Source organism: Mobula birostris, chromosome 16 (assembly GCF_030028105.1).
Source record: "Mobula birostris isolate sMobBir1 chromosome 16, sMobBir1.hap1, whole genome shotgun sequence".
Taxonomy (NCBI): domain Eukaryota; kingdom Metazoa; phylum Chordata; class Chondrichthyes; order Myliobatiformes; family Myliobatidae; genus Mobula; species Mobula birostris.
In genome coordinates, this window is record NC_092385.1 from 45,417,240 (window position 1) to 45,489,328 (window position 72,089).

The following is a 72,089-nucleotide window of genomic DNA, read 5'->3' on the forward strand; positions in this document are numbered from 1 at the left end:
TGGCTGATCATCCAAATCAGAACCCTGTACCTGCCTTCTCTCCATACCCCCTGATCCCTTTAGCCACAAGGGCCATATCTAACTCCCTCTTAAATATAGCCAATGAATTGGCTGCAACTGTTTCCTGTGGCAGAGAATTCCACAGATTCACCACTCTCTGTGTGAAGAAGTTTTTCCTAATCTTGGTCATAAAAGGCTTCTCCTTTATCCTCAAACTGTGACCCCTCGTTCTGGACTTCCCCCAACATTGGGAACAATCTTCCTGCATCTAGCCTGTCCAATCCCTTTAGAATTTTATATGTTTCAATCAGATCCCCCCTCAATCTTCTAAATTCCAGAGAGTATAAGCCTAGTTGATCCAGTCTTTCATCATATGAAAGTCCTGCAATCCAAGGAATCAATCTGGTCAACCTTCTTTGTACTCCCTCAATGGCAAGAATGTCTTTCCTCAGATTAGGGGACCAAAACTGCACACAATACTCCAGGTGTGGTCTCACCAAGGCCTTGTACAACTGCAGTAGTACCTCCCTGCTCCTGTACTCGAATCCTCTTGCTATAAATGCCAGCATACCATTCGCCTTTTTCACTTCCTGTTGTACCTGCATGCCCACTTTCAATGACTGGTGTACAATGACACCCGGGTCTCATTGCACCTCCCCTTTTCCTAATCAGCCACCATTCTGATAATAATCTGTTTTCCTGTTTTTGCCACCAAAGTGGATAACCTTACATTTATCCACATTAAATTGCATCTGCCATGAACTTGCTCACTCACCTAACCTATCCAAGTCACCCTGCATCCTCTTAGCATCCTCCTCACAGCTAACACTGCCGCCCAGCTTCGTGTCATCCGCAAACTCGGAGATGCTGCATCTAATTCCCTTGTCTAAGTCACTAATATATATTGTAAACAACTGGGGTCCCAGCACTGAGCCTCGCGGTACCCCACTGGTCACTGTCTGCCATTCTGAAAAGGTCCCATTTATTCCCACTCTTTGCTTCCTGTCGATACCAAACCCCCAATACCGTGTGCTTTAAGTTTGCACACTAATCTCCTGTGTGGGACCTTGTCAAAAGCCTTTTACAAATCCAAATATACCACATCTACTGGTTCTCCCCTACCCACTCTACTAGTTACATCCTCAAAAACTTCTATGTGATTCATCAGACATGATTTTCCTTTCACAAATCCATGCTGACTTTGTCCGATGATTTCACCACTTTCCAAATGTGGTGACATCACATCTTTGATAACTATTTTCCCCCACCACTGAAGTCAGGCTTACCGGTCTATAATTCCCCGGTTTCTCTCTTCCTCCCTTTTTAAAAAGCAGGGTTACATTAGCCACCCTCCAATCCTCAGGAACTAGTCCAGAATCTAAAGAGTTTTGAAAAATTATCACCAATGCATCCACTATTTCTTGAACTACTTCCTTAAGCACTCTGGGATGCAGACCATCTGGCCCTAGGGATTTAACTGCCTTCAATCCCTTCAATTTACCTAATACCACTTCTCTACTTACATGTATTTCCCTCAGTTCCTCCATCTCACTAGACCCTCGGTCCCCTAATATTTCCCAAAGATTATTTATGACCTTAGTGAAGACAGAACCAAAGTAGTTATTCAATTGGTCTGCCATGTCCTTGTTCCCCATGATCAATTCACCTGTTTCTGACTGTTGTTTTGTTCTCAGTCTACCTTGTTGTGATGTACAGGGTCCTTGGTCTTATTAGAGGGTAGTTACAAACCAATGACATTGGTACTAGTCTATAGTAATATATAGGCCAGACTGGGTAATGCTGGCATATTTTCATATTCGAAGCCCTGGAATGTTTATATTACAAAAAAATAGTTTCATAAGCCTAATGCACAGTCTTTAACCCAGATTTATTTAATTGACTGAATATAACTGCTCCAGCTGTCACACAGGATTACATGTTTCGTTACATGATCCCCATCTTCATAGTTTATTAGTATAAAGTATGTAAAGGCAAAAAATGTCCTGGAAAATTAGTATTTTTTTTAAACGTGCCACAAGCTTTTTCTCCCCTCTTTATTATGATTACAGTGGCAACTAATTACAAACTTCACTTCCCAAGGAATTAGTCTCCCCCATGGTCACTGGGACAGCATTCAGTAACCGCCCAACCAGAAGCATCATCACAGAGTCCAGTCAATCAAAAGGAGGCTCACCATCTCTGGACTAATTAGAAAAGACAACCAAGCCCACTAAGATTAATTTCTAAACTCTATGAGGTTCCAAAGCAATCCTGAAGGATTGTCTGCCCCAGCAACGGTACTGACCCAACTTTGCATGTACTGCTTTCTCTGTTCTTATGTTGAGGAGAAAGGAAACAAGGAAATACTAAAAATAGAGCTGCAAGAATGCAAAAGCATATGTCCTTATGTCAGTGATGCTTTGTTTGACCTTCACAATAATCATGGAAATGCTCGGCTGGAACAGAGACTGGAGTCACGTCTCACTAGTCACAAGAATAATAGTGTTGGTAGCCATGTGTGGAAATGGAAAGGAAATAGAAGGGCAGAAAGTAATTAGAAGAAGGAGATTTGGCTAGCTTCCACATTCAAAGTGATAAATCTACTGTCATGCTGGTTTTTTTCAGGCCATCAAAACAAGCAGAGATTCTTAATTTAAGCTTCAAGAAAATAGATTGAATATTCACCAGCAACTCCAACATTAACAGAGAGCACATTTTAAATTCTTAGGCTGCTGCAGAGAACATAAAAAAAAGCATTTCTTTCCATTTTATGTCATCTTTTAAAATAAAACACTAAAGGGTCAAATATTTACATAAATGGCCCATTATAAAGAGTTCACTTAATTAGCGTTAGCTTGTCACCTGCACAATTTCTGCACAAAGCCATCCAAAAAACATTATTATATTAATTGAACCCGGCGGCACTAAAGCACGGATTCTGACCCTCATTTCTCCTTTCAGGCGATGAGTGACACTTGACCAAAAGACAGCAGAAGAATTTCTGCACTGCAGTGCAAAAAAACAGAGGCTGGAGGTATTATCAATATATGTAAACTGCTCCAGTTTATCAAATCAGTACCTCTCTCCTCACTCTCCCCCGCCCCACCCACCATCATCAGCTTCCCCCATATCTCTAGGACGCTTGTACTGTAGTTCTTACTTGGGAGTTTTTAAAACGCGAAGGGTAAGACTTCAGGCAGAACTCTGTATTGTTACACGGGTGCTGTCACGTTCGGTTCCACCACCACATTCGTTGGAACTCAGTCCCCAACACTTCTTGTGGAAAAATAACGCTGAGGGGCAACCCTAACTACAACTGCTGCCCCCATGCCCAGCTCCCCTGTATTCTCACGGCAACTCCTCCCCGCTCAGACACTTCTTTTGTATCCCCGACCGGCTTTGCAGATGGGCTTCTGCTCGTCGGGGCTTTTTGATAGGCAGCGGGTAACCACCAATCACGCGTTAGGAGTCAGCCGGCTGCTGTATTATATAGTCCCAGGTGCTCACCGACGCAGGCACTGGAGGAAGAGCTCCTTTGGCTTCTTGTGTCCACTTAGCTGTGAGGCAAACTTGCGTGTTGTTGCAGCCGGGGAACAATTTCTACGGGCAACGATCATGCTGCAAATGAATTTGAAGCTTCCAGCTTAATGTTTCTTTCGCGCAGAAGCTGATGGAGGAAATTCTGCCGAATCCTTGACAATCGGGAGAAACTGCTGGGTGTTTGCAATTAACTAAATGAATCCTTCACAGTGACTGCACATAAGCCCCTACCGAGTGCCCCAGTTCACCACACAGGCAGTTTTGCCACTCCATGTAGAATCTGCAGTTGGATGCAACACTTCGGCTTAGTTGGGTAAGGCACTACTATCCTTTCTCTTTTATGAGTGCTTTGTTTTAGACGTGTAATTCCTCAAGCAGTTATTAATTTGACCACAGTTCTTGTTAGCTGGAATGATCCTCTACTAAACAGCGGCGTGCTTGCTCCCACCCGCCTCCCCTAATCTTTGATTTCCATTTAAATGAGGCGACATTGTAGAAGGAGCTTTCTTGCCTTTATGCACAAGGAGGAATCTAAGGAGACAATGGGCCTTTTAAAAGAGGAGTGAAAAGCCCAGTATGGGCCCTATGTTTCTAGGATCGGAGAGTCCATTGTCACCTTTTAAAGCTGGCGAGAAGACTGGGCAGAGACCTTCAGCTTCGCTGCTCCGTGTCCCACCCTTGAAAGACGACAGCGGCGACCTCTTGCACCTCAGCTCAGCTCCAGACAAGTGGGGGAGGTGGGGGTTCCCGGACAAAAGGCTGCTAACAAGTTGCGTCTGTGAATATGGCCATTAACTAGCTGTCAGTGTGTGACGGGGGCCCAGACCTGGTATCAAACCAAAGGACTATTCACGTGGAATCCCCTTCCCTTCCCTCCCCTCCATTCCCTGGGAAATATTTTTGGGAGTTGGGGGGGGGGGCGGCATTTGAACATTGTCTTGATTTAAAAGAAGTCTGAGTATCCAAAAAGGGAATAAATCTAAAGGTATGCAAAACAAGCCTCGCAGCTGCTGTGGTGCTTCGTATATAGACTAACTCTGTATATAGTACTAACGTGGCTCTGCCTTCACTTTGTGTTCCCTTGTCCTTGTTCCTTTTGGCAGCTGTTCTTGGGAAAGCATGATGTGGGTGGGGAGATGAGGTGCTACCCTGTGAAGTACTCCACATCTTTAGGACGGATTCTTGCTTATTCACCTTCCCCGCTCTTAAGCTTTACTGTCCTTTTTTATATATATTGTTTGTGCTGTAAAACCGATGCACTTTCCTTAGCGGTCTTTCCCGTCAATCCGGTTATTTTCCATTTAACTGTAAATGTTAAACAGCAATCATAAAATGAAAGACCAAATACCACTTTTAAGTTTAATGATGAAATGCCTGCAACTTTTTCAGGGCGTTGGGGTTTTTGAAAGAGAACACACCACATGAAACAGTTAGTTATTATTAGTTGTGTGTTCTTGATTTCTGGGAAAACTGTGTTTGTTTTACTAAAACAGTTTATTCTTGTGTTAATTTTGGGACCTCCCGATTTTAATCTTAAAATGTTTATGTTCACAGATTGAAGGAGATTGGAGAGATTTCCTGAGTGTGTTTTGAATTGATTCTGCAAACTCCTGAGTCTCTTTGCTTGGACGCGCTGTTTTAAGTGCCTTGATAGCGATGACCCAGGTCATCTTATCAGCCGCGGCTGCAATTATTCATAATGGCTTCCCATAGCATTTAATGCCTCCAACAGTGGCCAATTTTTTTTTTGGCTAACATGGGTCTCTAATTATAACAAAAATTCATCCTGGTCTTGCTTGAGATTAACACCCAATGCTAATAGTGGCTAATTACTGCAACCTATTTGGTATTTTAGCATCTGAATATGTAAATTTATGAAAAACTGCAGTATATCAATCATCAGTTCTGCACAGTTTTGCAGTAGAAGTAGACATTTGCATGATTATTGTGCTCAGAAATTTTCACTACTTTGAAATTTCAGTTCATATATTGCTGTAAATTGTGAAGGTTTTTTTCAGACTTTATTTTCCTATTGGAGTTATAAGATGTAGCTTTGCATTTAACCACTATTAATAAACTGAGTGTCAAATGCTAATTAGACTATACTAAGTAGAGTTTTTAAAAACATTTTTGTCAGTGCCCGACTACCTTCAGTAGCTAAAGGGTTAACTGAAGGGGTTGTTTCAAATAATAACTTCAATAATACTGTGCTCCCCAGTATCAATGCATTAAAGAACATGCATTTCAGATGCCATCTATTCCCCCCCCCGTCAATAAACCTTCCACTTTGTGATTGCAATTGTCTGTGAGGCAGGTGCTGCAGACAACTCTTCACTTGCATATGAGAAGTTTTTTTTTAATACTTGGGATTGGATTTTATGATACTGTCAGGCCCATGTCTAGTATGTGTTTTGTCTTTGGGTCAGTGGATAGTACTCTCACTGGGTTGTGGGCTTAAGGCCCATTTTATAGACTGGAGCACAAAATCCGGAATCTCCATTGCCCAAGATGCCTTTGTTTCGATGAGACTGCATCTGCTGTCTTCTATGTATGTAAAAAGAAGCCAGAGCACTATTTTGAAAAGCAGACAAGTTACCCCTGTGCCTTTGCCAATGTTTGCTTCTCAATCTCACTCACAGAATATCTGACTTTTTAATTCCTTCAGAGTGATTCCATCACTCCTTGAAATCAAGCTTTCACCCCGCATCTCTTTCTCCCCCCCCCCCCCCCCCATTTCAGAGGGCAGTAGGCACTGTCCATCCGGGTGTATTTTAGTCACACTGATCAGGCTGAATAAGGATGGAAAAGTTCCTTCCATGAAAAATATTACTGCATCATATTTGTACTAACCAGTTATTCTATGGAGAACTGGTGCATGTATTTTATTTTGGATATGGCTTCAATTTTGTAGTTTCCTCTTCCTTTGTGGTGGATTAGTACTGGTATTTTGGCACTTTTGCTGTCACATGGCAAATTGCCATTTGTAGGTACTTGCTGTGCGCCAATTGGTTGTTACAGTAGTGATTGTATTACAAAACTATTTCAGTGGCAGTGCATCCTAATGCACTGAAATCCCAGAAAGTGCTGTAAAATGCAGTGTGCACTCCTACCAAACAGTGATACAACTAGTGACATTATGTCTCTGTTTAGCAAATTGCATTTACTACAGAATGTTCAGATTTTGTATATCACAGACTCCTGTGTAGGTTTGGCTAGTGAGCATGGATTTTAAAGTTTTGATTGTATTATTGCTATTACTACAGAACTTTCCCTACTGTCAATGCGTGTTGGGGAGGGAATACTAGCTTGGTGCTATTAAAGTTGCTTTTCAAGCTATTGATTTCAGGCTGTGAAGCCTTGGTTGGTTAATATGTTAAAGCATTGCACTCTGAGGAAGCCAGTTCGTTGATCTTGCCCTGCCATTCTGTGACACTGTTATAGTGCCGAATAAATATTAATGAAGTCATCTGAATTGCTTCTGGCTGGCTTTCTATATTGGTGCGGAGAAGATTCAGCAGGGGGTAGTGAATCCAAGTGACCTCTATTTCAGGAACAAGGCAAATGCAGCTAGTTCTAACTAGAATAGAGGAATATGACTAACTCTAAGGGTGCTGACTTGTGTTATGAAATACTCTGCAGTGCAATAGTTGCCCGCCTTTACTTGATAAAACACTGGGGCCAGGGTAATCTTTGAATCTCCTGTCAACAACTCCCCACAACCAGGCACGAACATTTTTTTTCGCAACATTGCATGAATGGTCTGCCTTTGGAAGTTGCAGAGTAAACTCATTTTCCTTTCATGCGCATTAAGGAGACTGTAACCTCTTTCCCGGATCAGTGCTAGAACAGAAGCTTGAGTGGATTAAATAATCACGAGGAAGGGTTTAAGGAAGCCTTTAAATTCAACGTGGATTATCGAAACAACGTTCCATAGTCCTCCAACCTCCATGTCACTTGTACAGCAGGCAATCGCTTGTTCACTCTAACAAAGGCCTATTTCTAATGTGAAGGACTTTGAAAGATTAGCACCAAATTGGTCTTTAGCATATTGAATCTTGTGCTATTACAGTTCTGTATAAACTATTTGGGATCTAAATTTATAGAAAATGAGTTAGTAAATTGGCCAAAGATCATTTTTTAAAAAATTGACAGTAACATGCAGGAGGAATTCAAAGGCTAACTACTTCCTTTTCTGCCCCTAAGTTTTAAAAAGAAACTCGGTGCAATGGGAAACATATTGAAATTCCATTGGATATTACCTTGGAAGTATGTAAACTCATCGTCTCCCAATTCTGCCAAAATCCTAATCCCAGTGACCCTGTGAATGTATATCTGGTGCAAGTCACTAGCCAATTTTTTGCTTCTGGTTATGGTGATTCAACTAAATTAAGGTTCAAATTCTACTGTTAATAAAAGTGATAGTCAATCTTTAATGAAAAAAGCAACACGACTTTTTTAAATAGCATGGAAGATCATAGTGATTTGAAAGCAACAGGAAGGGAAGACTTGAGGAAATAGGCCTGTTTCTTCACCTCGCCATCCTCCCTCTGCTTTACTCCTGCACTTTTTACATAATAAAAAACAAGTTATTAACAGATTTAGATTTCTATCAATATTGTAGGGTGTGCACAACCTGCAGAATGTCAACTATTAGAGATGTTTTTGGTACTGTTTGATCTAATACTTGGTTACATGACTTTTTAAACTATTTCCTGTTCTACTGAATAATTGATTGCTGTCTGCAAAGCATTGAATGTTTGGTATTCTCTTCACTATTTTCTTTACATGTTCGGGGTTTGAATGGTCTCCATTTTCTGTTTGTTATTAAAATGACTTTTTAATCTGAAGTGTTTGATTTTTAATTCGTTGTTTTTTTTAATTAGCTGACCAGAAGTGTCAGCATGAAACATGACCTTAAACACTTTACAGTGCATGTCTGGTTATCCTGCCTGGCCTGTGCACAGTTTTGATGTCTCTTAGTCTTAAACTGGACAGTGGTAGCATTTATAGTACTTGATAATGATAGAATTAAATGCAGACATGATACTTGATAGAGTTTAGCATTAGTCTGGGTTAATCAGATTTCAGCTCACAGAGAATGGGGTGATTAGTACCTCTGAGAATGGTTTCCTCACCTTGTGACCTGCCTATTTCATTTGGCTATTGGTTAGTATAGCTTGTTGGAAATTCCCTTGTTTTGTCACTAATACTTGTGCATCTTCTGCTCAAATTTTAGTAATGCCTTGGCAACCAAACATCATTCCAATTTGGGGAGATGCAATCAATCAGTAACCCTAATGGCTGTAGCTAGGTTAGCTTTGAAATCTTAAGTGTATCAATTAATGGAATTTGTGAGGGCTTCAAGCAAATCGCATAGCTGGTTTCAACTTTATCTTCTTGCTGAGCCTCTGCTCACTGAGCAACAGATATCTAATTGAAACAGGTCTATCTATATAATAATTTGGTCATGGTGCTTAATACTATAAGACATAGGAACAGAATTGTGCCATTTGGCCCATAGAGTCTGCTTCACAATTCCATCATGGCTGATTTGTTATCCTCCTTAACACTTTCTCTTTGCTTTATGCCCACAACCTTTTACACCCTTACTAATCAAGAACCTATCAACTCCAAATATATCCAATATCTTGGCATCCACAGCCATCTGTTTCAATAAATTCCAGATCCACTACCGTCTGGTTAAAGAAATTCCTCATCTGTTCTAAAGGGAGTCCTTGTCGCCCAAGGTTGTGCCCTCTGATCCTAGACTCTCCCACTGCAGGAAACATCCTCTCCAAATCCACTTTATCTAGGCCTTTCAGTATTTAGTAGCTTTCTTCTAAACAAGTACAATCCTGGAGCTTGTTAAACCTTTCATTCCAGAGATCATTCTTGTGAACCTTGTCTAGATCCTCTTCGAAGACAGCACATCCTTTCTTAGACAAGGAGCCCAGAATTGCTCTTGATACTTCAAGTGCCTTCTGACCAATGCTTTATAAAGCCTCCGCATTATATCTTTGTGTTTGTATTCTAGTTAGTTTAAAGTGAGGAGACTAATGAACAACTGTTGCCTCTTTCTCCCCATGCTGTTCTCTCACTTGTTATCTACTACACTGTGCTGTGACGGCAACAGAAGCCACAAGGAATTCCCATTTGGGTAGCTCCATTCCTCCCGTGTAGGGTGAGGAAAGTCCCAAGAAGAATGACTCTAGAGACTGAGGAATTGAACAAACAAAGGAGAAGCTGCCCCTATAGTGCAATTGTACATGATATGTATCTGGTTGCACTTTGCATTTATAATCTTTACTTTGTGTAGGAGACATTAATTTTCTAGTAATGTGACAGTTGAGCTCATAGAATGGATGTTATTAGAATTAATTTAACATGGCTGGCGCTCTGACCACAAAGGCATTTGTTGGATTGTTTGATAGTAACAAAGCCTGTTTCCGTGCTGTGTCTCTGACTCAGTCCTCACTTCCCCATTTATTCAGCATGGTGAGTTTAGCTACCAATACCCCCTACGATGGATTCGATTATTTAGGATACATTGGGACCAGCGTGTTTTGGCTCAATTAAGCAGTTGTCCTGATTAGCTGAAGTTTCATGGAAATAGTTAAAAAGGCTGAACTACTATTTAACTGAATAACAATTTCAGTATTTAAATGAATTACAGAACAAATTAGATCACTACCAGTATCTCTACAGAATTATAAAACTCCATTGATGATGATGAGTAATCAATAGAGGAATTCATCTGTGTTATTTTAACTGCAAACAAACAAAATTGGTGAAGACACCTGTGCAGATAATGGCCTGCTTTCATACACTGCTTTAGACAACTGCATCCTCCAAATCTTCATTTTCATTGTTACATTCAAGATGATTAACTTACAGTAGTGATTTAGTTTCCTTTTCACCTCTGTCCATTTTTGACATCTCCAAGCCTGAATGCTTGAAGCCATGATGAGCAGAACAATCCCGAATTCCTCCTGCTTATTTTTTTGCCAACTATCACTGCTATTTGAACATAAACACATGCAACTAACGCTATTTTAAAAACTGATCTCTCTAAGCACAGTGGGGTGCGTAATGGCCACGCAACTGACGCTAATTGAAAACTGCTCAGCAGCAGTTTCCTGCCCCAATTAAGCAGCATATTTCCCCCTCCCCCAAAATTAAGGGAATCCCAGCTATGTTCTCAATTTGTTTTTGTTATAAGAGTTGTTCCAAATAAGTGGCTGCTCCACTTAACCAATTAACCAATGGCCCAATTAACCAGAATCCACTATTGGTTCAGAGAGGTGGATTTCCCCTCTCTGAACCAAGGGGAGAATGACTCAACTAGCAAAGTAGTTTAAAACACAGTTTATTTATTTTTAGTGAGGCATGTTTAAATACAAACAACATTCTTAAAATGCATTTAAAACTTGGAGGACTTCTATCTTAAACATTTCCAAATTACAAACCATTTCTAAAACACAAAGGATTTTCAAAAACACAGGTAGAATTCCTACAAGCTCAAAAGACATACCAATGATGCAGATAAACAAATTGTCCATTGCAGAAATCAAAGCCAGAGGAGTGGAATTTAGTTCACCCTCTGTTTCTTGCCTCCTGACGTTCTTTTCCTTGCTCCATTCCTAATGAGCCTCAACTCCTCTCTATGGTGGAGAGTTTTGACTATTTAATCTCTTCCATAGATGCTGCCTGGCCTGTTAAGATTCTTCCAGCATTTTGTGTGTTGCTTGGATTTCCAGCACCTGCAGATTTTCTTGTCTCTTATGCTCTCTAGATTGTACTTTTTTTCCTCTTGGGTGACTTCACACAAATATATTTCCTCTTTTTACATAAGGTCAAAAAGCCTCTTGGAGAGGCAGTTTCCAGCTACCCACAATTAATAATGAGAAGCTGTCTGTCTGTATCTTGTTTTACGGCGGTTGGCATCCAGCTTAATGGTGCATTACCGCCACCCTCTGCTTCAGAATGTGCACTAGACATACATTCTAAATCCCTTTACCCAATCGCGTGTGCACACACATATATATACAAACCTACACTTCATCCTTCCATCTTTGACCATCCTAGTATCCTATTCCCGTTTATTCATCATATTCTATAAAAAAAAACCCCTGTACCCCTTAAACGCTAAAAATACCCGGACTTGTGCTCTCTCACCCATGCCCAGCAACCCTTTTAATGTGAATTCCTGCATCCCCAACTCCCTTAATTTATTTCTCATCATCTCTCTCTGTATCCCATACTTCCTGCAACACAAAACTACATGTTCTACTGACTCCTCTTCCTGACATTCCTCACACAATCCTGTCTGGTGTTTCCCTATCATTTTCAATGTTTTGTTTAATGCATAATGCCCCAGCCTTAACCAAGTCCACACAATTTCCTCTCTTCTGTTTCCATTACCTACCCTAGTAACTGCAACACTCTCTTGTATTTGATATAAATGCCTCCCTTTCCCCTCCCTGTCCCATCTTTCTTGCCACATTTGGTTGACTTTTTCCCAGATTACACACTTAACCTCTGCTTTACTGATACTAATGTGCATTTCCACATTTTCTTTCTTTAACGCCCTCTTTGCCAACTCATCCACCCTCTCATTCCCCTTCACCCCTACATGTGCTGGAACCCATAGAAATTTTATCTGACCTCCCTGATTTGCAATTCTTGTAACTAACTGAAGGACTTCATAAAGTACATCTTGCCGACTGTTTGTGTGAAAAGACCTTAAACTTGCTAGAACTGAGGATGAATCTGAACTTATCAATGCTTTGGCTTGTCTGGCTTTCTGCACCCATTGCAATGCAACCAACACCGCCAGCATCTCCACTGTAAACACCCCTAACTTATTAGATGTTCTTCTGCTGATTCTAATTTCTTTTGCTGGTATTACCACCCCAAACCCTGTCACTCCTGTTTCAGGTTCCTTTGCACCATCCATATAAATGTGAATATAATCACTATACTTTTCCATCACATGACAGTTAAATGCATTTACCAAAGCTGTTTTATATCTTTCTTTCCTTTTTACCTCTAACAAATGCCAGTCTATATCAGGCCATACAAGCTTCCATGGAGCTACAACCGGATAAACTACTGAAGGACTTATCCTCAGATCAAACACTCCACATTCTTTCGCGATATCATTCCCTACCCGACTAAAGGTATCCCTCTGAAACCTCCCATTTTCCCAGCACTCCTGCAACATAATGAGAAGCTAACTTCCCTGAGTGCTTAAAACATTGAACTTGTTAATCAATCGGTTATTGATATAATTGTTTCCATCTGGTCTGCAAGCATCCTTGAATTAAACAAATTAGCCAATGTGATTATTATTTTTTTTTTAAACAAGCCAAATTAAATAACCTATGGTCTTGTACTGCATCTCATGAGCAGCAATAAACCAAGTGTGGTGGGCTAGCAGTCTGCTCTATAAAGAGCTTGCTTGCACAGCTGTGTTTTTAAACTTCAAGCTGATTACTGCTTCCATTTATATTTTTAAGAACTGAAGACTGGCTCCTGTTTATGACCAGAGGCTAAGCAAAGCATATAGTTGAAGTTTAACTTTGTTTAATCTTGCAAGTGGTAGCTGCTGTGTTTAGAAAGCTGAGCTTGGTTTTAAAAAAAAACATGAAGTTCCCAGCCAAAGAAATGAATATCCATCACACTGAGTGGAACTAGAAATGACTTCTGTAATTGATGACCTACAGAAGTATCTACTGGTGTGTTGCATTAAACTACATTAGAATAAGCTGTCTGTTACCTTGCCCTTTTTATATAGCAACATCCCAAGAAGTCCCAGTGATGGATTACTCGACTGTCTGGTGGTTAAGGTAATGCAAGGAGACAGTTTCATGCGCTTGGTGATGAGATGAATCTTTTAATAGTACCTGAACAATTGAGGCTCTGTGGGCCATGCTTCCTACCTGGCCTCTACAAATAGGAGATGCATCCTTGACTAATTTTGACTGAGCTGTAACGTCAGCTCATAATATGTTCCAGTTCTGAAGCTTGGATTGAATCTACTACACTTTGACTCTAATTATATTGCTAACTAATGCCAGGCTGTGCTCAGGTGTCTTTTGTAACAAACTCCATGTAAACAGACTCTGGATCATCTATTCTAGCTGTCACTGCTGATTATTAGCTGTCCCCCAGAGTTTGCATCAAAAAAAATCATGCTGACATAATACCCAAAGGTAGCCACTGCACCTGCATAAACAAAGCTCTAGATCTGTGTCACAAGTCCATTGAGATATGACTCAGTAAACTGAACCTCCTGATTCAGGCACCAGTATAGGCCTGGTTACATTCATACCCTAGATCCCAGACTGGGGTCCACAAGTCTCTCGGTTAATGGTAAGGCTCCATGGCATAAAATCCCTGCCCTTGCTAAAGGATCCTTTATCCTCTTGTTTTTGCGAAGGCTTAAATTACAAGCATTATTTTGCTTAATATGTATAACCACTGCCCCAAATGTTGGTACTGCGGAAGTTGGAGGCTTGCTTGTATTTGCACTCTGCTTGGTTTGTACCCCTCAATTATTCAACACCCTAGTATGTAACAGGCATCATTTGATACACTTTCCACTTTAAGTGTTTCTGAACAGTAGAAGTAAGCCTTCAAACTTCTGAAGCCACACTTTGGAATCTTAATTGCTGTATGTCAGATTTGGGTTTAATATTATAGGCATATGTTAACTTGTTAACTTTATGGTAGCAGTGTAATGCAATAAATGATGTGGAGGAAAAACTAAATTACAGTAAGTTGTATATATCAATAATTAAGTTAAATAGTGCAAAATAGAAGAATAGTGAGATAATGTTCATGGCTTCAATTTCATTCACAAGTCTGGCAGCGGGGGAGGAAGCTATTCCTGAGTCACTGAGTGTGTGCCTTCAGGCTTCTGTACCTCCTTCCTGATGGTGACATTGAGAAGAGGGTACGTCCTGGGTGTTGGGGGTCCTTAGTGATGGACGCTGCCTTTTTGAGGTACCATTCCTTGATGTTTTGAATATTACCGAGGCTAGTACCCATGATGGAGTTGACTAATTTTACAACTTTCTGTAGCTTTTGTACCTGTGCAGTAGATTCCACCCCCTTCTCTTCCCCCATTTCCCCCTCCTCCCCGACACATACTAGATCGAGTCAGAATACTCTCCATGGTACGTTTGTGGGAATGTTCAAGTGTATTTCAGTTCATTTCTAATCGGTCAGTTTAAACCCTACAGGGATATTGCAGATTAGTTTCTGTAAGGTATATAATTACTTTCCCCTCAATGCTTGGTCTTTAGCAAGTGGCTAAGCTGGTTTCTCTTGCCCCTTCTTGTGTGCCATCCACTTGGCCATGCATTTTCCTTCATAGCTTAATCTTGTGACAATGCTAACTGTATTCACTATTCACTCTACCCCTGGTTTATTTACAGGTGAATAAAAATAAAATTCAAGAGGAGACATTTACAAATTGGAACTGCAGCGATTTGACTACACAGTGGGGACTGTGCGTCAGTGTTGAATTTTTTTCCTTGTCATTGAGTTGCACAGATTTTCAAAGCATCTGCATTACAAAGCAACTAAAGACTAGCTTAAATTTTACCCCATCTGAATCAAATGTCATTTGTCCATGGCATTGTAGAGTTCTAATTCAAAATGAAATGCTTCTTGAGTAAATGAGATTTAGCAAAGATCTTGTTTATTGCCCAAGTGTCACAGTTAAAGATGGGGGAAGAAAAATTAACTTTGTCTTGTTTTGTTTGAAGCAGCAGTGGTGCAAGATAAAATGCCATGCAGATGAATGCAGTTGGTAAACTGCCTTTTCCCTGTGTCAATTACTTACTGTCATTCCTGACTGCATTGGGGATCTTGAGGGGTGCTTAAATTCAATCAGAAGTCTGAACAATTGCATCTCTGCAGCAGACATGTTTAAATCTTTAAAATGGAACTCGGCACTTTATTTTTCTAGTTTCCTGTCATTGGAAATTCCAAACTGCAACAATTACAGTTTGGATTTTTACTCAACAATTCCTGGTCAGTGCCAAGATTGTTTGATAGCTGAGCATTTTGTTTTAAGAGGTCACTTTATCCTTGAAGGATAACTTGGAGAAACCTACTTTTCTGCTGGAGATATTTTCAGGTAATTCATTGAAATTATGATCTACCACAGCTGTTTTCTCTACTTGCACCAATTACTTTCATTGTACAACAGTTTGGAGAACCTCATTACTTTTCTGGCTGTTGTTGTAATAATGCAAACCAGATCTAATTCCCCTCTGCCTCCCCTTAGCAAAGAAACTTGTTTTTTACTTGTGTATTTTTCTTTCAGAATAACAACTTTTTTGTCTCACTTGCTTCCGCTGTGTCCAGTTAATGCTGTTTAGCTGGTGTCATTCCTATTTGCCTGAAGTATAAGATAAATGTAGTAGTGACATTGGGTTGAAAGACCACATTGTTCTAGATATAATTTAAATTGTGCTTGCTGGTTAGAGCCACTAAAACAACTGCATGGTTTTACAAGTGGATGGATCAAGATCAAATCCTGTGCCCTAAATGGTGGTTGGTGGGGGGGAGGAAGAATAGGAGCTTCTTAAAAACTCTTGGATGATCTGCTATCAGTGAATCAAATTATATGATGCTTTTTATTAAAAAGTCAACTATTTGAAGGAGTAGTTGGGGGTTTGAAGTCCACTTGGTTTAATTTTTTTAAATATGTGTTTTGTATTTAAACTTAAAGACAATGTTCATTTTGGATATTTCTTTGTTAACTTAAGAAGAATCCAGCAAGGTTGAGATGATTACTTGCAGGCATTTCCACCAGCTTCAATAAATACCCAAAGACTTGGGCAGGTATTACAAAATAGCTCTTAAAAGGGACTGTCTGCAGAGTAATCAAATATTACTACTTGAAAAAGATTAATGGTTTTCATTTAACAGATTCTTAAACCAAACCAAAACATCTAGAATTGTTCTGTAAACATAAGAGATTCTGCAGATGCTAGAAATCTAGAGCAACATACACAAAATGCTGGAGGAAATCAGCAAGCAGGTCAGGCTGTGTCTATGGAAGGGAATATTGATTGTCATAACTTCTGTTAATTTCTACCACCTCCCCTCTCGCTTTTTCAGTTACCCAATTTGAGTCCATAAGATTTAGGAGCAGAAGTAGGCCATTTGGCTCATCGAGTCTGCTGTGCCATTCAATCATGGGCTCATCCAATTCTTCCAGCCATCCTCACTCCCCTACCTTTTCCCTACAACCTTTGATGCCCTGGCTAATCAAGAACCTATCTATCTCCTCAAATGCACCCAATGACTTGGCCTCCACAGCTGCTCGTGGCAACAAATTCCACAGATTTACCACCCTCTGACTAAAGTAATTTCTCCACATTTCTGTTCTAAATGAACATCCTTCAATCCTGAAGGCATGCCCTCTTGTCCTAGACTCCCCTACCATGGGAAACAATTTTGCCATATCTAATCTGTTCAGGCCTTTTAACACTCTAAATGTTTCTGTGAGATCCCCCTCTCATTCTCCTGAACTCCAGGGAATACAGCCCAAGAGCTCCCAGACCTTATATGGTAACCCTTTCATTCCTGGATCCCCTCTTGCCCCTATTCCTCCCACCTGCCCATCATGTCCCTCTGGTGTCCCTCCGTCCCTTTTTTTGTCATGGTCCACTTTCCTCCTATCAGGTATCCCTTACCACCTCTGCCTGCCACCTCACCTTGCTTCACCTGCCAGCTTGTACCCTTTCCCTTATTGTACTTTATGCTGGCTTTTTTCTCCTTTCCTTTCCAATCCTGACAAAGGGCCTCGGTCCAAAATGTTGACTGTTTATTTCCATCCATGGATGCTGCCTGACCTGCTGAGGTCCTCCAGCACTTTGTATGTGTGTGTTTTATAACAGCTGATCATTGAATAGTTTACTTTGCTTGCAGCAGAGGAAGAATGGGAATGAAACATCTGGCTGCAGTGATGCAGATTCAAATTGCAGGGAGGAAAGGTACTTGGGTTACAGCGGTGCATTTAATTCTTGCCAATGTTTGGAAAAGCTTAACTAGATCATGGGGGGAAAACTTGTCAAAAATCTGTTGGGTATAAGTATGAAATGTGCAGTCTACCCTGCAACCTGTACTTGCACCATTCCTATTCTTGGAGTATTTGCTCTTTTTTTTTACATGGGCCATAATCAACTACAAAATGACTGTGCAAATGTGGTATTGTTCACATAAAAGATCATTCCTGTATACCCTATGTTAGAAAGCAGACTTGCATCAAACTTGCCTCTTCCATATTTGCTTTTATTTCCCCCTCTATTATACTTTTTTTTAAAAAGGTGGAGTCTTTTTATCAAAAGCAAGATACTTGTATCAAAGTTCAATGTAAATTTATTATCAAAATAAACTTGTCACCATATTCAACCTCGATTCACTTTCTTGGGGGCATGATCAATAAATCCAGTAACCATAATAGAATCAATGAAGGGCCACACCGACAGGGCAGACAACCACTGTGCAAAAGACAAACTGCAAATACAAAGAGGGAGGAAAAAGGTAGTAATAAATAAATAAGCAATAAATACTGAGAACTTGAGATGAAAAGTCCTTGAAAGTGAGACCGTACATTATGGGAACGTTCTGCGATGGGGCAAGTGAAGTTGAGTAAAGTTATCCTCTCTGGTTCAAGAGCCTGAGTGTTGAGGGTTAATAACTGTTGTTGGATCTGGTTGTTGAGTCCTGAGGCTCCTGTACCACCTTTTGGATGGCAGCAGTGAGAAGAGAGCATGACCTAGGTGGTGGGGGTCCCTGATGATGGATACTGCTTTCCTGCAAAAATGTTCCATGTAGATGTGCTCACTGCTGGGATTTACCTGTGATGGATTGGGCCATATCCACTACTTTTTGTAGGCTTTTCAGTACAAGGCCATTGGCATTGCCATTACCGGTGATGGTGCAGCCAGTCAACATACACTACACCACACATCTCAAAGTTTGTCAAAATTTTTAAATTTTCATGTCAAATCTTCACAAACCTCTACAAAAATAGAGGCACTAGTGTGCTTGCTTCATAATTGCACTTGTGTTGGGCTCGGGACAGGTTCTCAAGGAAGGAATTTAACATTACTGACCCTCTACCTCTAATCCCCAATGAGGAATAACTCATGGATTTCCAGTTTCCTCCTTAAGTCGATCATCTGCTTGGTCTTGATGGATGGACATTGACTAAGAGGTTCAGTCTCCCTCCCATGTGATTCTATATACAACAATGCTATAGTCAGCAGACTTGAACATGGCATTAGAGCTGCACTTGGCCTCTCAGTCATAAGTGTAATCTGAGTAGAGCAGGAGCTAAGCACACAACCCTGTGATGCACCTGTGCTGATGGAGGTTGTAAAAGAGATGTTGTCAATCCAAACTGGGGTCTGCAAGTGAGGAAGTTGACGATCCAATTGTACGAAGAGGTATTGAGGTCAAGGTCTTGAAGCTTATTGATTAGTTTACATGGCCTTTGGTTTATAGTGACAACATACTGAACACCATGGAGTACATTGGAAGCAGTAAATTGTCCTGCATGTTGGGAGTGCTTTTTTTTTGGATAATGTCTTCAGCTGCCCCAAGTTGATCCATAAACAGTGACTAGATAAAATGAATTGTATTCCAAGTTATTCTGATGGCTCAGTTTGCATAAGTTTTGTTCTGACTGTGGGTGCAGTGCAAATCTAAAACTGCATTTTAGTCATTGATGGGACAAAGCAATAAGCTCAGTATTCATTGGTCTTCAGCTGATCCCTACACTGAAGGTTTGCTGGAGTATTTCTGAGGGCAGTAAATCAACTGCATTGAAGGATCTGGAGTCATCTAGGTCAGGTGCAAGGATGCATCTGCTTCTTTGAACCAGATGGGATTCTATGAACTGATGCCTCTCTTTAAATTTGAGATTTATTTGGCATGAATTTGAGCTCTGTGCAGGTCAGGGTCAGGTTCCAACTTTAATCTGGACCACCTGTCCCCTGTCTTTTTAATCTGCCAGACTGGAAGAGCTTGCATTTTTTTTTTCACACTTTTTTGCCCACTTAATTAGCCTGTCAGTATATCTCTGAGGTCTTGTCTCTAGATTCTCATCTTGAACCATTGATTATAGACCCTGTACTAATTTCTGCAGTAGCCACATCCTCCTAATGTCAAATGACCTGTTAACACTTCTTAACTGTGCCAATTTATTACACCAGCTCTTTATATCCCAGCTTTCAGTATCTTATAAAAGGCCTTTAATATAAATGTGTTACATCTGCTTGTTTCTAACACCTCAAAACTTGACATTTGTCAAGTGTGATTTTTTTTTCCCTAAGTCAACGATGATTATGCTAATCCTATTATCATTTTCTAATGCCATTACTATTTTCAATATTTGGCAATAGATTCCAGTATTTAACCTGCCACCGATTTGTTGGATCTGCAATTCCTGTTTTCTCTTGCTTCTTAAATAGTGAAGTAGCATTTGCTGGTCCGGAGTTCAAATCCAGTCAGGTCCTAACCTGGCGGCAGCAGCATCTGCACAGAAGAAAGACCTGTTGATCTATTTCTGTATCTTACCATGAAAACCCTATGGACAACTACACTATCCACAGAGTTGCCGGGAGTCAATGATAACTTGACGGCACTCAACAATTGAATGAACAATCCATGAGAATGATCCTATAATCCATAGGATTTTGAAAAGGAGAACCAACACACTCGCAATCCAGTACATCAGCTTCAATCTTTAGAATGGGTTCTGGGGATTTATGGCATTGAAATTCCAATTCCTTCAATTTTTCTTGATTACATTGAAGCTGCCTCCTCCATTCACATTGCTAATCCACAGGGAATCACCACTCATTCTCACACCTGTTAAACCAAAATTATGCATTTTGGTAAGATTAGGGACTATAAACCTAAGTAGATTCAAAAGATCCACTTGCTAAATCAGACCAAATTGTACAGTGAGCAAACAGTAAATCTATAAAACTGCCTTTAAAGCCGATAGTCTTAATTATAAAGAGCAATGTAAAACTTGGCATGCAATTAGAATACTTACTTTCCACTGGTTTGGGCTTTCTTGACTCAGCAGTTATAGATTCACTTGATAGATGTAATTGCTCTGATTAGTCAACTGTGCTATTGTATATTTTGAAAAGGGTTTTGCATGTCAAGCTAGTTGGTCTTAATGGGGCAGATCATGTATTACCTAAGATTGTGCCATTCACTGGTGTGATCCTGGCACAGTCTGGTGCTGGAAGATCTGGCTACCTGCTCATCAACATTGGGATGAGTTTCTTCATAGTGCAGGCATCCATTTGGCACAGTAGCTTGGAAAACTAGTGAGCATCTGCATGACTACCCCAAGCTCACCAGCTGTCAGTGCTCTCAGTGAAGCTGAAAGCTTGTGAATATCAATGCATCACAAAATAGATAACTTTTTTTCTTGCACAATGCCTTTGAATACCTCATTTAATCCAAGGTGTGTCTGCCATTCTCTGCTAACAACTGTTTCTTCCCATTCACTTCATTGAGTTGGTCTGTTTAATCTGATGCAAATTGCAAGACCAAATTCTCAGTCTGCAGTTTGGACGTTTATGCTAACTCCTTGAACTCTCTGGGCAATCTAACATTGCAGAGCACATCTAGGTCCACGCACTGCCTACCCAGTGGGTATAGCTGCAAGAAAGTGGAACTTTGAGACCAGTTTGCTTTCTTGCAGATGAGCTGGCAACCTCAGCTGATGAACCCCATCTGCATGGAGCAACTGGTTTTAAGACAAGAGTGACCCTTTGAGCTGCCCCTTCTCCTGTCAGTAGAAATAATTCCACTAGACTGGTCTTGGTTGTTAGATGCTTGCCATTTAATAGGTAGTAAAAGATTATTCCTCATTACCAATATTCTCTGTAAGGTGTGCGTGCACAGACATTTTTTTCACTACCAGCACAAAAGGTTGTCACCCTCTACCTCATTGGTATGTTAAGTATATTTCATGATCATACATAACCACACTTCCATTTTCTGTTTCTGATGTGGACAGTGTTGACGACACAGGGTTTGCGATGATTTGTCTGCAGGTTTTAGAACTGGCTTATTTATACAGTTTTTGAAGAAATTATGTGCGCATTGTTGTCACTGGGTGAAAAATTGCACAGCACAAAATTTTTTGCACCCACTAATTGCAAAGTAGAGGGAGCAGCACACAACTATGACGTTTAATATATTAAAGCATGCATAAGGAAACTTCATCAAGCAAGGTATCAAACTGTCAGAAATGTTTGAGTTACCAAGATCACTCTCATTTTTAATTTTGGCAAATTGAGAAGCTGAGGCTAAAAGATCACTATCACTGTGAAAAGGATCAAAGGTGAAATTATGCCATGGAGCCTTTATGTTCAAAGCTGATATCGGGTTGCTGGCATCAAGATCAGGAGCATTGTGGTGGGAGCTATCCTCACAGTAAGTTCCCACCAAGGGGAACTGCAAGTCCTGTGGAGTGTTCAACCATTGCATCAGTTTGCAGATCAGCAAATCAATACATCAGATTTTGCCAGGTCATGCAGCAGCTGATAAAGCTGAGGTAGAGGTCAACAACAATTGTGGTGATTTAGTTTGTTTGTTCCCTGCACCTGACCACGGAAAAGTGAATATTTTCAACTTGTGAACTAGCCACTTGGCTGGGCAAGTAAACAAATGGACACTTAATGAAATCAAAGTGGCAATAGAGCAGGAAGTTTCAGGTGAATGGAAATATATCCAGTGATGCCACAAGTAACCCAAGGCTTGCAAAGATCTCACAATTGCAACTATCTCCAGTTTTGCATTGAGTGAAATGTAATCTCCATTGTGACACCTTGTAAACATTTTCAGTTATCAAGGAAACATTATAAACTAACACCTGTTAAATGAAAACTTTGGTTCCCAGGTACAATTGCCTAGTAGAACGCGATGTGATTGCATGCCATTCTGAACTATATCAAATCAACTAGATCCATTATGATTCTCCAAGGGCATTGAGTTAACATTAGTGTTTATTTTGTAGATCTATATTCTCGTGACTTGGTTGTCATTGTACCAAATTCCCAATTGGGGAAAATTGTCAGTTCCACTTCTGTTAACATTGCCTGTCCAAAGCTTGATCATGTCTGTGCATCACCAACTATGCTGCCCATAACGAGAGCAGATAACGCACAGCTGGAAAGCAAAGCAGCAAGAACTCTACAATTTTTATGGAGCAACAAATTGACACCACCTTCAGTATCAGGACCACAGCCATTCTTTTCTACAAATGTTTCAGCAGGAATGTGATTCAAATGATTGATATCAGAGAATACGGGCGTGAACAGTGATTCAAATAAACATAAATATGGCTCCTGGTGTCAGCTGGTTGCTGATGTTATGAAGCAGAATAACACATAGTGACTAACACTTGTCGTTCTAGTTTCTATGATTATGGTACTGCAGATGCTTGTGAACATATGAAATGCATTCTCCTTCAATCCACTGAAAACCTGTTCACTGTCAGCGTGAAATGGATGAAACCAAGACTGAAAGAGAAACTGAGCACATGCCATTGTGCTGTAGCCCCATGACCTGACGGATGTTAATGGCTGTGTCTGTGAAAGGAAAGCTTCTTTTCAAAGAAAACTGAGATTCGTTTGGATCATTTGATTAATCTGGAGGGATGCAATATTGTTCCTTTTAAGTATTCTTGCACTACAGTTCTGAACATACCCAGTATCTTAAATGTAGTAACAAAAAATAACTTCTATACATTTTGAAAGGGTGAATTTGTCAAATTTTGTTCCCAAATTGAACCAGTGGTGCTAAACCCATTCATGAAGGTGCTCACAAATCTCGAGGCTGAACTTTTTATATAATTTTTAAAAAGTATTTGAATTGTATCCAAAATGTTGGGAAAACACTACTTGTGGTAGTGATGTACTAACTTAGAAGTTTCCTTTTAGGTGAGGCATATAACACAGCAGTGTAGTAGTTATTGTAAAGCTTTACAGCACCAGCAACTTGGGTTCATTTCTTGTCACTGGGTTTAAGAAGTTTGTACATTCTCAATGTGATACTGCAGGTTTCCTCCCTCATATATTCCAAAGACAAGTGGATAGTAAATTGTGGCATACAAGGGGTGATTGATAAGTTCATGGCCTAAGGTAGAAGGAATCAATTTTAGAAAACCTAGCACATTTATTTTTCAACATAGTCCCCGCCTACATTTACACACTTAGTCCAGTGGTCGTGGAGCATATGGATCTTGGACCTCCAGAAAGTGTCCATGGCAGGGGTGATTTGGCCTAAGGTAGAAGGAGATGAGTTATACAGCTCTCATTACATGCATGTGCAGTTCAGTTCAGTTTTGAGTGATAATGCAGAAAGTTTGAAGTTAATAACTCATCTCCTTCTACCGTAGGCCACGAACTTATCAATCATCCCTGCTGTGGACCACTTCCTGGAGGTCCAAGATGCCGACTTCTACAAAGAAGGGATCCGTATGCTTCACAACCACTGGACTAAGTGTGTAAATGTAGGAGGGGACTATGTTGAAAATAAATGTGCTAGGTTTTCTAAAATTGACTCGTACCTTAGGCCACAAACTTATCAATCACCCCTCGTACTATGCCATGTAGGTGGGAGAAGCATAGCAACCCTTGCAGAGTGCTCCCCAGCATATCCTCAGACCATTTTGGTCATTGATGCAAATGATGAATTTCATAAACACTAGTTTCTGTGAATGCTGGAAATCCAGAGTGCCACTCACACACAATATGCTGGAGGAACTCTGTAGGTCAGGCAGCATCAAAGGAAAGGAATAAATCAATGTTTCAGGCTGAGACCCTTCATCAGGATTGCAAAGGAATGGGTGATAATCAAAAAAAAAAGGTGGGTGGAGGAGGAGTGCAAGTTAGAAGGTAAGAGGAGAAAGTGGGCAAAGGGGAGGGATGAAGCTGGAAGGTGGTGGGTGATGAGGGGTTGGAGAAGAAGGACTTTGATAGGAGAGAAGTGGACCATGGAAGAAAGGGAAGGGGAAGGAGAAGGGCACCATGGGGAGCTAATAGGCCGGCGAAGGGAGGAGTAATAACAGGCGCCAGAGTGAGGAATGGAAGAAGTGGGGTAGGGATTACTGAAAGTTAGAGAAACTGATGTTTATGCCATCAGGTTGGAGGCTATCCAAAATATGCGGTGGTGCTCCTGCAACCTGAGAATGGCCTCACTGTGGCTGTAGAGGATGCCATGGACTGACATATAGGAATGGAGATTGGATTTTTTTTTATATGTAAGTGATGGGGGACTACTTTATTGAGCACCTATCTACGCTGGGTCTCACCAATGTAAAGGAAGCTGCATTGGGTGCACTGGATACCGTAGATGATGCCAACAGATTTGCAGGTTGTGTTTCCTCACCTGGAAGGACTGTTTGGGGCCCTGAGGGAGATGATGAATGGGCAGGTACAGCACTTCTGTTTGCAGGGGTAAGTGTCAAGAGGGAGATTAGTGGGGAGGGATGAATGAATAAGGGAATCCTGGAGAGAGATATCCTTGTGGAGAGTAATGGGGAAGTGAAGATGTGTTTGGTAGTTGGCTACTGTTGAAATTGGCAGATGGAATGGGGTGAACTGGTCCGGTCTGTGCTGCATTTCACTTAAGTTTTGTTGTACAGTTCATGTGATAAATAGCTAATCTTTATATTAAAATTCTTCTTGTATCTTAAAAATTGTTTTGCAGGCAATACTTTTAATAATCTAGGCTGGTTCAGTGGCAGGTCTAAGCAAAATAAAGAAAAGCTTGAAGAGCTGAGTGTAAATGAAGAATAGATTCCATTAAATTCACCTTTCCATTCCATGTGCTGCTCATTTATGAGTAGATTTCAAGAACGGTTTATTTCAAATAGGGGTTTACTTTGACATATCATTTGTTATCTGATCCAAATATTCAAATTGGATCTGTCTCTTATGATAAGTGGTAGATTCATATGCTTTGTGTCTTCAACCATTTGCAATCCAGATTAAGGATTTGTAGCCATTTAATTGTTGACTTTCACTGCATTTGGAAATTAGGTAGGGCTAAGAGAGTGGGAATGCACTAGTTTTAATTCTCAGTTTTCAAGCTACATATTAAGTTGGATGTGTAGCATATACTAAGCATTTGTTTAGGAAGCCATGTATCTGGAATACTAACAGTATTGTCCAGTGTTGAATGGACACAAAAATCAATAGGGATATAATTGAGTGAATAATATTGATCTAGTTGAGGAAGATGATTTTAAAATGAGGTTAGATGAAAACGTTGTGGATTTTAGATTTGTAATGATCAATAATTCTGCACTTTAGCAGCAGTTTAGATGGTGATATCTATGTATTGATTATCTTAATTTGAATTTTTTGTTTGTAACTAAGCCTTTAGAAACAGTTCCCAGATCAGTTTTCTTTAAATGTACAATCCAGTTCAGTTTAACGGTGTCCAAATGGTTGGATGCAACCTTTTTGTCTGTGTGCAAATGAATGTCAAAAATCGTGGTAATTTGAAATATAACAGATTTCATTATCTAAGTACATTGCTTTTTAAAGAGAAAACTATTTTTCTCAGGGCATTGTGAGGATTCTGGCCATGAAGGCTTTGCCTTTAAGGCCTCATTTTGAAGCGCTCTGAACTGATAAACCTCTACTCAGTACCACACTGAGTTTGTGTGCAAATTCCCTGGTGCGGTATTAAACTGGGATATGGTCCTTTAGCTTGGTTGGTGGTTAAGACGTCCGAACTAACTCTCCCCAATGCCTTGGTCTATGTTCGGACTTAAACCTACACTGCAACACAAGGATATCACATGTGAGAACTTGCTGAATAAAAGCTGGCCCACAATGTTCGTGGTATTGCAATGGTGGTTATTACACCAACTTAATGTATAGCAGAAATGCCTCTTAGAAAATGTGTTTGAAGTGCATTGTCTGGTACCTTACAAATCTTGCACAGTGGAGTTTACTCTTTCAACATTTTGATCTCTGAATGGAAAGAAATAGTGTTGAATTTGCAGATTTAAATCTTCTAACTAGCCTAAGAACTTTACAATATAGATAGTAATTTTGGAGAATCCATTGAAAGTTTGCAATGTAGTAACAACCAGATTCTGATTTTTGGCTGATAGTGGTTAGTGTTCTAGAGAGCATTCATGTCCATGATCATCAAAATAAGTGTTAAGAAAACTTGTTGATCGTGTGAGGTTGGACCTTATGTGACATTTCATCAGAAAGGCGAAACCCAACAGCAGAGTGACACTCTGTCCAACACTAATAGTGCCGTGTGTTTTTTTGTGCCTTTTGTTCTGACCCTCTATCTTCTGGCCAAGAAAGATCAGAAGACCACACCCTACTCCTTCATTGTCATCAAGAGGCCACAGTCACAATCATCACGAGGAAACGTTGGGGGTGGATTGTGCACATGATAGGAAAAGACACCAACTCCATCAAATCAGCACAGTTGGATCGTTGAAGGAAGGAGGAAATGCAGGAGTCCAAAAAAAAATTGACGACATACCATAGAGACAGAAATGAGGACCCTGAGCCACATCTGTGGCAGCATAGATAAGATAGCCAAGGACAGAAAGAGGGAGGACCTTCATTGCTGCCCTAAACACTAGTCTGCAGGTATCTTTCCACAGATACTACCAGATCTGAGTTCTAGTACTTCATGCTTTTTTTTTTGTTTCAGATTTCCAGTTTCGTCTTTTGTTTTTATTTCTGTCCACATGGTTTTGAATTAATAACTGAATTGGTGGCTTGGGCAGCTTGCATTAAATTTGTACAAAGAAGTTTATTATTTCAAGCACCATATGACCAATCACATGTACATTGATTTTTGTGCCTAATGTTTCTGAGCATGTTCACCTGTAAATGAGAATATCAATGTTTTTTCTTATCCAATGTCTAATAACTTTAATCTGGAAAGAAACTGGCTTCCGATGGGTACCTGGGTTGCTATAACCTGAATCCATAACAGAAGCAGATGGCCTATGGTGAGGCAGCCACCTGAAACACAGCCTGGTGCATCTAATACAAAGGCTAAAATCTGGATCCTGCAGAGCTGGTGAACAGATGGAGAACTGGCGACTAACCGTGAGGAGATGATATGCCAACCTGCCTTGGTGTACTGGAAGCCCATCCTGGTATTGCTGTCCATACTGCATTGCAGCAGGTGCAATATGCAGCAATAAAAGGAATGTGAACAAGGGGCAGAGAATGAATTAAACACATTTTACAATGCACTTCACAGAAACCTTGCCTTTATAATTGATCATGATTGTTATTGGAATTGCTAGCTTTTGTAATGCCTCAGACTAACTTTTTTTTAAAAAAAACATATTTTCTATTGGCCCCTCTCAGTAAGCAGTCCATTAATTTTGAATAATTTAAATGGGGAGAAATTTAAGAGGGATACCTGTCACACATTATTAACTTCTTTAAGTAAGATCACAATTAATTATTAATTGTTAACCTACTGCCTTCATTTATACCCCTGCAAGATTTAAATGTTCTTACAGCCCCCTGAAATAGCTTTAATTTAGACTGTCAGCTATCTACATCACTACAAGCACTCTAATCAATGTTTAAAATGTAACCTTGCAACTGCTGTTATCACTGAAGATGAACCACTCTGGAAATGCATAGCATAGACATTGGATCGTTGCAGAGTATGGCTGGGCTACTGACACAGTTGTGCGACAATTTATCTACGTACTTGCCGAGCACTTGGGCAAAAGCAACACTTGTGAAGCACCTTCAATAACTCTAAAAGACAGGTTGGGTAAAATACTGAAAGGCTTTTATTTGCTGTACAATATGACCTCTTATGGTGAGTGTCTGCCCCTGGACTGAGGGGAAGGGGTAAGGCAAAACACCTTTATTCAGGGGTCTGTGGGAGAAGCCACAGGGGCAGTCAGCAGAGGGCCGTGTCCAGACAGTTAACCCAGTTACAACACATATATGGTTTACCACAACTTGTCTTGCGCTGGAATAGTCATTCTAAATAAGAAGTCCTTTGATTATATTTTTTAAAACAAATTTTAGGTGAGGTGCATTGTATTGCTGGAAAGAGGAACAAATGCCATCTGTATATACATCTTGTTTCTACCTACTTTTTTTTGCCAAAATGAAGAGCAGATCATTATAGAAATAGTACAACATGCTTAGTGCACATACTACAGCACTGTGGATACATTTTGGTATTCATCACAGCATGTCCCGTATCTTTGGTGGATGTTTTGGCACAGGTGAGAATGAACCTTTATCCATATTGGGTACCGACTCTACCCAATAACCAGAGGGACAGGCTCACAGAATAAACCATGTATCTGCATCCCAATACATCTATGTGACCCTTCCAGTTCCTATCTTTCAACCTTTTTAAACCAGATGCAGAGGTGTCACTTATTTCATGAGCTCATTCCCGCTAGTCGCTGGGCAGAGTAGTTCTAGCTCAATTTGCCAAGAAAACCAGCAGCAAGATGCACTACTTCTGTACATAATATTGTTAGTTCAAGGCTTTATTTGACTATGTGAAGGTAAAATACCAAACTTGTGATAATAGTGTCTTATCAAGATGGCACCAGCAAACAGAAATTCTTCAGCCACATCTTCCAGATAGCCAATCTCTTCAATTATTTCATTTTCTGTACATCTTGTTCGTTTTGTTTTGATTGTGTTTTGGAAATGGTTGGAGACTGTGACGTGCAGTGTGGAATTGGATTCTGCCATGTCTGGAGTGGACAGGGAGAATGAACTGCTTCACGGAGAAAACCATAAATGGGGTGCGGGGTAATGAGCAACTCTACTTCAAAGTGTCAACGAGGAGCGAAGCATGGAGGCGAATGCAGAGGAGTTCAGTGGTTGCTCTCTGGAAGCCACGGGATTGACAGCGGTTTGAAGCCGGGTCAGTGGCATTCTGACCCGGTGCGGTGGTTGCCCTTCACGGAAGGGCTGAATTCGTGTGGCCGATCTGTTAGTGATTTTTTTTTTGTGTGTGAGAGGAAATTGCGCATTTGATGCTATTGTCGTGGTTCTTTTCTGCAAGGGAGGGGCTTGGGGTGTTTGATGCTATTGTCGCTGTTATTTGCAAGGGAGGGGCTGGAGGACTGGGGTTTTTGCAGTTCCAGCTGCCATTTTCAAAGTAGGCACTGTTTTTTGTGAGAGGGAGGGGTTTGAGTTTTGTTTGTTTTTCTTTTTCTTCTGGGAGGGGTGTTGATGTCTTTCAACAACTTCCATGTTTTTTCTGTATTTCATGGCTATTTGGAGAAGATGAATATCAGTTGTATTGTACGTGCATACTTTGACAAGAAAAGAACAACTGAACCTTTGAATCTGAAATTGTTAACTTATCACTCTCCCGGAAAAGAATTGTCATGCAAAGTAAAATTCTTGAATAAAAACTTGATTTAATGTCCTGATTTTTGAACAGGCCTCTGGTATTCTTTGCTTTGTGCATGGTTGTCCGTTGGTTGCAGTCAACCATGGATGTTACCTCCCAGCTGCCTACGTGATATGCAAGCCAGGGCAGTACGATATGGAAGGCAAGCTGTTGGAGGCAGCAGGCTTCCTCGCTCTGCAGCTGATGAATCCAGTGGAATGGCAAATACTGTGTTTGGTGCCAGCAGTAGCCAGTCAGTGTTGAACTCAACAGAGGACTGCCTTGGGGACTCCATCTCTGAATTTTTACTCAGTTTATTCCTGAAACCTTCTGCATGAGTGGGTGTAGCCACAAGGCAGCAGAGCTTTGAGATCAGTTTTCCTTCTCCTAACTGAGCTGCCAACCATGGCTGACAAGCCCCATCTGTCTGAAGTGCATGGTTAATATTGTAAATGACTGCATTTGATTGTCCTATCTATTAAGAAGACATGAATTTATATATAGTAGCAGTAAAATCTAAAGGGATCGGGTGTACGTGGTACACAAAGATGACCAGAATGGTCCTTTTGAGCTTAGTGCCACTAATCTACAACAGTAGTAGCTCGTGCAACCGAATTGACTTAGCTGACTTTTCTTTGAATTTGTTTTATTTTTGCCACTGAAGCTGCCTGATCTGGTTATAATTTCTGTAATTTCCAATTGCAGTTATTATGGATGCTGATATTCTAATAGTGTACAATTTTGCAGTACTGTGTGACGTGCATGCGTACTGGAAATGCAGTATACAGAACAGACAAATCGTGGCATCCATGAGCAAATTTTGCTTTTGCCCTGATTTTATGCCTGTTGTACCAGCTTTATTCCCTTGTCCTGCTGCTTGGAGCATCACACAAAGTTCTGAATTTAACAGCAGTAGCCAGGTCCCTCAGGTGTTGTTTAACTGGATCAGCAATGACATTGAAAGTATCAACAATCTGCTGGAGGAACACAACTCAAGGAGCATCAGCAGGGAAAGGAAAAAATTATTGGGTTAAAACCCAGCACCTTTCCACAGCCCCATCCCATCCCACCATCTCCCTGACACAGCTTGCAGAGTTCTTCAAACAGATTGTTCTCTGCTCCAGATTCCAGCCTCTGCAGTCTCCATTGAAAGAATTAAATTCACTAAAGAGGAGCATTAAACTTGCAGCAAGGAGGAGTCAATAAAGCCTTTGCTGGAACATACAGCCAGAGCCATTGGGTGACCAATATGCAGTCTTTAGTGGCTGTGTTTTTGGGAATGCATAGCCTTGGAAAATTAAGGAACAACTGCAGCACTAAACTGCTGCTTCCCTTGCACTTAGCCTCAGCCATGAACTGAACAGCTATGGGGTCATCTCAAGCAGGCATAACAATGGTGTGGACACTCTCCTGCTATTGTAGAAGAACCAAGTTTCATGCACAAAAGGTGTTCAGGATTGCTGATCGTGCAATGATCCTTCAGCGCACGAGCGCACATGGCTTCCTATGTGCTAGTGCTAGTTTACAAATCGGTGATTTACATTAACTGAAAGTGATTTACTCTCAGACTGGTATGATCTAAGGAAGTTGAAATGGGGAATATTCACCTTCAATGTACTGTAGATTTCATTGCCCTGGTTTCATGGTCCCTGACAGCAGATGCAATTATAGAATGCATTCCATCTCTCATGTGGTGAGTAACTGGGGCTGGATTTGACCTGCTGTCACTGACAATGTCAACCATTTTGTCCTGACAGAAGAGCACAGGTGACGTTCTGTAACGTTGCAGAATTGAATGCCTGCCATGGTTGCATAGCGACAGTGTTTGTGGCTTGGACTGCTGGCATTATTCTTTTAGTAGGAGCTCTGATGCAAGTTGTGTTGGGAGGAGTTGGCTATCCTGCACTAGATCCAGAATGTTGAGAACTGGATGCAAGGATTCTCTTTTATTGTTGCCTTTTCTCATTGACACATGTTTGCCCTGATGACACCCTCCCTGTAGGTAAACATCTCACTAATATTCTCCTCCCACCACTATGCAAAATTGAAGAAATGAGGCTTACTTTGCATCACAGTTGGCTATCCCTTTCTGCCATGTTTTCTAACCTTGGAATTGTTTATAGCAGTATTTCCACCCACAATGTACTTGTGCTTTTGGGGCACCTACCATTGCTTGAACATCGTTGACTGGTTCTAGCCTGACTTGAGCTGTCCTGAAATGTAGCTGGTGTCTCCAGTTCCAATTGAGTTCTGAGCAGGAGCTTTCCATATGACCTCCATTAAGCATTACCTCATTACACGTCCTGCATCTGTCCTTCAACCCTTGAAGTAGGTACAAATTGTGCCTCTGTTTCATTCAAGCTAAATTCTCTGTAGACTGAAGATTTTTATGATATTGTTGAGGATTTGTACCTCCCATCTGACTGGTGCTCCACCTCCAAAGTAAAGTAGGCAGGGCTTCTAACAATGTTCCATTAGTAGTCACTGAAAAATAGAAATAATACATTCCTTAGGTGGCCAATTCCCTAGTTAGTCTGTTTTCCCTCCTGAAAGCGATGACTCCACAACAGCTTGTAATTGGGTCTTAATGTAGTCAAGTTTTCCAGTGTGGTAAAATGTCCAGGATGCATTTCATTTGAACTTTATCAAACAACGTTAGCCACTGAGTACAGGGATGTTTAGGCCAAGATGAAGAGCATGGGGAAGGAAGGAGTAAAAGAATGTCTTTGAGTGAAGAGGTCAAGGGTCGAAGTCTTGGAGGGAATTTTGTATGAAATTTCCAATGAGGGGATGGAAAGTCTTGTACAATTCAATGCTTCCACTGAGGTAGGTACGAGGGGTTTGGTGCACCAGTGTTGTGGTTTGCTAGAATGTAATGCAGATTTCATTTTCTACCTGAGATTTCTTCATTTCAACTGAGCTAACGTTATGACGTGGATAATTTCACAGGAAGACTATTTAAAGCACACCTCCTGAGGAATATGTGATCAATCCAAATGAGTTTCTTTTTAATTACTTCAGTAAAGCAGCTGAACCACTATAGACTGAGTTACTTGACATTGAAATTCTGTGAATGTTTCCAATAGCAGTAGAATCCTTAGGAATTTTTTTTTCTCTCTCTCGGTGTCTTTTTTTGTATGTGATCACGATGGCCAATCTACATTTGGAAAAACTGAGGGTCCCTGCATCTGTAATTAGCACCTTGTTTACCCAAGTCAAGAAAAATAAGTTATCTAACAACCTTTGCATCTTTTGTATTTTTCTTGGATCAGTCCATTTCTCCTGCAATATTTCAGTCTTCTAAACTCAGACTTAGGCAGAAAAGAAACAGGAGTAGATTCTGAAACCCCAAAAATCAAGAAAAGAGAAAAAACACTTCTGAAAATTGTGCAGTTTGAAGGGAAAACCCATGAGGAAGGAAATTCTGTGGCACCTGCCCATTATTAAAATACTAGGCATCCAACTTGTAACTTGTTGCAAACAATTAACATGTTGAAATTCAGTTAAATGAGTCATTGGCAAGCTATTAAAACTTGAAGCACTTCCATGCATTGCTCAGTCATGTTGGAAATGCACCTGAACTTGTTAATCGTATAACGTAGTAACTGCACTGGGAATTTTTACATGTAATTTGCAGGCAAGACTGCATGCCAGTTAAATATTATAATAACAAGCATGTACCTGTCAATGATGGTGCCGGTGTAAGGACCAAATCATGAGCTGGTATGTTTCACCAGACCAAAGTTGTTGGGTCATCTGTTGCTTCATGTTCATCAAACATGTAGCAATAGTACACAACAGATGGGACAACTGTGCAAACCATCTGGCACTTTACCTCACTTAACAGCAAATCCATTTCATCAGCACTTGGATAGTATTTAGAGCAGGGGTTCCCAAACTTTTTTTTATATACTATGCCTCCGCTAGCATTAACTGGGGGGTGGGGTGGGGGGTCCATGGGCCCCAGGTTGGGAAGTCCTGACTTGGACATTCTCACTATCACTAAAATATTAATGCCAGATTACTCATTGGGATAACAATTAGTTATGGAGAAATTTAAACTGCAATACCTATTTTGAGCACTTTAATGTTCATATGTTGTCTATCTGAATGGAATCAATTGCTAACTTTTCTGAGCACTTTCCCATAAGGGGGCTGTGGGGCTTAATGTCCTCAGCTTCTTGGTCGTCTTGAGGTTTTGGCAAAGCACTTGGTAGGTGCTGGGAAATCTCGCAAGTTAATTCTTGTCGGGGTGAAATGTGGTGTAGGGTTGTACCAGCTAAGGCACAATTGGCACAAAAATAATTTTTGACCCCATTAGCAAATCAAACAACTTTTGTCTTGTATTTTTGATTCATGTCAGAAGTTGGCATTTGGTGAAGTCACAGTCCTTGGCTGTTATTCATGGTAGAGATAGGGGTATATCCCATTCTCATTGCACCTCACGCAGTTACTATAGAGGCAACTCGTGGCAATTGAGTCCCATACATCAACTGTACCTCTTCCTATAGATGCTGCCTGGCCTGCTGCGTTCACCAGCATTTTTTATGTGTGTTGCTTGAAATTCCAGCATCTGCAGATTTCCTCGTGTGTGCCTGTACACTATTCTCCACTTTAATGAGATTTGACCTAATTTAATTACTCAATTTGCCTCATAAGCATAGAGATCACAGTCATGATAGCTGATCTTGCCCTATCCACTTACTTTTTTTTTCGCGACTGACATCAAAGTCCTGCTGAAGGGTTTTGGCCCAAAACATTAACAGTGCTCTATTTTCATAGATGTTGCCAGCCTGCTGAGTTCCTCCAACATTTTGTGGGTGTTGCTTGGGTTTCAAGCATTTGCAGATTTTCTCTTGTTTGTGACATCAATTGTTGCATTTTTACCTTCATCCCAACTGATTGCAATCAGTCTCGTTTTTTCATTTATGGCGAAGTACTTGAAGATGGTCACATTGTTTCCCTCCACACTAAAAATAGACCACTGTCTACCTTACCAGCAGATTATTGACTAATCACCACACTACTCTAATGGAGAGTGTACTGACAAGTGAGACTTTCTTTTTCAGAATTAATTGCTCAGTTTAACTCACTCTAGAAGAATGGTATTCAAATTGCATCTGTTCTCACTTAGAAACTCCTGTTTTTGGGCACCGGTAGTCTACAGTGTTCATAACATTTGATAAGGAGATTCTTGCTGAGTGTGAACATACTTTTTGATCTGAAAGGTCTGTCCTGTGCCGAAAGGACATGTTAATTCAAGGAAAGGAAGCTTTGCACAGGTACAGATGCAGTATAAATACATTCCAGGTCTGTAGTTTTCCTACCAAATTATATGCTGAAATAAGTTCACATTTTTATTCCTTGAAACAGTTTGAATCAAACATTGAATCAGATAACCTTTTAACACAAATTCAGATCATATCAGGATAATAATCGTAGTATTTTGCTATTTATTTGGGACCAAGGTAATTCTGATGAATATTAAGTAATTTAATGTTTCTTTGCATATCTAAACTGACAATGTGCAAAATTACGAAGGGTCTCAGCCTGAAACGTCGACTGTACCTCTTCGTAGAGATGCTGCCTGGCCTGCTGCGTTCACCAGCAACTTTGAATTTCCAGCATCTGCAGAATGCCTGTTATGTGCAAAATTAGATTTCCATCTGTAGTGTATTTAAACAATGTGTACATGGCAGAACAAATCTTTTTCTTGTTCTATTTGAAAGTGATGGTTGTATGTCATTTCTAGCTCTTTGACATTTCTCCATTGAAGATTTTCCCTTGAAATGTTTAAATTGAGCTTTTGTATATCCAGCAGCTTAGTATGAATAATCAAGTGGTATTATTTTCTTTAATCTGCACTTTATGCAAAATATGACCAGCAAATAGGTGGTGAACTGACTATTCTGTGTAAGTGCAAGCAATCCCCCTTTCACAAATGCAGTGGATTCTGGATATTTGGAATACATCAGAACCAGTATATTTGCGCCCAATTAAACTACTGCCCCAGTTAGTCAAAGTTCCATGGAAATGGTATTGATAATGGCTGGGATCACCCGTCTTGTAAAGACACTGCCCAGAAGGCAAAGGCAAACCACCTCTAGAAAAATTTGCCAAGAATGACCATGGTAGCCTATGTCATATGACATTTCACATGATGATGGTGAAAATAGGGGCATACATGTCCTATCATGTGAAGTCAGTTCTGGCAGAGCAGGTGAATGAGATCAGCAGTCAAGAAGGAGGTTCTGCAACACTTTGTGGAGAATGAACAGCATAACAAGACACAGAAGTCATGGTCATGCACTGCAACCAAGGACAACCCCAGTTCATGTTGACTACTCATACCATCAGGCCTGAACTTAAGAGGATGAGAGTGGAACTCTCCAAGTGTAATGGCTTTTCCATCTTAAAAACTCTACTGCACAGGTTTTGATCTCATTGTTAGATATGGACAGCCAACACTCTGCCGTGTTCTTTTGACTGTAAATAAAATTAGCATATACCCCTAGTATAGATAACAGACTACCTCCATATTGCCTTTGACAATTGCATCCTCCAAATTTTCAATTTTGTTGTAACGTTCAAGATGATTGTCTATTACCTTCAAATTCTTTGTACATTCTAACACTGAGTAATGAAATCATTTCATTTTCATTCCTAGCCAATTCTAGCATCTCCAAGCCTGAATGTTTGAAACCGCGGTCAGCAAGACAATTCTAAATTGTCTTGCTGCTTATTTCTTGCCAACTACCAGTGACAAAAATAACTGCTTTTTGAATAGAAATACACACAACTGGTGCTATTTAAAAACTACCTCAAGGTGCAGTGCCTAACTGTCACACAAGTGCATGTGACTGACAGTGGTTAGAAACTATTCAGCAATAGTCTCCTGCCCCAGTTAAGCAGCAAGGGGAATCCTGGCTATTTTCTTGATTAGGTTTTATTCTTTAAGAGTTGTCCCAAATAAGCAGCTGCCCTGATTCACTAATGGCCCAATTAACCAGAATCCACTGTTATCTGTACTTGGACTTCTTTAATAAATCTGAGGATTTGATAAAGGTTATAAGGAAAATCTCTGTCTGTATGTGAGGTGCTTAACTGTAAAACTTTAACTTTTAATGCGTTAAGGAGGGGGTGGCGCTTTGACATTTTCTTTATCGCTGCAACCTGTTAAATGAATCTTTACATACAGCTGTACGACCAATTGAATCATTTCAAAAGTTTGACATATTAATGTGATGTGGAAGTGATTGTTCCTGCTGCAAGGCTGGTAGAGAGAAATAAAATGGTTTGTTTTTCAAATTGCTCCCAAGATTGAGAACATAACAGTGATGAGAACAACTATTAGTTAAACGAAGGCCAGTGTTTGGAGTAAAGAGTGCCGTGGTTGGAACCAACAACTAAAGATTATGTTACAATGTTGTTGCACCCAGGGGGGCTTTTACTTCCCTCTCAGGAAGCATTCATGTCATTGTTCCCTGCTGCTTAATGCAAATAAGCAGAGCTCTTGGAGTGGCTAAATTAATCACCCATTCTAAAATACCGGATGAATTGCAGTGAGATGTATGATGCTTAGATGTCAGCGATGTCTCAATGCATAGCCCACTGGCACAAGTTAAGGTTGTGAATTAATTTCCTGCTCACTAATTGACTCTACAACACTCCAGTTTAATGATTGAACTACCTTTTTTTTTGAAGGATGTAAAAGATCCCAGAGCATTCAAGCAACGTTTCTGATGTTTCCTCACCTGAGATTATCTAGTCATTATTGCTGCTCTTTCGGGGAATTTGGTGTAAATTTATTGTGTTATTTCTTTCATTCTTTAATTGGCTATTGATGTGAATTGAGACATTGTGGTAATCAAAGTTGCTGTTTAAATACGTATGTATAATTTTTTTCTGTTAGCTTCAATGTAATCAGTACATTAGTTCATCATTTGGGATTACTTGGAGAAATAGAAAATATTCTCCCAACTCAATGAACAACTAACATTTTCTGAGAATGAAAAACGATGGACCACAAAGGCACGGGAAGGTTTTTTCCTCCCTTACTTGTGAGATGAAGACATCCATTTTGCATGACTTTGGCTTTTTGATTTCTGAGCTTAGATTCTTCAATATATCCAGCAGCAGAGCACCAGCGTAACAATTTCTCTGCACTGATGTCTTCAAGCTCCGAATCTTTGCCAGGTTAGACCTTCAGTGGGATCAGTGACCATGATCAAATGGATGCAAAGGAATGATAATATGGAACCAATACCAACAAAAAGTGAATACAGCAGAGTTCATCCCAGGAAAAATCCTCCCCACCTACAAGGAGCACTGCTACAAGAAGGTGGCATCCATCAAGGACCCACACTATCCAGGCCATAAACAGAGCAAATCTGCAGATGGTGGAAATCCAAGCAACATACACAAAATGCTGGAAAAACTCAGCAGGCCAGGCAGCATCTATGGGGGTGGGGGGGGGGGGGAGTTCAGCTGACGTTTTGGGCTGAAAACATTAAGCATCCAAGCCTTGCTTTTTTCTCACTGCTGCTATTGGGAAGGAGGTACAGGAGCCTTGGGTCCCATACCACCAGGTTCAGGAACAGTTATTGCTCTTCATCCATCAGGCTCCTGAACCAGAGTGGATAACTTCACTTTCTTTAACTCCGAACGTGCGTGTGTGTGTGTGTGTCTGCCTTTTGCACATTGGTTGTTTATCAGAGTTTTGTGTGTAGTTTTTCATTTATTTTTCTACTAGGAATGCCTGTAAGAACATGAATCGTAGGGTAGTGTATGGTGACATACGGTATACTCGATAGTCACTATCAGATGCACCTGTACACCCCATTAATGAAAATCAGCCAATCATGTGGCAGCAATTCAATGCATAAGAGCATGGGACATGGTCAAGAGATTCAATTGTTCAGACGAAACATTAGAATGGGGGAGAAATGTGATCAAAGTGACTTTGGCCATGGAATGAGTTTTGGTGCCAGACAGGGTGGTTTGAGTGTCTCAAACTGCTGCTGTCCTAGTATTTGCACACAACAGTATCTAGAGTTTACAGAGAATGGTGCGAGAAACAAAAAAAACATTCATTGAACAGGAGTCCTATGGGTGAAAACGCCTTGTTAATGAGAGAGGTCAGAGGAGAACGGCCAGACTAGTTCAAGCTGACAAGATGATATTAACTCAAATAACCATGCATTACAACGGTGGTGTGCAGAAGAGCATCTCTGAATGCACAACATGTTGAAGCTTGAAGTGGGCACTTTATTAGGTTCCTCCAGTATTTAATAAAAGTGCACTGATTGTATGTTCCTTTGATAATGTACTTTGAACTTTGTGGTAATTTGCATCTTTGAATTAGTTTACAGATGTTCCAGTGCTTTAACTTTCTGTTTTTGAAAGCCACTTCATTTTTCTATATGCTCTGCCCTTGTTAGTTTTTCTTCTTCTCTCCCACACAACACAATCAGTTGCATAAGTCGGGCTCTGACAATTTGTAGGACCTTTCCTTTAAGGACTGGAAGAGCACTTAGCAGATTTTCAGTGTAAAATTGCAATTAGTGAGTTTGGACTTTTTCAAATGTTACAGACAGGACTGGGTGACATACTGCTGCAAGAAATTCTGGGTTAGTGAGTAATTACACCCATTGATCTTTACATTGCACCAAAGGATATTGTCCTTGTGAAGATTTATTTACTGTTAAGACCTCTGCCAGTTAAACACCATCTCAGTTCCTGATTTAATTGGGTCAATAATAAATGGGAAGCAAGCATGGCATCATTCCAAGCTTGCCTGCTAGAGAGGTGGAATCACTTTCCCTTTGTTGTGAAGTGTGACCAGCCCCATCTATAATTTGCATGTGAATAGTATCTTTATTATAATGGATCCAAAGCTAGAATTGGGTTTGCATGGTTGTGCAGACAGCTCAGTTTGAAATGCCCCAAGGCTGCAGTAAAATGGGGAATCATGCTGAACCCTCTATAAAAGAATATAATTCACAAAAAGGAAAATTAGTTCTAAATTGGAGAGGAAAACTCATCCAGAAGGCAATGAGGTAATATTCATCATTGAAGATTGTTGAATGACGTGCCATTGAAGTGAAATCAGTGTGGAGTTGTGTCTATTGTTTTGTAGGACTGTGAGCAGTGTGCTGCAGCTACTGCTGACAGGGGAGATGTAAAATTATGCTGAATATGTGCAGCTGATTGTGTAAGAAGCCGATGTCTAACTGGAATGGTATATCTTGTTATAATTTTATTTCCCTGTGCATTGTTGTAATGGATTTTAAGTTGGCCTAGATGTATTTCCAATGTCATGGCATAGTGCATTGCTTAAATAGTTATTGTCTTTATAATCCATTTTACTGGGGTTTGGTATTGGGCCAGCTGTTTGCTATAAAATACTAGGCCAGCAATGAAAATTGGACTGCAACCCCCTCCGACCATGATAAAAGGTAAAAGGAGCAGAGGTTCCTTTACTCCTACTAGTGCTATGCAACAACATTACCTTTATTATTTGCCATTGTACAGGGTGGGTTGACACTGATACTCAAAGAGCTTGTCCTTGGTTCTTGGACATGAACAGAAATCTGTCCATTCCCATATTGGTACATTTTAAACTAATAATAAGTCTTCATTCCCAATGTTACTTGACAATGAATCTGGATCTGTGCATAAGTTAGAAGAAGTCATATCTTGTATCTCTCCCATAGTTTTTATCTTGCTATTGTTCTTTATTTTGCTGTCTTTATCTGATTACAGGCTAATTTTACAATATGCACTTAATGCAGGTGGCCCCCGTTTTCCATACGTTCACTTTATGACACCTCGCTGTTATGAAAGACCTACATTAGTTACCCGTTTTCGCTAACAAGGTGTTTTCACTGTTACGAAAAAAGGCAGCGCGCGCCCAAGCAGCCAAGCTCCTCCCCAGAACTGCATTCTAGCTGGCAGTGCTTAAACACATGCTTTATCGCGATTTACTTTGTGCATCTGTTAGCAAGATGAGTTCTAAGGTATTGGAAAAGCCTAAAAGAGCTCGTAAGGGTGTTACACTTAGCATAAAACTAGACATAATTAAGTCTTTCGATCATGGTGAACGAAGTAAGGATGTTGTCCGTGCGTTGAACTTGCCTGCGTCTACCATTCGCACTACTTATACTCAGAGAATTTTGAAAGCTGCTGATGTTACTGTTGGTTCTACTCGTAGCAAAGTGGTCTCTCTTAGTCGGCATCCAATAATGGATAAAATGGAAAGTCTATGGCTTGAGTGGATTGATGGGTGTACAAAGCGTGGTGTTCTGTTAAGTTTTCTTATACTTAAAGAGAAATCAGTCAGTCTTTTTAGTAAGCTGAAACGAAAAGAACTGGACGATGGTGATGAAAGTGTTGCGAAAGTGGAATTTAAAGGTAGTCATGGGTGGTTTGATCGGTTTCTGAGGCAAGGGCAGCTTCACAGTTTAAGCCTTGGTCCCCAACCTCCGGGCCGCGGACCGATACATTGCCGCAAAGAATACAGCAGTAGTCGGAACGCACCCAGCACATCTTTAAGAGAAAAGCCAAAATAAACAAGCTAATTAATTAGGTGCTGCGGTGGTTAGTTGTATAAGCAAGTGTTTAACTGTAACGAAACTGCAATTTATTAGAGTCTTCCTGATTCAGATAAGTGAAACTACACTGTACATGCATTATTTCTACTTTATGTAGGCTGTGTATTTTTGTTATTTGGTATGATTTGGCAGCTTCATAACTTAAAGGTTACTGGAGAGAGTGTTTCCGCCAAGAGTGCTTCCGCGAGGTTTCTGCTGCGCTGGACAGTGCTGCAGAAAAGTATTTCTACTTTATATAGGCTGTGTATTTTATCATATCATTGCTGCTTTTACTATATGTTACTGTTATTTTAGGTTTTATGTGTTATTTGGCATGATTTTGTAGGTTATTTTTTGGGTCTGGGAACGCTCAAATTTTTCCCATATTAATAAATGGTAATTGCTTCACTTTACGACATTCCGGCTTACGAACCATTTTATAGGAATGCTCTACCTTCGGATAGTGGGGGAAACCTGTAGTCCAGTTGCACGCTACTTATTGAGGAAAAGCTTTTAATTGGGGGGGGCTGAAGTTGCTTATTCAGTTGACACAAGCCTCAATCTATTCAAGGTGTTGTGCTTTACAATTTATTTTCAGTGTAAAGGCCTGCACAGTTGCTGCCAAGATCAGTCTCAGCAGTTTATCTTGTGGTGTAAATGGATACTAGCTTTTTCTGTCGCCCACAATCATGATTTGAAAACTCTTACAGGCAAAGGATAGAATTTCCTAATGCATGTAATTTCTTCAATAAAATTGTCAGCCATGCAATTGTATAAGGCCATTAAAATGCTCTTCAGAATTCTAGTTAAACATTTTATTTTAAAAATCTGTTATTGCAAGGTTAAAGAATCAAAATAATTACTGGAAGATTTTTTAATCTGCCCTTGAAGTGGAGCTCATAGATGTTTTTTGATAGTATAAATAAGCAGGACAAGATGAATGGGAGACGTGGATTTAACATGGTCAGCAAAAGAACATTTAATTTACAGTAAGCTATTTGCAATTACTGGCTGGTTAAAGCAGATTTCATAGCAACATTCAAGAGCGATGGCAAAATCTTTTCAAGGGAAAAGAGTGGTAGAACTATGAACAAGCATAAGTGAGTAGACCTAATTGGACAGTTTCATCACAAAGTCATCACTGACGATATAGACTAAATGTTCCCATATCTTATGTCATTCTGTTTTTTTAATTTTGTCAGATGTTGTTAATTTCACCAAGTTATTGATCTACTATTTTGAAATTTTAGCCTACATAACCAGAATTTTCTTTCATTAGGTTGCAGGGAATTGCAACAGTAAGTGTACACTAAATTTGCCACTATTAAATACAAAATAGGATGATCTGTTTTGGGTGTTGACTTTCTGGTTAAACATTGACAAGATATCTAGAGTTCTGTCAAATAGAGCAGTTGTTATTTACCCTGCTGTGTCTATTTAGGAGAAAACGAGGCCTTGTCCTTTATATAGATTGGTATCATCTGCACTACATTTGTCTCTATTGTCTTGAAGGTCTGGTATAGATTGTTTGAGTTTTAGAATTATGCTTTTAGAACTGTGTCTTTCAAACTCAGTGCTGCTGCTCAGCTCAGCTGAGACTTGGTGCTTGTGTATTAAAACTAATAATCTGGCATGTTAGGAATTTGGGTGCTGAACTAGCATTTTTTTTGTTTAAGCTATTGGCTATTACATTCATTACAACTTTAATCCACTTTATTTAAATATTGCACAGTGTTGTGTTTCCTAGTGAACCTGGTAAGTTTAAAGTGAGCATGGGGTCTAGGCTCCCAGCATGTCGAAAGGGAACGTGGGGACTGGAGCTCTGATGTTGGATTATGGCATAGTGAACCAAATGTCGAACCTTCAGAACTTCTGCGTGGTTCTAAAGTGAATTTTACAGTTTTACTTTACTGGAAAATGATATATCTGATTCTGTGGGAACTTTCTTCCCCAAATTTATAGGAAAGGAAGCTGAAATGGTTGAAACTGCTGTGACATTTGAAACTTGGATAGGAAGTGTTACAAAGGTGGGGGTGAACTGTGGAATTGCTGGAATGTGGAAATGAAGATTAAATTATCGCAATATTCAATATTGAGGTTCAAAAGGACTTGGGAGTCCTTGTGCAGGATTCCCTGAAAGTTATTTTGCAGGTTGAATCAGTGGTGAGGAGGGCAAATGGGATGTTGGCAATCATTTCAAGAGGACTAGAAAATTAAGGATGTAATACTGAGGCTTTATAAAGTGCTGATGGAGCCTCACTTGGAGTATTGTGAGCAGTTTTGAGCCACTTACTAAGAAAGGATGTGCTGACATTGGAGAGGGTTCAAAAGAGGTTCACAAAAATGATTCCGGGAATAAAGGTTTATCATATGAAGAGCATTTGGCTCTGGACCTGTACTCACTGGGATTCTGATGAATGAGGGGTGACCTCATTGAAACCTATTGAATGTTGAAGGGCCTTGATAGAGTGGACGTGGAGAGAATGTTTCCTATGGTGGGGGTGACTAGGGCCAGGTGACACAGCTCACAGAATAGACATCCTTTTGGAATGGAGATGAGAAATTTCTTTAGCCAGAGGGTGGTGAATCTGTGGAATTCATAGCCACAGGTGGCTGTGAAGGCCAGGTAACTGGATATATTTAAGGCAGCGGTCAATAGATTCTTGATTAGTCAGGGCCTGAAGGGTTATCGGGAGAAGGCAGGAGATTGGGGTTGAGGGGGAAAATGGATCAGCCATGATGAAATGGCAGAGCAGACTCGATGGGCCAAATGCCCTATTTCTGCTCCTATGATATTTAGACCAAGCACTAGCAGCAGCAATGTAGCCTAATAGAGCAACACATTTTACAAATGATATAATCATATACTGCTGAAGATTCCTTTGCCATTAATATTTATCAATGCCATTTGGTTTTCAAAGTACTTGATGCCTCCTCCTTAATATGTACAAATGAGATGGGGCATTTCTATGATATTGCTAATTGTGGTCAGAATGTATTTTCTTTAAATCTAGAATTAATCTGTAGAATCTTGCTCCATATTTAATGCTTCCATAAAATGCTAAGTATGATCTTTGTTTCCCCTTGTCATTTTGCAGACATCACAGGTGGCAAGACAGACTTGACATCACCGATAGTTACAGGTGAATGAGAAAAGTGAAGACACAACTGAGGACCATAATTTCTGGCTCTTTGAAAGCCCAGCACTAAATGCATCAGGTATACCACTGTATCCACAGCTCTCTTCTGCTGTTACCTTCTAAAACCAGTGGCTTTGAATTGTTGAAGTCCCTTGATAATATTAGTTTCCACAGAAAACTTTGAGTTTTAAAATGGTGAGGAGAAGGATTAGCCCCCAAATCTGTCACATGTTGATGAGTTTTCTGACTATTTGCCTAACTGAAGCGGCCTTGCAGCATAGCGAGTGCCCTCAGCTGTGTGTTTGTGAAATCCGACCATGGTTCACCCCACAGTCAACGTACAGAGAAGCTGCCACTGTGGACTGCAATGACCTGCGGTTGACCAGAATCCCTAGCAACCTCTCTGCTGACACCCAGGTGCTCTTGCTTCAGAGCAACAATATTGCCAAGACAACGAATGAGTTTGAGCAGATGTTTAACCTCACTGAACTCGATCTCTCGCAGAATAATTTCACCACTATTCACGACGTGGGCTTGACCAATCTTACTCAGCTCACCACACTGCATCTAGAAGAGAATCAAATAGCAGACATGCCTGATTATTGCTTACAGGATCTTGCCAGCCTCCAGGAGCTCTACATAAATCACAACCAGATTAGCAGCATATCAGCCAAAGCCTTTTCTGGTTTGAGGAATTTGTTGAGACTACACTTAAATTCTAACAAACTGCGAGTGATTGACAGCCGTTGGTTTGAGTCTACACCTAACTTGGAGATTCTCATGATTGGGGAAAATCCTGTAATTGGGATCCTGGACATGAACTTCAAGCCTTTAAGCAATCTGCGAAGTCTGGTTCTAGCAGGAATGGAACTGACAGAGATTCCTGGCAATGCTTTAGTAGGCTTGGACAGTCTGGAAAGTCTCTCCTTCTACGATAATAAATTGGGAAGAGTGCCTCAGCTTGCACTTCAGAAGGTGCCGGCCTTGAAGTTCCTGGATTTGAATAAAAATCCTGTTCACAAAATTCAGGAAGGTGATTTCAGAAACATGCTTCGCTTGAAAGAACTTGGTATCAACAACATGATTGAACTTGTTTCTATTGACAGATATGCCTTGGATAATCTCCCTGAACTTACAAAACTGGAAGCCACAAATAACCCTAAGTTGTCTTACATTCATCGCTATGCATTTCGGGAAGTTCCGTCCCTTGAAAGCCTGATGCTCAATAACAATGCATTGAATGCCCTTTATCAAAAGACTGTGGATAACCTCCCTAATCTGCGTGAAGTCAGCATTCATAGTAACCCTATCAGGTGTGATTGTGTTATCCAGTGGATGAATTCGAACAAAACAACCATTCGCTTCATGGAGCCCCAGTCTATGTTTTGTGCGATGCCTCCAGAGTACAGAGGTCAGCAAGTCAAGGAAGTTCTCATGCAGGAGACTGCCGAGCAATGTCTTCCAATGATTGCACATGAGACTTTCCCAAACCATCTGAACGTAGACGTAGACATGACGGTCTCCTTAGACTGCCGTGCTATGGCAGAGCCTGAACCTGAAATCTATTGGGTCACACCACTTGGCAGTAAGATCACAGTGGACACCCTATCAGATAAATATAAGCTGAGCAGTGAGGGGACTCTTGAAGTGTCTCACGTTCACGTCGAGGACTCTGGCCGATATACGTGTGTAGCTCAGAACTCTGAAGGAGCAGACACAAGGGTTGCAACTATTCGAGTAAATGGGACCTTGCTAGATGGAACTCAAGTACTGAAAATCTACGTGAAGCAAGCTGAATCGCATTCTATCTTGGTTTCATGGAGAGTGAACTCTAATGTTATGACTTCAAATCTGAAATGGTCTTCAGCCACCATGAAGATCGACAACCCTCACATCACGTACACTGCAAGGGTTCCTGTTGATGTCCATGAATACAACCTGACTCATCTGCAACCTTCCACAGAGTATGAGGTCTGTCTAACCGTGTCCAATATCCACCAACAAACTCAGAAATCGTGTGTCAACGTAACTACAAAAGGTGTGACATTCTCGCTGGATATTTCTGACCAGGGAACCAGCACCGCTCTTGCAGCTGTTATGGGGTCAATGTTTGCCATCATTAGCATTGCTTCAATAGCTGTTTATATAGCCAAACGTCTCAAGCGGAAGAACTACCATCATTCATTGAAGAAGTACATGCAGAAGACTTCGTCCATTCCCCTGAATGAACTTTATCCACCACTTATAAATCTATGGGAAGGAGAGAGCGAGAAAGACAAAGATGGTTCCTCTGATGTGAAACCTACACCCGTCGATACATCAAGAAGCTATTATGTGTGGTAACTGGAGGAATTTTGCTTCTAGTTAAGGGAGCACAAGACTTTTTTTGCTTTTTTCTGCAAAAGTGAAAGTTCAGAACCTTTTTTGTAATTTGACTTTGCTAACTTGTGGCAGAGCTGTGAGGACAGGTGGATATTTCAGACTTTTAGTATAGCGTATCGCCTTTGTTGGATTTTTTTTTTAAAAAGAAGGCAGCTCCATTTATTTTGCTAAATGCCCCAGTTACTGTGCTTGATTATTCTTTTAATCTCTCTCCATTGCAGAATTCCCGAAAGTAATCAGTGGTAGTCCAGGTACATGATTATAAAAGAACAACAAGCCTTTGGAGGGGTACTTATTTGCTGAAAAGCTGTTTACCTTTTAATTATCAGTCACTGATGCATTTCCATGTTATAGTTTTTGTTTAGAACCTTGAAGCTGGCAAATGGGATTAGACCCTTTCATTCTTCTATTGAATGCTGTTAGCTAACTTGTATTGTTGTATCAACTATAATTTTCTTTTTTTTGTTTTGAAGTTCAAAGCCCAAACACCTGTAAATTTTATTTGCCACCTTTGCTTGAATTAGTTTTACAGCTTAGAAAAGTGTGTGGTTAATATTTAATAAAACAGTAATAGAATTAAAGTGCTTTAAAATGCTACTTAAGGTACATTTTAGGTGATTTTACTAAGGGACTTTAGCTGCCAGGTTTTTTCTGAATGTCTCTAACTGCATTTAGTATCTATAGTTTAACATAATGAATTTTATTGTGAGAAGTAGATTGTGAAACAAGAACAAAAGTACATTAAAATTTTGATCTTGATTTTTATAGAGCTTTGAGTCTCTGATTAAAGTGTTCTTCTGAGGTTTTCCCTATTGTCTCTCCAGATTTCCTACATAGTGTGACACTTGATAAATTGAGTTGCTAATGCTGTCCTCCGATTTTCAGAAAAAATTTAAGCTTATCACTAGGAATGGGCTGGCATTCGGCAACTTCAATGAATCATGCTGGATAAAATTGTGAAATTGGGGCTAGTACTGACAGACCATAATTCTCATAGTAGGAACCAAGGTTAAGTAATCCTCAATCTCGTATAAACATGGAAAACACAGTTCTTAATATTCATGATGCTCCCCTTGCGTGAAGCCTGAAGAGTTGGCTACTGCTTGAAACTAATATACTCCTTGCTGATTTTTGGCCCTAAAGATAATTAAATAGCATATTGTAAAGTATTAATCCTCCTATGTTCACAAATTTAATCTTGCTTCATGAAGCCCCTCTCTGCCTAAACGAATGCAATAAGCATTGACTATGTTTTTGTCTGTAGCAATAATCTTAAACCCTGTGCTGTGTTTTTGAAGGCAACAATAGGGTTTTGCAGGTTTACTCTTAATAGCAATTGTTTCCATTTTTGGCAATCAACAGGCTCCTACCTCACAGCAAATGATGAAGCTAAACATGAAGAAAGGTTATTTTGATGTTTGACCTTTTTATTCGCAGGCAGTTGAATGGCCACCAACAAAGGCACTTGCACACAGTTGGGATATTTTATAAATTGAGCCTGAAGTTTGTAAATGCACTGATCAGCTCTATTCTAAATGTCCATTGAATTTGCGCCAAAGGCAAGATCTTGTGGTTTTATTCATTTAATCCACTTAACCCTGCTCACAGACAGAAGTACATTCCTACCTTTAAACGGCCATGTCCCGCATTTTCCTTTTGGATTCTGTTTAAACTGCTTGTATCCTTCAAGGCCCCTGGATTTCACCTGCTGTTGGACCTTAAATTAGTTCCTTGTTTTCTATCCAGGCTTTTTCCAGTTATCACTGTTGAAACTGATGAGGAGAAGATAGGACGACAAAGGATTCTTGAAATCAGGCTGCAGGATGGGATTATAGTGAGCAAGAATAGCTATACCAAGCAATTGAATCGCACCTTACAAATACAGTGGATTCTGGTTGTTTGGAACACATTTTGGCCCTATTAAGTGGCTGCCCTAATTAGCCAAAGTTTCGTGGAAGTAGTTAAAAGGGTATTAAAAGAAACTACTGTTTAACCGAGTAACAAATGATGTATTTATATGAAGCAGAACAACTTGGAACACCACAGTAATATAAAACTGTATTAGTTCCTAATGGTTTTCAATGGAGCAATTCATCCGGTGTACCTACGCTGCTGTTTTCCTTTTGACTGTAAATGAACAAAATCGGCTCAAACGCTTAGTGCTGATAATGGACTGCCTACATACAATGCTATTGAAGATTTTATCCCCCAGATCCTCATTTTCATTGCAATATTCAAGATGATTGTCGATATCTTCATAGTTCCTAACTTATTGAAGTAGTGAAATCATTTTATTTTCATTCCCAGCTACTTCTGGCATATGCAAGCCTAAATGGCTGAAGCTGCAGTGAGCAAAACAGTTCTGAATTGTTTTGCCGCTTATTTATCACCAACTATCACTGACAAAAATCACTGCATTTTAGACAGAAACACACAACTATTTTAAAAAGTGTTTGCTTTAAGCATGGTGGAGTGTCTTATGGCCACACAATTTCATGTGTCTGATGCTAGTTAGAAACTGTTTGGGAACAGCCTCCTGTCCCAATTAACTGGCATGGTGTCCCAAATAAACACAGGAATTTCCAGTCCGGATGAAGGGCTTCAGCCCAAAAAGTCAACTGTTTACTCTTCCATAGATGTTGCCTACCTGCTGAGTTGCTCCAGCATTTTGTGTGCATTGTTTCAAAGGGAATCCTGGCTATTTTCTTGATTTGTTTTTGTTCTTTAAGAGTTGTCCCAAATAAGCAGCTGCCCCAATTAACTGGAATCCACTGTAAATGATGAATTGGAAATCCCCTTACAAGCAATATCTTATGCTGTCCTCGAGGCTTTTTACAACTATTAGCTTCAATAAGAGTACAGTGGCACAGTAGTTAGTTTGCTGTCCATTGAATCAGAGACACAAGTTTGAAACCTGTTAGCACTGGCATTAGTAATGGTATCAACGACATTACTGATTGTTATAAAAACTTATCAAGCTTTGTTTTGGGGAAGGGAAACTGTTATTTTTGGATGATAAATGCTGATATTGTCACTAAACAGTAAAGGAACATTTTTGCTATCAAAGCAGAACCCCAGATTTATTTCTTTAACATATCAGTACCATTATGAAAGGCACAGATTTCGCATTTGCTGAAGAATTAAAGGATTCCAGGTCTGTTTTGTTTTTTAAAAAAGAGTTTGAAACTGAGATATTGCTAATTGTGATTGGCACAGCATAATTGTCATGAATGTTGATTTTTGGTTTAATAAACATTTGTCTTTTACAATGTACGTAGGTAGCCATCACTTTCTTGTGAATTCACTGTAGACACACTCTAATGTCTTTATTGTTGAAGGGAGTGGCCAACAAGTATAAACTGGGAAATGAAAACTTCGCTATCAGTTGTTTCTTCTTCTATGGGGGTGGTATTTATTTAAAAAAAATATTGTGGTACTTCTAGCCTTGTGAAGATGTTGCAAATAGGACATTGCATTGCTTTGTTGTTGGAGCAGATTGATTTTAAAGTTGATACCCTGATTTAAGCTGGGCTGATCTGTTCAATTCAGAAAGCTCAGTTCTGATGCAGAGCAATGAGGTGTTCAGATTTGATTGACACCTTTTAAAATACTTTCCCCTTTTGGATTGTTTACCTTCTCCCTTAATTGAAAGTATCTGTATTGTATTTCAAATTCACCAGAAGGGAATTTGCTACTACCAGGCACAAGTATTGTTTGCTGACAGAAAGTAGTGGGTATTCAAAAATTTTGCTGGTACTTTACAGGAAAAAATCTTCAATGCAAGATTGGTCTACTCACTGAAGGTAATGACCAATTATACATAGTGTTTCTTTCACCCTATACTTCATATCATCTATTTGTTACATTGCCATTTATTATCTGGGTCATTTGATTTTTATTTTGGTGGGTGAGTTTTTAATCTCTGCAACTATATTGAATTTGAAATAAAATTTGGCACCTGATGAAATATCCTGCATGCAAGACTAATCCAAAATAGTGGTTTACATGAAGACGAGTATTAGTGTTCACTATCGGTGCTTTTGTTAAATTGACTGCATCTTGTACTGACAATGCATACAATTAACTGCCAGGGTTAGTGTCAGAGAAACTGAACTGTAGGCTCCTCTACTGAATGTTTGCTGATGCATTCAATGCAAGGTTTTTAATAAAACACTGAACTGGAAAGCATTAAACATAGAGAGGGAAATTTTGATAAGTGATAATTTTTGCTAAATTAAAGTGCAGTGTCAGTCCTGCCATTTTGGAAAAAAAATCACCATTTTAAAAAAATTTTGAGTTGGAAATTGATGCCCTCCTGTTGGGTCAATAGGAAATGATGGCAGCTGCACTGTCTTGCAGCTGCAATTAATTGGTGACTGCTATGTTTCATTAACCGTATAATGAAAAGGATTTCCCTGGAAGGCTTCGAAGACCAGGCCAGCCTCTTGTGGAGCACCACCTTTGCCAGCTTCCAACTCAATTTTTCTTCTGGACCCAGGCATCTGAATACTGATTGCTGTACCTCATTTCCTTGCAATCCCCTTGTCAACCTCTCTTCTACCTAGTCAACAGTTCCTAGCCCTGATTATTCAATTACAACTCTAAACCTAGAGGACAGTTCCGTGTCTTCAAACACTATCTTGTACGAACTGCTCATAGACACTGTCCTTGACCCTGGTGGTACATGTTTTTCAGGCTTTTGTATCTTTTGCCCAATGAGAGGAGTGGAGAGCGTCTAGAATTGGTGGGTGTTTATGATGCAGGGTGCGCAGTCTCATTTCTTACTGATAGTGAGAAGTGTAGACAGTCCATAGCGGAGGCTGGTTTCTGTGATATGCTGAGCTTGTTCACACACTTCAGTAGTTCCTTTCGGCCACAGGCCGACTAGTTGTCATACCAAGCCATGATGTATCCAAATAGAATGCTTTTATTAGTGCATCAATTAAAAGTTGGTGAGGGTCGATAAGAATGTGCCAAGTCTCCTTAACCTTCTGAATTAGAGATGCTGGTGTAATTTCTTGCTGTGATATCAATGTGGTTGGACTAGGGTAGGCTATTGGTAATAATCACTCCTAGAAACCCACTTGACCTCAGCGCAAGTGATGTAAGTAGGAGTATGTGTGAGTCCCCCTTCCCTCTTTCTGAAATATTTGAAATACAGCTGCTGTGAAGGCATCATCTGCAAACTTGTAGATAGAATTTGAGCAGAATCTAGCTGGCAGTGGTGAGTACGCAGGGATGAGAATAGAGGGTTGAGGGCGTAGCCTTGTGCAGCACCAGTGCTGAGGATATTTGTGGCAGATGTTCTGCTGCTTATCCCTACTGATTTGCCACCTGGTAGTCGAGGATCCAGCTGCAAAGGGAAGTGTTGGAGATAGTGTTGTTTGGAATTGTAGTGTTGAAGGCTGTGCTGTAGCCAAGAAAACACTGGTCTAAAGTAGGTGTCTGTACTGCCCAGATAATCTAGATTGGTGTAGGCCAGGAGAGATGGCACCTGCCATAAACCTGCTGTTCTGGTAGAGTGGGTATAAAAATTGTGTACCAGTGGGATATGTGAATTTGCACATGGGTGAAGTGGTGTTGAACTTTTTTTTTACAGCAACATTTAGGTGCAGAGTGGATGTGTGGTCCGTATTGACATTGTTTCATGTGCAAATACTCTACACATGGACTGCATCTCTGCCCTGCACCTAATTGTCAGTGTCTTTTTAACTTCAATTTTAAACTGATAGTGCATAAAGAACCAAGTCTTTCTCCATGTACAAAATGTGGTGCTTTCTTACCCATTGACAACTGTCCTGGTGACTTCTGGGATAAATACTCATTACAATGTAATTGTGCACCATCTAGAATTACTTTATCTTTCTCTATTTCAGGAGTGTCACATTCCTCCTAGCCAATCTGTTTCCTTGCGTCATCACAGAAAATTAGTGGTTGCTTTATCAGGAGGAGTTGTATTTTATTTCAGATTCAGATTTATTTATCACATGTACATCGAAACACAGTGAAATGTCATTTGCTTTAACAGCCGGCATAACCTAGGGGTATCCTGGGGGCGGCCCTAGTGTCACCACATTTTGTCACTGGTGTAGCATATCCACAATACTCCGCAGGATATCACAGAATACAAGCAACAAAGCAACAACCTCAAAACAAGCCCATTTCCTTCATATATGCATGTGTTTACTTATATTTATATCTATATTATTTTCCCTCTCCCTCACCTCAGGCCTTTGCTATTTGGGTTTCAAATTCTAGGCTACCAACCAAATTTTGGGCGCTCATCTCCTGTTCATTTTTTTTTTTAAAAAAAGGTTTCACCTGGTATTTGGCTCCAGTCTAATCATTCCTCTATGTGGATGGAGTACAAATGGCCAGCTGAGCCAGAGGAAACCTGACTGGTGTTCCATTAATACTGGATCGCAGGAACAGGAGGGACTATTGCCCAAAAGAACAGATCTTGCCATTAAACACAGAAATGTCTTGAACACGGGCCCTAAATTGACACGTCACTCATCGTTCAAGCGATAACGGATAAGTGGATGTTGGGGAGGGAACCGTGCAGTGGAAGGTTAACATCAGATACTTGCCTTTCAGGAGTACTGCACATCCTCTGCCTTGCAAATGAATAACAAACAAGCCTCAGATTTGGGGCCCTGCACCTCTTCAGCTAGCTCAGATTACCAGAACTTGGGGCATTGTGCCAATGCATATTTGGTTGTAGCTTGTGGTAGGAGGGTATAAAGATTCTCCCAAGCAGAAAGGCTCATTGTCGTCCTGTCCTTTAACATGGTAACTAACTCCTTGAATTCACTTTGCAGTCCCTTGTCACCCTTCCTGCCCGTGTTATTGATACTGATGTGGCAATGACATCTGGGAGGCAACGTTTCATTTGGGAATCTCATTCTCATCCACAGATCTTCCTCTTTTATTTTCCCCCAAACCAATGAATCTCCTATCATTACACTACTACTACTCTCTTTTGCTTTCTCCACCCCCACCTCCCTCTTTCCCTCTGAGTCACTTCAGCTTCCCCGGTAGGTCATACCACCAACAGTATCCAAAGCAATATACTTGTTATTGAGGGAATTTCTGCAGAAGTACTATGCACGGTCTGCCTATTCCTATTCCTTTTCCCTCTCCTAATAGTCACTCAGCTGTCTGCCTTTATAAGTTAGGTGTGACTACTTCCCTGTAGCTCTTGTCTATCATGACCTTATTCTCCTGAATGATCACAAGGTCATCCAGCTCCCTAATGTGTTCTCTAAGAATATGGAGCTGGATGCACTACTTGCAGGTGTAGTCACTGAAGGTCTCCCTGTGGCTCCACCTCTTTTTGCTGATGCCTCTTGAGTCAAAGACTGTATCCCTGGTCCACTCTCTCAATGGCTGCTCTGCTTAAACCTAAATGACCTAATTGACCTTTGCCTAATAATTCAAGAAGCCATCAGAAAGTGGTGACTCTTTTATGTGCAGCTTTGAAGGGAATTTTCAAATATCCCCATTTAGGACCACTACAGCTGAAATCCACAGTCATAGCCATTGTTTCTTAAGTAAGCAACATAGTCTTCCTATGGTTCTTTTATTTTAAATAAATAAACAAATAAATAAATAATCAGTCCTTAATGGTAGACCCTGGACCCCAGATTGCAGACTCAAGTCACGAGTGCAGTTTCTCCTTGGGTAAAAGGAAATGTGGAAAGCATACTGGGCTGCAGGTAAGATTGAAACACAGAGCCCTTCGACCCCCACTTTCTACTCCCCTGCTGGTGAATTTAGTCTCTGGAAAATAAATCTGAAGACCTCTAAGCAAGATTGCAGTACCAGAGGGATACCAGCCACAGCTCTGTACTTTGCTTCACAGAAACATGCCTCACCCCCACCACCACCATTTTGGATTTGGTGCTGCAGTTCAAGGACTTCATCATCCATTGCAAAGACAGGACAGTGGAGCCACTTAAAGGTAGGTGGAGTGTGCTTGTGATTAGCTGATCATGGTGCCCAGATGTGGCGGTTGTTTCAGTGCTCCTCATCTGACTTCTAACATCTAGAGGCTGGGTCATCTATTTTATCTACTGAGAGTTTTCCACCATCATCTGGTAGTGGTTCATATTCCACCCCTGGCTCATGGCACTGTGAGAGCTGAGCACAGTGAGCAGTTACAAACAATCCACCATGATGCCTTCCCGATCACTGTGGGGGTTTCCAACAAGGCCAGCTTAAAGTCTCTGACCGACTAACAGAGGAACCACCGTACTTGATCACTGTTACACCACCATCAAGAATGCTTACCGTACCATCCCACACCTGCACTTTTTGGAGAGTCCAATCACCTAGCTGTACCTCTACTTCTAGCTTGCAGGCAGAGACCGAGGTCCTCAACACCAGTGGTGAGGTCCAAGAAGGTATGATCAAGGAGGTGGGGGAGTGTTTACAGGACCGCTTTGAATCTGTGCATTGGACAATATTCAGGAATTCATCTTTGAATATGCCACATTCGCCACTGACTTCATCAAGATCTGTATGGCTGAGTCTGTGCCTTCTAGAACATATCGGACATCCCTAAACCAAAAGCCGTGGATGAAGCGGGAGCAGATTTGTGGCATTCAAGTCCAGTGATCCAGAACTATACAAGGAGTCCAGGTACATCATATGGAAGGCTATTTTAAGAGAGGAAAAATGTTCCAATGTGAAATTACAGATGGAATTAATGCACGTCAGCTCTGGCTGGGTTTGCAGGCTATTACTACTCAGGGTGAAAACTAACATCGTAAAGGTCTGTGATGTTTCACTCCCAGATGAGCTCAATGTCTTTTATGCACACTTTGAAAAAGAGAATCAAACTACACTTGTGCAAATCCCTGTAGCATCTCGTGACCCTGTGATCTCTGTCTCAGAGGTTGACGTCAGAACATCTTTCAAGAAGGTGATCCCTCACAAGGCATTGGACCCCAATTGTGTGCCTGAGAGGGAACTAAAAACTGTCCAACCTACTGGCGGAGGTGTTCAAGGAGATCTTCAATCTCTTACTGCTGCCGTCAGTAGTTTCCACCAGTTTCTAAGGGGTGGCAATCATACTAGTCCCCAAGAAGAGCAGGGTGAGCTGTCTCGACCACTATTGCACAGTTGCACTCAAATCTACTGTGATGTGCATTGCGAGGTTGGTCATGACCAGGATGAACTGCCAAAGCAATGACCTGGGCACTGCAATTTTCCTCTTGCCCCAATAGGTCTATAGCAGATGCAATCTCACTGACTCTCCACTTAGCCTTGTATCACCTGGGCAATAGCAATATCTACCTCAGGCTGCTGCTTATTGATTATAGCTCAGTGTTTAACACAATGATACCCTCAGTTCTAATCAACAAACTCCAAAATCTAGGATTCTCTACCTCTATCTGCCACTGGATTTTTGGACTTCCTCATAGGGAGACCATAGTCTGTGCAGATCAGAAATAATATGTCCACCGTGCTGACAATCAACACCGGTGCACCTCACAGACGTGTGCTTAGTTCACTGCTCTACTCTCATGTCTGCATGACTAGGCACTGCTCAAACAACATCTATAAATCCAGTAATGACCCAACAATTGGCAGAATTTCAGATGGTGACACGATGGCATACAGGAGTGAAATAGATCAGCTGGTTAGTGTTGTAACAATAATCTTGCACTCAACATCAGTTATACCAAGTAATTGATTACGATTTCAGGAAAGGGAAGTCAAGGGAATGCACACCAGTTCTCATTTTGCTCTTTATGTAATACATATATAAAAAATTAAATGTGTAACTGTAATTTATAGTTGTGTATTTTGTACTACTGCCATGAAACAGCAAATTTCACAAGATATGCCAACGATATTAAGCCTGATCCTGATTCTAACCAGATCTGCAGCTGGATCTTCAATTTCCTCACAGACACGACCCAGGCTGTAAAAGTAGTGGACAAGCTCTCCCCTACAATCACTCTGAGCACCGGTGCCCCACAAGGATCACGCGGAGAGTCGTAAAAGGAAGGTTGCTGCCAATGGCTGTCTTTTGGATCGGGACTACAGAGCGTCGTGGGAGCTGAATTCTGAAGGAAGGCAGTTTTTTTTTAAAGACTTCTTCGAGTGCAAGAAGGATGAGACTGCACAGGCGCGTGATGACAATAGGACCGTGCAGAGTGTTTAAAAAGGAGATCACCCTATACAGCGGGCAGCTGTCAGAGCGGGCAGCAGAGTGAGTGGGAGCAGAGTGTAGGGCTTTGGCTTCAATGGGCTTCGGCGGTAAATTGGAAGAGGTGAGAGCGAAGTGCCAACTCTTTTTTTTTTCTTCCCCTTGCCCACCTTTCGCGAATTGGCCCGGACAGACAGGAACAGCATGGCTCTCACAGCTAACGGTACGAGCTAACGGTTTAAAAAGTTCATCTGCTTGGCGAGGTAAGTCGGTGAGTAGACTTATTTTCCCTGTTTCATCCCTGTAGAATTAGATAGCATGCCTGCAGGGTTAGTGCTTTGTTCAGGGTGTCAGATGTGGGAATCCTGGGAGACCTCCAGCCTCACTGATGGCCACATCTGCGCCAGGTGCATCGAGATGCAGCTCCTCAGAGACCGTGTTAGGGATCTGGAGCTGCAGCTTGATGACCTACTGCTTATCAGGGAAAGTGAAGAGGTGATAGACAGGAGTTACAGGGAGGTAGTCATCCCTAGGCTACAGGGGTCAGAAAACTGGGTCACTGTCAAGAGAGGGAAGGGAAATTCCTGGATAGTGGAGAGCACACCTGTGGCTGTCCCCCTCAGCAACAAATATCTTGTTCTGGATGCTATTGAGGGGGATGACCTGACAGGGCACGCCCACGGTGACCGGATCTCTGGCACTGAGCCTGGTGGTGGTGTGCAGGAGGGAAGGAGGGAGAAGAGGAATGCGGTAGTTGTAGGGGATTCCATAGTCAGGGGAACGGACAGGAGATTCTGTGAGCCTGATAGAGATACCCGCATGGTGTGTTGCCTCGCAGGTGCCAGGGTACGGGATGTCTCGGATCGGGTCCTGAATATTCTGAAAGGGGAGGGTGAGCAGCCAGTTGTCTTGGTACATGTTGGTACCAATGACATAGATAGGACAAAGGAGGAGGTCCTGAAGAGAGATTTCCAGGAGTTAGGAAGGAAGCTGAGTAGCAGGACCTCCAGGGTAGTAATCTCGGGATTGCTACCTGTGCCACGTGCCAGTGAGGGCAAGAATACTAGGATCAGGTAGATGAATGTGTGACTGAGAGACTGGTGCAGGGGGCAGGGCTTCAGATTCTTGGATAATTGTAATCTCTTCTGGGGGAAGTTTGACCTTTTCAAAAAGGACAGGTTACACCTGAACCCGAAGGGGAACAATATCCTGGCGGGAAAGTTTAATAGAGCTGTTAAGGAGGGTTTAAACTAATTTGACAGGGGGATGGGAACCGGAATGACAGAGCAGAGGAAGAGGAAAACAGAAATAAATCTAAAATAGTGAGCAATAAAGATGTCATGAAAGACAGGCAGGTGATGGAGCAAATTTGTAGCCATTGGGATGAGCTGCAATGCAATGAAGTTGCAGTGAAATCAAGGCGAGAAGTATCAAATACTGGTCTTAAGGTGTTGTACTTAAATGCACGCAGCATAAGGAATGAGGTGGATGATCTTGCTGTACAGCTACAGATTGGCAGGTATGATATTGTGGCCATCACTGAGACGTGGCTAAAGGATGCATGTCTCTGGGAGCTGAACATCAAAGGACACACGGTGTATCAAAAGGATAAGAAGGTAGGCAGAGGGGGAGGTGTGGCTTTATTGGTAAGAAATGATATTAAATCATTAGAAAAGGGTGACTTAGGATCGGAAGATGCAGAATCTTTATGGGTTGAGCTAAGAAATCACAGGGGTAAAAGGACCCTGATGACAGTTATTTATAGGCCTCCAAACAGGTGCAGGGATGTGGACCGCAAATTACAGCAGGAAATAGAAAAGGCTTATCAGAAGGGCAGTGTTATGATAATTGTGGGGGATCTTAACATGCGAGTGGATTGGGAAAATCAGGTCAGCACTGGATCTCAAGAGAGAGAATTTGTAGAATGTCTGCGAGATGGCTTTTTAGAACAGATTGTTGTTGAGCCCACTAGGGGGTCAGCTGTACTGGATTGGGAATTGTGTAATGAACCAGAAGTGATTAGAGAGATTAAGGTGAAGGAACCCTTAGGAGGCAGTGATCATAACATGATTGAGTTCACTGTGAAATTTAAAAAAGAGAAGCTGAAATCTGATGTGTCAGTATTTCAGTGGAGTAAAGGATATTATAGTGGCATGAGAGAGGAACTGGCCAAAGTTGACTGGAAAGGGACCCTGGCGGGAAAGACAGCAGAGCAGCAGTGGCTGGAGTTTATGTGAGAAGTGAGGAAGGCGCAAGACAAGTATATTCCAAAAAAGGAGAAATTTTTTAATGGAAAAAGGATGCAACTGTGGTTGACAAAAGAAGTCAAAGCCAAAGTTAAAGCAAAGGAAAAGGCATACAAAAAAGCAAAACTTAGTGGAAAGATAGAGGATTGGGAAGTTTTTAAAACCTTACAAAAGGAAACTAAGAAGGTCATTAAGAGGGAAAAGATTAGCTATGAAAGGAAGTTAGCAAATAATATCAAAGAGGATACTAGAAGCTTTTTCAAGAATGTAAAGAGTAAAAGACGGGTGAGAGTTGATATAGGACCGACAGAAAATGATGCTGGAGAAATTGTAATGGGAGATAAGGAGATGGCAGAGGAACTGAATGAGTATTTTGCATCAGTCTTCACTGAGGAAGACATCAACAGTATACCGGACACTCAAGGGTGGCAGGGAAGAGAAGTGTGCGCGGTCACAATTATGACAAAGTACTCAGGAAACTGAATAGTCTAAAGGTAGGTAAATCTCCCGGACCAGATGGAATGCACCCGCGTGTTCCGAAGGAAGTAACTGTGGAGATTGCAGAGGCATTAGCAATGATCTTTCAAAAGTCGATAGATTCTGGCATGGTTCCGGAGGACTGGAAGATTGCAAATGTCACTCCGCTATTTAAGAAGGGGGCAAGGAAGCAAACAGGAAATTATAGACCTGTTAGCTTGACATCGGTGGTTGGGAAGTTGTTGGAGTCGATTGTCAAGGATGAGGTTACAGAGTACCTGGAGGCATATGACAAGATAGGCAGAACTCAGCATGGATTCCTTAAAGGAAAATCCTGCCTGACAAACCTATTACAATTTTTTGAGGAAATTACCAGTAGGCTAGACAAGGGAGATGCAGTGGATGTTGTATATTTGGATTTTCAGAAGGCCTTTGACAAGGTGCGACACATGAGGCTACTTAACAAGATAAGAGCCCATGGAATTACGGGAAAGTTACATACGTGGATAGAGCGTTGGCTAATTGGCAGGAAACAGAGTGGGAATAAAGGGATCCTATTCTGGTTGGCTGCCGATTACCAGTGGCGTTCCACAGGGGTCAGTGTTGGGGCTGCTGCTTTTTACATTGTACATCAACGATTTGGATTATGGAATACATGGCTTTGTGGCTAAGTTTGCTGATGATACGAAGATTGGTGGAGGGGCCAATGTAGTGCTGAGGAAATGAAGAATCTGCAGAGAGACTTGGATAGATTGGAAGAATGGACAAAGAAGTGGCAAATGAAGTACAATGTTGGAAAGTGTATGGTTATGCACTTTGGCAGAAGTAATAAATGGGCAGACTATTATTTAAATGTGGAAAGAATTCAAAGTTCTGAGATGCAACGTGACTTGGGAGTCCTCTTACAGGATACCCTTAAGGTTAACCTCCAGGTTGAGTCGGTAGTGAAGAAGGTAAATGCAATGTTGGCATTCATTTCTAGAGGAATAGAGTATAGGAGCAGGGATGTGATGTTGAGGCTCTATAAGGCACTGGTGAGACCTCACTCAGAGTACTGTGGGCAGTTTTGGTCTCCTTATTTAAGAAGGGATGTGCTGATGTTGGAGAGGGTACAGAGAAGATTCACTAGAATGATTCTGGGAATGAGAGGGTTAACATATGAGGAACATTTGTCCGCTCTTGGACTGTATTCTTTGGAGTTTAGAAGAATGAGGGGAGACTTCATAGAAACATTTCGAATGTTGGAAGGCATGGACAGAGTGGATGTGGCAAAGTTGTCTCCCATGATGGGGGAGTCTAGTATGAGAGGGCATGACTTAAGGATTGAAGAGTGCCCATTCAGAACAGAAATGCGAAGAAATTTTTTTAGTCAGAGGGTGGTGAATCTATGGAATTTGTTTCCACGAGCAGCAGTGGAGGCCAAGTCACTGGGTGTATTTAAGGCAGAGATTGATAGGTATCTGCATAGCCAGGGCATCAAAGGTTATGGTGAGAAGGTGGGGGAGTGGGACTAAATGGGGGAATGGATCAGCTCATGATAAAATGGTGGAGCAGACTCGATGGGCTGAATGGCTGACTTCTCCTTTGTCTCATGGTCTTAAGGCTGTGTACACAGCCCCCTGCTGTACTCACTGTACACCCATGATTGTGTTGCCAAGTTTCCATCAATCTCAATACGTAAGTTTGCTGATGACACAATTGTAGGCTGTATCTCGAGTAATGATGAGTTTGAGTACAGAGAGGAAATTAAGAACCTGGTGGCATGGTGTGAAGACAATAACCTATCCCTGAACATCAGCAAGACAAAGGAGTTGGTTGTTGACTTCAGAAGGAGTAGCGGACAGCTCGACCCAACTTACGTCGGTGGTGCACAAGTGGAACAGGTCAAAAGCTTTAAGTTCCTTGGGGTCAATATCACAACTGAGCTGACTTGGTCTAACCAAGCAGGTCCACTGCCAAGAAGGCCCACCTGCACCTTTACTTCCTGAGAAAACTAAAGAAATTTGGCCTGACTTCTAAAACCCACACTAATTTTTATAGATGCACTGTAGAAAGCATTCTTCTAGGGTGCATCACAACCTGGTATGGAAGTTATCCCGTCCAAGACTGAAAGAAGCTGCAGAAGATCGTGAACACAGCCTACCACATCACACAAACCAATCTTCCGTCCTTGGACTCACTTTACACTGCATGCTGTTGGAGCAGTGCTGCCAGGATAATCAAGGACACGACTGACCCAGTCAACACACTTTTCGTCCCTCTTCCCTCCGGGAGAAGGTTCAGAAGCTTGAAGACTCGTACGGCCAGATTTGGGAACAGCTTCTTTCCAACTATGATAAGACTGCTAAATGGATCCTGACCCGGATCTGGGTTGTACCCCCCAAACCTCTGGACCTACATCTCGGTTTTTTTGCACTACCTTACTTTCCATTTTTTTTATTTTCTATTTATGATATATAATTTAAATTTTTAATACTTACTATCGATTTGTAATCCAGGGAGTGGGAAGTGCAGAATCAAATATCGCTATGAGGATTGTACGTTCTAGTATCAATTGTTTAACGACAATAAAGTATAAAGTATCTCAGGGACCATAAAGTCCCTCAAGTGCCAGAGATCTGCCTTATTCTTCTAAACTCTAGCCAGTGCAAGCCTAGAGCCATCAAATGCTCCTCGTATATTAACCTTTTAATTCTTGGGACTATTTTGAACTTCCTCTGAACACTTTTCCAATGCCAGCATATCTTTTTGTGGATAAGGGAACACAAAACTGTGTGGGCTGACTAATGCCTTCAACATCACATTGTTGCTTTTGTATCCTAATCCCCTCAATGAATGCTAACATTGCATTAGTCTGTCTTACCATTGCAAGTAAACCTTTAAGAAATCCTGCACGAGGACTCCCAATTCCCTTTTCACCTCCTGATTTTTTTTTAATTTGCCTTCCAATTAGAAAATACTCTATGCCTTTATTCCTTCTACCAAATTGTATGACTATTCTTCTCTACACTATATTCCATGTGCCTTTTCTTTGCTCATTCTCCCATCTGTAAGCCCTTCTGCAGATACCTTGTTTCCTCAACACCACCTGCCCTGCCACCTACCTTTCTATCATCTGCAAACATGGCCACAAAGTTATCAATTCTGTCATCCAAATCATTGACATATAATATGAAAAGAAGCTGTTCCAGTACTGACCCCTACGAACACCATTGGTCACCAGCCATCAAACACAATAGACCCTATTATTCTGACTTTTTGGCTGAGTAGCAGGAGGCAATCTTCTATCCATGCAAGTGTCTTTCCCTATAATACCATGAGTTCTTATCTTGTTAAGCATCTTGCCAAAAAACCTTAAAATAAATCCATATAAGCAACATCCACTGATTCTCCTTCATGTATCCTACCTGTTACTTCCTCAAAGAATTCCAGTAAATTTGGCAAGCAAGGTTTCTTGAGGAAACCATGCTAATTTTGGCCTCCAAGTACCTCAAGACCTCATCCTTAATAATTGACTCCAACATTTTCCCTACCATTGAAGTCAGGCTAACTGGCCTATAATTATTGTTTTTTTTTAAATGACCTTACTCACTTCTTAAAGGGTGGAGTGACATTTGCAATTTTCCAGTCCTCTGTAAGCATTCCAGAATCTAAAGATTTTTGAAAGATCATTACTAATGCCTCCACAATCTCTTCAACTGCCTACTTCGGAACACTAGTCCAGGTGACTTATCTACCTTCAGACTTCGTAAGCACCTTCTTAGTAATAGCAATGACATTTGCTTCTGTCCTGACACTCAAATTTCTGACATCCTGCTAGTGCCTTGCACAGTGAAGACTAATGCACAATACTTAAAGCTGCTCTGCCATTTCTCTCCCGTATTATCACTTCTCCAGTGTCACTTTCCTTCAGTCCAGTATTTCCTCTCACCTCTCTTTATTTTTTTATATCTGAAATAACTTCTGGTATTGTCGTTTATATTATTGGGTAACGTACCTTAGTATTTTATCTGTTCTCTCTGTTTTTTTTTAAAGTTGTCCTCTGGTTTTTAAAAGCTTCCCAATCCTCTAACCTCCACTAATTTTTGGTATATTGTATGTCCTCCCTTTTACTTTTATGCTGTCTTTGACTTGTCAGCCACAGTTGTGTCATCCTCCCTTTAGAATACTTCATGATGGTGCTGACTGCAGAGATTTGTTAGCTGAAACATACTTTAAGATCACTATAAAGGAAAACTGGGGAAGTGAATGGAGGAAAATTTGATGTGATGGTGGAACTATTTAAGTCTGTGTACAAAAGTCACAAATGTTACTTGACCCTGACTGCAGTGACACTGCTGAATAGCTGACAGTTGTTGCTGCACATGTGGTTCTTTTGGGTGAGCTTCCAAACAATACTTGGGGATCTTTGAATTTCTTTAGATACTTACATTATTTCACCATTTGTCACAAACGCAATATTGCAGGGAATATGGAGCTACTGTTATATTGTAACAAATGGATTAACCAAAAGTGGATGACTCAAGACCACAAAACAAGCAATTCATTAATGGCAAAACGGTCTGTTCAAGTTATGCCTACTTGACAGGCCAAAATTTGTGCAACAGTTTGTCAGTTTCTGGAAGCCAGTCCTCAACAATAGTGGTGTGAAGATTGAAACCTCTCATACACTGCAACGTGACAGATATGTACAAGTTTAATGATATTCCCTTGTTTGAACATTACTAGAAAGATGTCTAATAAGTGGAAGCTGATTAGCAACCCTGTTTGTTTTCATCCTGTAGTCTGAAAATGGTCTGTACACACAGTGGCCCCTTTATTAGGTACTTCTGCACATCACTTGTAACAGGGGTTATTTGAATTACTGTCACCTTCTGTCAGCCTCAGCCAGTCTGGCCATTCTTCTCTGACCCCTCTCATCAAATTTCTGGCTTAAGGTGGCACTGGTGAAGCCCAGTGCCAACCTACTGGCAGCAAACAAAACGGAGTACAACTAAATACCTTTATTAATAAACACATTTTCTTGTAAAATTCATGGTAAATGATCACTGCAAAAGATGGAGAGGTGAGGCTGAGTTGAGGGCCAAAGTGTGTGGGTGCAAGGTAAAGTACGAGCAAGCGGAGGGAAGGCAGGTTTGAGTCTTGTCCACCTAAACTGAGAGGGAGGCTTGATTGATCCAAGTGCTAGGCTGATTCCGAAAGGTCAGGTACAATCCCAGGGTGTACGCATGTGACAAGGTTTGGGTCCTTATGTTAAGGAATGACCCAAAGTTTGGATGATTTAAGGGCCAGGCGAGATAGATTGAAAAGGCAGAGTATCGGAACAAGAGGCAAAAGTCTGGCTGGTTCTTGCTGCTCTGAGACGTTTACTTGGATCTGCATTGAACTGAGACTGTGGCCTGCTCCAGGCTTCATGTCTATGGACTCACGTTTGTCCTGAATGCTATTTGCCTACTGTTAAGGAATTAAATACAGTTTTGTTTTTCTCCCTGTACATTAGATGTTTGACAGAGTTTTTAAAATAGTTCTTTTGGGGGGTTTTCTTTGTTATATGGCTGCCTGCAAGGAGACGAATCTCAAGGTTGTATAATACATGCATACTTTGATAATAAATCTATTTTGAACTTTGAACTCTGATTAACAAAGCATTTTCACCCACAGAACTGCCACTTGTTGAATGTTCATCTCTCGTAACATTCTCTGTAAACTCTGGAGACCGCTGTGCGTGAAAATCCCAGGAGAGTAGCAGTTTCTCAGATCCTTAGACCATCCCATCTGGCACTAACAATAATTTCATGGTCAAAGTTACTTAGATCATATTTCTTCCCCATTCTGGTGTTTTGTCCGAACAACTGAACCTCTTGATCATGTCTACATGCTTTAATGCAGTGATTTGCTGCTAACTGATTTGCTGATTAGATATTTGCACTTACAAGCAGGTGTACCTAATAAAGTCACCATTGAGTGTATATTCAGCCAGTGCACTGGATTTTGCCCCTTCACAAAGCCCACTGTCAAACACAGAGCATTGTTTTGCTGATCTGGGACACTGAATCCTGTAAGGAAAATTTGTAGTAGGTTCATGCTAAGTTTGAGCTGTTACATTCATAGCCATATCAAGTTATATAAAATGGTTTTGCACTATAATTCTTGCATCATGACAATCTGAAAAGTAATTTTATATACCATTCAAATTAACTTATTATAATTTCTATATGTTTGCCTTAGGTTTGTTCTGCTTAAACTGCAATTTGACTGGAAAATTGAAAACTGCCTCTAAGAATTTTGGCACAGTCTTGAACAATGCAATTTTAATAGGCCCTCCAAGGAAGATTGAAGGAAATACATGAAAATTCTCATGGTCCCATCTGTAATAAAGAACATAATATTACATAAGAAAGCAATAGGGCTTTTGAGAGTAATGTTGTATTGCATGTCCTGATCAGCTAGGATGCCAAAAACCACAATTCAAGTATGACAAAGAACTCATTAATCTTTAACTATGTCATTTTGCTTCATTCAGATTTTCCATAAGCACAGAATAAAATGGAACATTCAGTCTTCTCCGGAGCAGATCAAGACTGAATGAAACTCTACTCCAATTATTCAAACACCTGAGGGAAATAAATAAGCAAAGAAGATAATCTGCCATCAGATTGTTCCCTAATTCTCCAAAGTGATCTATCAGTAGTGCAGTGTATCAAATCCATCATTATAGATACTTTATTCCATCAGTTACTCTCTTGGCTAAAATTTCTATGATCTTTGCTGCTCGGGAACTCTTAAAAGAGATTTAAGTGATTAGTCATGTGTGTATACTATTCTGAAAGTGTAAACAGGGTTGTTGAGCATAGCCATTCTCTCTCACAGTCATCTCCAAAAAAAGCCATTTGTTTTAAAACTTGGGCAATGAAATATTATTGCTTAATTACCCAATGCTACCATTTACCATCTGATTGCTCATTTATGACAGTCATAAAATGTGGCTGTTCAGTCTGTTCCATTTTAATTACATTGATAACCCTTATGTTTTTGAAAAACAGCCATCATTACAAAATGTAAGGAAACTGCCATGTCTATCATTGAACTGAAATCCAGGGATCCAGATAAATAATCCACTATGGCATTTATATTTTCACCGACGGTAAAGAAAGCTGAGTATAAATTATTCCAATCCCTTGCCAAATTGATCTTAATACTGCTGTACTGTGATGCATTCTCAGAAAGTGTGCTATCAAGCCAGCTGGAATTGGGTAAGGACAATCAAGTTTCACAGAAATATTTACATCTTAAGAGTGAATTAATATAAAAACTGAGCTGTAAGATGTGTAAACACTTCCTGTAGATGAGAAACGTTAGTGAAGCACAGTATTTGAAACCTCCTTGTACGGTCAGACAGCTCATCACACAGGAATAGAGACCACGATGTACAAGTATTTAGAAGATCACCTACGGAGCTTTGCATATAATTTGCATGATATAAGAAAGGTGAATGTATAACAACTGGGGTCATGCCATCAAATTTTCTGTGTATCATTTTCATTTCAAAAGGACCTTCCATGCATTCAGTGATGTATGAATCAGAATGCTTTATTATGTGGACAAGGTGTAACAAATCACCATCTATCTGAAAATGATACATGGTTTATCTGGTTGATATCTCTGCATCAACTTTTGTGAATTAAAAGCCTTTTTCTCAGGAAAATCCACCTCATGCAGTTTCAAGTGAATTTATCTTTTTAATATTGTGTCCACATTTATTGAAGAAAAGAGTGCCTACAGGTATATGCCTCAAACACCTCCAAGTGCATTGAGCTGTTTATCTATAAAAGGACCCAATGTATTATTCAGATTCATATATTGTTGAGTGAGGATTTGTCATCTTAAAAGAGGGCGGAAAGTCATTTTGAAGCAAAAGGGGAGCTTACAGCGAAATGAGTGGATCTGAGCTTTTTTTTTCTCTTCTCCATTTCTTTCAAAGGCAATTACTCTCTCAGTTGCAGTTTTTAATGACCCAGATGCTGTGCAACCCTAGGAGTGATTGGCAATTCTAGGCAGTAACTTTTCAATAATACACTTCAAAAATGCCACTCCTGATTGACTGAAATCCTTGCTCTTGTGGTTTTCTCCAACCTAACATACATAGATGTTCAACAAAAAAGATTTATTTCGCATTGCTGTGATAAATTCATCCATGATCTTTTACAATATATCCCCAAATTCACTTAGCATCATTGAAAATGCCGTCCAGGGCTCTCATTTCAGATATGGCAGTAATTCTGTTCTTGGCTTGTACTTCATGTGGCACTGATATTCTGTGCATAGCTGGTTCTGTCTTCATTCATTGCCATGGATAGCTGTGGAGGTCAAGTCATCAGATATATTTAAAGTGGAGGTTGATCAGTCCCTGATTAGAGGGAGAAGAGTTATGGGGAGAAGGCAGGAGAATGAGATTGAGAGGGAAAATAAATCAATTATGATTGTATAGAGGAGCAAATTCAATGCGCTAAATGGTCCAATTCTGCCCCTGTGTTTTATAGTCATTTTGAATACTTTCTCCCTATTCCTGAATGCATCTTCATTGTAGTAGCTTTAAAGCTCTAATGCAATAACTTAGTGCAAATTTGGTTCCTGATTATTATGTGGGTATCTATTTAAATACTGTATGTTACAAAAGCCCCATCATGAATTTTCCATGAGCATTAGTTTTTAGCCATTCTCCTGATCCTTTCTTGCTCGTGTAGAAGTTTAATACAAGATTTGTGGATCTTACTGATTAATCCACAGGTTTTTTCCCTCCATTTCCATATAATGCTACAGAAGTGATGCACGTCCTCCCTCTACTTTCCATTTTGTTACGGCATAAAAGATTTTATTGGCAGTGAGTCATCAGATAAACCAATGCAGCAGATGAACCATTCTATCTGGATTGTGGGGATGTTTGGGATATAGTGGACTCCAGTTAATTGAGGTACATCGGGACCAGTAGGTTTTGGCCCAATTAAGTGGCTGCCCCAATTAACTGAAATGTCATGGAAAAAGTTATAAATGTATTTTTTAAAAAAAACAAACTGCCATTTAACTGAGTAACAAAATATTTATTTAAATGAAATACAGAACAAATTAGAGGACCAACAATATTACTACAGTACTAAAAAGCTATATTAGTTAGTAATGGTTATCGACGAAAGAATTCAGAATTGGGTTTAATATCACTGGCATATGTCATGACATTTGTTATCTTTTTTGCAGCACTACAATGCAGTACAAAATAGAAAAAAAACAATTACAGTAAGTGTGTGTGTATGTATGTAGATGTGTGTGTGTCTTCAACTTCCTCACAGACAGGACCCAGGCTGTAAAAATAGGGGACAAGCTCTCCTCTACAATCACTCTGAACACCGATGCACCACAAGGCTGTGTACTCAGCCCCCTGCTGTACTCACTGTACACCCATGATTGTGTAGCCAAGTTTCCATCAAACTCAATATATAAGTTTGCTGATGACACAACAATTGTAGGCCGTATCTCGGGTAATGATGAGTTTGAATACAGAGAGGAAATTAAGAACCTGGTGAACACAAAATAATCTGCAGGTGCTGTCCTGACAAAGGGTTCCGGCCCGAAACGTCGACCGATCTTTTCCACGGATGCTGCCCGACCTGCTGAGTTCCTCCAACGTGTTGTGAGTGTTGCTAAGAACCTGGTGGCATGGTGTGAAGACAATAACCTATCCCTCAACATCAGCAAGATGAAGGTTGTTGACTTCAGAAGGAGTAGCGGACCGCACGACCCAATTTACATCGGTGGTGCGCAAGTGGAACAGGTCAAAAGCTTTAAGTTCCTCGGGGTCAATATTACAACTGAGCTGACTTGGTCCAACCAAGTGGAGTCCACTGCCAAGAAGGCCCACCAGCACCTTTACTTCCTGAGAAAACTAAAGAAATTTGGCCTGTCCCCTAAAACCCTCACTAATTTTTATAGATGCACCGTAGAAAGCATTCTTCTAGGATGCATCACAACCTGGTATGGAAGTTGTCCTGTCCAAGACTGGAAGAAGCTGCAGAAGATCGTGAACACGGCACAGCACATCACACAAACCAATCTTCCGTCCTTGGACTCACTTTACACTGCATGCTGTCGGAGCAGTGCTGCCAGGATAATCAAGGACATGACCCACCCAGCCAACACACTTTTCGTCCCTCTTCCCTCCAGGAGAAGGCTCAGGAGCTTGAAGACTCAGGAGCTTGAAGACTCAGATTTGGGAACAGCTTCTTTCCAACTGTGATAAGACTGCTGAACAGATCCTGACCCAGATCTGGGTCATAACCTCCAAATATCTGGACCTGCCTCTGGGTTTTTTTACACTACCTTACTTTCCATTTTTCTATTTTCTATTTATGATTTATAATTTAAATGTTTAATATTTACTATTGATTTGTAATCCAGGGAGCGGGAAGCACAGAATGAAATATCGCTGTGATGATTGTACGTTCTAGTATCAATTGTTTGGCGGCAATGAAGTATGAAGTATAAAGTATATATATTAAAATAAGTAGTGCAAAAATAAGAATTTTCAAAAGTAAAGGTAGTGTTCATGGGTTCAACGTCCATTCAGAAATCAGATGGCAGAGGGGTTAAAGCTGTTCCTGAATCATTGAGTGTGTACCTTCAGGCTTCTGAACTTCTTGATGGTAGCAATGAGAAGAGAACATGTCCTGGGTGATGGGTGTCCTTAATGATGGATGCCAACTTTTTGAGGCATCGCTCCCTGAAGATGTCCTGGTACTCTGGAGGCCTGGCCATGATGGAGCTGACTAAGTTTACAACTCTCTGCAGCTTATTTCGATCCTGTGCAGTAGTTCTTGCCCCTCCACCCCCATTCCAGACAGTGATGTAGCCAGTTAGAATGCTCTTCATGGTACATTTGTAGAAATTTGTGAGTGTCTTTGGTGACATACCATATCTCACCAAACTTCTAATGAAATATAACTGCTGTCCTGCATTCTTGTAGTTGCATCAATATGTAGGTTCCAGGATAGTTCCTGAGATTGAATGTATGCCAGCTGGTACTCGATTGGTAAACTATCCGTTTTTGGCCCCTTAAAGCATTGAGGCTTAATGCTTTACCCCATAACTGATTTTTTTTTATCAGCCTGTCATTTTTGATCAACAGATTATGGGATCTATATCTTCTTTGAACCTGATAAAGTTGCATATTTATAGCAAAGGGAACCATTTGGCATGGCATGCTAAAAATAAAGGCCTGTTAAATTGGCCTTGTAGATATCATCTGCACAAGTTTTGAAGCAAGCTGAGGAGTTTTGTAGATTTCCATGTTTGTGCACTTACAGCAGCAGCACTAGTTTTCCTGCCATGCGTTTTCTTGAATTTAATATGGTGCCGACATTTCCACTGAGACGACCAACTACCTGCTACTTTAAAATCTTTGTGACTCGGCTTCTTAGCCAACTCCTCTGACTTGTTTTTTAACATTGATCCACTGACACACACACCTTGCCCAGCTACAATGGAAAACCCAAACCCGAGGAATTCTGCAGATGCTGGAAATTCAAGCAACACACATCAAAGTTGCTGGTGAACACAGCAGGCCAGGCAGCATCTCTAGGAAGAGGTGCAGTCGACGTTTCAAGCCGAGACCCTTCATCAGGACTAACTGAAGGAAGAGCTAGTAAGAGATTTGAAAGTGGGAGGGGGAGGGGGAGATCCAAAATGATAGGAGAAGAGAGGAGGGGGAGGGTTGGAGCGAAGAGCTGGACAGGTGATTGGCAAAAGGGATATGAGAGGATCATGGGACAAGAGGCCTAGGGAGAAGGAAAAGGTGGGGGAGGAAACCCAGAAGGTGGGCAAGGGGTATAGTCAGAGGGAGAAAAAGGAGAGTGAGAGAAATAATGTGTGTATATAAATAACGGATGGGGTACAAGGGGGAGGTGCATCATTAGCGGAAGTTAGAGAAGTCAATGTTCATGCCATTAGGTTGGAGGCTACCCAGACGGAATATAAGGTGTTGTTCCTCCAACCTGAGTGTGGCTTCATCTTTACAATAGAGGAGGCCATGGATAGACATGTCAGAATCCCATTCCCATTCTGACAT

The 72,089-nt window shown here is 40.7% G+C and overlaps 1 protein-coding gene across 1 annotated transcript; it reads left to right on the forward strand.

The window, feature by feature from the left end:
• Positions 1 to 3,499: 3,499 nt before the first annotated feature.
• lrrn1 (leucine rich repeat neuronal 1) lies at positions 3,500 to 47,861 on the forward strand. Its single transcript, XM_072280613.1, has 2 exons — positions 3,500 to 3,853; positions 44,669 to 47,861. Exon 2 carries the CDS (start codon positions 44,903 to 44,905, stop codon positions 47,051 to 47,053), a length of 2,151 nt encoding a protein of 716 aa, XP_072136714.1. The 5' UTR covers positions 3,500 to 3,853; positions 44,669 to 44,902; the 3' UTR covers positions 47,054 to 47,861.
• Positions 47,862 to 72,089: the final 24,228 nt, after the last annotated feature.

Excerpts from the sequence above, each read along its gene's own strand:
- lrrn1 (XM_072280613.1), top strand. The coding sequence starts at position 44,903 with ATGGTGAGGAGAAGGATTAGCCCCCAAATCTGTCACATGTTGATGAGT.